The sequence below is a fragment of the Glycine soja genome, chromosome 18 (assembly GCF_004193775.1).
Source record: "Glycine soja cultivar W05 chromosome 18, ASM419377v2, whole genome shotgun sequence".
In the NCBI taxonomy this organism is placed as follows: domain Eukaryota; kingdom Viridiplantae; phylum Streptophyta; class Magnoliopsida; order Fabales; family Fabaceae; genus Glycine; species Glycine soja.
The window spans coordinates 28225212-28297300 of NC_041019.1; the positions used below are offsets into that span (position 1 = coordinate 28225212).

At 37.0% G+C, this 72089-nt stretch overlaps 1 protein-coding gene and 1 pseudogene across 1 annotated transcript; both read left to right on the forward strand.

Moving 5' to 3' along the window:
- The first annotated feature begins 20275 nt into the window (after window positions 1–20275).
- LOC114395741 (ABC transporter B family member 15-like) lies at window positions 20276–36991 on the forward strand. Its single transcript, XM_028357586.1, has 8 exons — window positions 20276–20848; window positions 21093–21147; window positions 21293–21471; window positions 21559–22016; window positions 22362–22700; window positions 31185–31389; window positions 32162–33034; window positions 35279–36991. The coding sequence occupies exons 1-8, from the start codon at window positions 20618–20620 to the stop codon at window positions 36698–36700; spliced, it is 3762 nt and encodes a 1253-aa protein (XP_028213387.1). The 5' UTR covers window positions 20276–20617; the 3' UTR covers window positions 36701–36991.
- A 350-nt stretch (window positions 36992–37341) lies between these two features.
- On the forward strand, window positions 37342–44468 carry LOC114397143 (annotated as a pseudogene).
- Window positions 44469–72089: the final 27621 nt, after the last annotated feature.

A 72089-nucleotide genomic window follows, 5' to 3' on the forward strand; every position in this document is an offset into this window, starting at 1 on the left:
CCATCGTTACTGTTACTGCAAGTATATTATGAACATTTGGCTTGTCACTGCTCGTTGGGAAACGACCTAGGATCACTTCCTAGTTACTGCATTTTCATGTTTATTTGATTCGGGTACGGCCTCGATCACACGAGTTATTGCCGAACCAGTATAAAAACTCTTGTGTGTTTGTCTCCTTCTTCCCTACTCTTTTACTTTCTGCTGTGCATTTTAATTTCCACTTTTACTTTTGGTTAAGTTTCTCTTCTACTCCTTATTCACTTAACAACATAGTAAAAGCCTTAAAAGAGTAAATTTTTAATTAGTAAAGGTTTAGGAATAATTAATTCAACCCCCCTTCTTAATTATTCTGAGGCCACTTGATCCAACAAGTGGTATCAGAGCAGGTATCTTGTAGAAAGTCTAACCACTTCAAGATTAATGGCCTCCTTAGATTCTTTGTCTTTCAAAAGAATTTTCAGGAACAGGTTATTCCAAGATTATGATGAAGACCAAGTCAACTTGTGTCTCATGACAAAATCTGATAAGAATAACAAAGAAGATTCTGTAAGGAAGAAGTGGTACATAGACAGTGGATGTTCCAAGCACATGACGGGAGATGTATCCAAATTCACAACCATTTCCCCCAAGAAAAGCGGACACATTACATATGGCGACAACAACAAAGGCAAAATTATTGGAGTCAGTAAAATAGGTACGAGTTCTTCTACTCCTATTGAAAATGTGTTGCTTGTAGAAGGTTTGAAGCATAGCTTATTAAGTGTTAGTTAATTATGTGATAGAGGATATAAAGTATCTTTTGATTCTGAAAAATGTGTTATTAAGCATGAGCATGACAAAGATATTGAACATATAGGTTTTAGAGAAAATAATGTTTACATGATTGATTTAAAACAAAAATCTGAAAATGATTGATGCTTTTTAAGTAAAGATTGTGATCCATGGTTATGGCATAAGAGAATTGTTCATATTAACATGGATCATCTAAATAGATTAATTTCAAAAGATCTAGTTATTGGTTTGCCTAAATTAAAATTTGAAAAGATAAGTTATGTGATGCATGCCAAGAAGGTAAACAAACAAAAGTATCTTTTAAATCTAAAAATATTGTTTCCACCACTCAACCATTGCAATTATTACACAAGGATTTGTTTGGACCATCTAGGGTCATGAGTTTTGGTGGAAGTTACTATGCATTAGTAATTGTTGATGACTATTCTAGGTATACTTGGACTTTATTTCTTACTCATAAAAATGATGTATTTCATGCATTTAGAAGACTTGCCAAAGTCATTCAAAACAAAAAGAATCTCAAAATTATCTCCATCAGAAGTGATCATGGAGGTGAATTTGAAAACAATGATTTTGAAATGTTTTGTGATGAATATGGCATAGAACACAACTTTTCTGCACCTAGGACACCCCAACAAAATGGAATAGTAGAAAGGAAAAATAGAGCCCTAGAAGAAATTGCTAGAACTCTTTTAAATGACACACCACTTCCAAAATACTTTTGGACAGAAGTGGTTAACACCGCATGTTATATTATGAACAGAGCCTTAATCAGACCCATTCTTAAGAAAACCCCATATGAACTTTTTAATAATAGAAAACCAAATGTTGCTCATTTACATGTTTTTGGATGTAAATGTTTTGTCCTAAACAATGGTAAAGAAAGTCTAGGAAAGTTTGATGCTAAGGCAGATGAGGGTATCTTCCTTGGGTATTCCTTACATAGCAAAGCATTTAGAATATACAACAAAAGAACCATGACAATTGAGGAATCAATACATGTTACTTTTGATGAAACTAATATTACCTCCCCGAGAAAGGAGTTTCTTGATGATATTGCAGATTCTTTGGAAGATACACAAAATGAAGAAAGAAATCTAAAAAGTAAGAGGGATGAAGAAAATGAGGATGTTCAAGATGATATAGTCCAAGAAAATGACGATCTTCCCAAAGAATGGAAAACTTCAAGAAATCATCCTCTTGACAACATCATCGGTGATATCTCAAAAGGGGTAACAACTAGACACTCTCTTAAAGATTTATGCAATAATATGGCATTTGTTTCATTAATAGAACCTAAAAACTTTAAGGAAGCTGTTATAGATGACCATTGGATAGTAGCTATGCAAGAAGAATTAAATCTATTTGAAAGAAATTATGTATGGGAATTAGTAGAAAAACCTTCAGATTATCCAATCATAGGAACTAAGTGGGTATTTAGAAATAAATTGGATGAAAATGGTATAGTAATTAGGAATAAAGCTAGACTTGTAGCAAAAGGATATAACCAAGAAGAAGGTATAGACTATGAAGAAACTTTTGCACCTGTAGCTAGATTAGAAGCCATTAGGATGTTATTAGCATATGCTTCTATTATGAATTTTAAACTATATCAAATGGATGTCAAGAGTGCTTTCTTAAATGGTCTAATTCAGGAGGAGGTATATATGGAACAAACTCCTGGGTTTGAAGACTCACAAAAACTAGACCATGTCTATAGATTAAAGAAGGCACTTTATGGCTTAAAACAAGCACCTAGGGCTTGGTATGAAAGATTAAGTAAATTCCTATTAGAAAAGAATTTTACTAGAGGGAAAGTAGATACCACCTTATTCATAAAAAAGAATAATAATGATATCTTGTTGGTACAAATTTATGTTGATGATATAATTTTTGGATCTACTAATGAATCTTTGTGCAAGGAGTTTTCTATTGATATGCAAAGTGAGTTTGAGATGTCCATGATGGGTGAGTAAAATTACTTTCTTGGACTACAAATCAAACAAACAAGTGATGAGATCTTTGTCAATCAAGCAAAGTATTGCAAAGAACTTATTAAGAGATTTGGAATGGAAAACTCAAAACACTTGGCTACTCCTATGAATACAAGTTGTTATCTTGACAAAGATGAATCCGGTCAACCTGTTGATCCAAAGCAATACAGAGGTATGATTGGATCTCTACTTTACTTATCTGCAAGTAGGCCAGATATTATGTTTAGTGTATGCATGTGTGCAAGATTTCAATCAAATCCAAAGTTTTCACATTTAATGGCTGTAAAAAGAATCATAAGATACCTATTAGGAACAGTTAGTTTAGGGTTATGGTACCCTAAGAATTCTTTATGCAATCTAGTAGAATACTCAGATTCGGATTTTGCTGGATCAAAAACAGATAGGAAAAGTACTAGTGGTACATGTCAATTCATAGGGTCTGCACTTGTTTCTTGGAATAGCAAGAAATAAAATAGTGTAGCTTTATCCACAACAGAAGCAGAATATATTTCTGCTGGTAATTGTTGTGCACAGATTCTATGGATGAAGCAACAACTATCTGACTATAGAATAGTATTAGATCACATTCCCATAAAATGTGATAACACAAGTGCCATAAACATATCTAAAAATCCAGTTCTTCACTCTAGAACCAAGCATATAGAAATTAGGCATCATTTTATTAGAGATCATGTTCTAAAAGGTGATGTTGTGTTAGAATTTGTAGATACTAAAAATCAAATTGTAGACATCTTTACAAAACCACTAAGTACAGATACCTTCTACAACATTATAAGAGAATTAGGACTAATAGATGTCAGTGACTTATCCAAATAATCTTTATTATTATGATATTCGAACAATTTACTATTTCTTTATTTGCATGGTGTTTGAACAAATATTAAGTATTTGCTTCATGGTTTTTGCTTCATGATTTGGTTAATATTTTTTCCATGAATGTTGTATGGATGTTTAGTTATATTTTCATGCTTCGAATTTGTTACGAACTTTGGCTTTTTGTTGATGCCAAAGGGGGAGAGAAATAGGGATTAAATCAAGAACTCACATAAGTAATCAACTTAATTTTAAGAGAAGCATAAATTCAAAAACAAAGGGGGAGAATGGAAATTTATGTGAGTGATCGACTAGGAAAAAGTCTGTGTGTGTATTTCTTGATTTCAGAAGTTGTCATCATCAAAAATGGGGAGATTGTAGAAGCAAAGCTTCATGATGAATCAAGATTGATTCAAAGATGTTTTGATGATAACAAAGATGATGACAAAGGTGATGACAAAAAGCTCAAAGGTCAATCAAAGAATGAGTTCAAGATGTTCAAGATAGAATCTAGAACACTTCAAGATTCAAGAGGAAAGTTGAAGAACACTTCAAGACTCAAGAGGAAAAGTTGAAGAACACTTCAAGATTCAGGAGGAAAGTTGAATTCAAGAATCAAGAATCAAGATTCAAGGATCAAGCTTCAAGAATCAAGATCAAGATTCAAGACTCAAGATTCAAGAATCAAGAGAAGACTTAATCAAGATAAGTATGAAAAGGTTTTTTTTCAAAAAATGAGTAGCACATGGATTTTTCTCAAAACATGTTTACCAAAGAGTTTTTACTCTCTGGTAATCGATTACCAGTAGCAAAATGAATTTGAAAAAGTTTTCAAATGAATTTACAACGTTCCAATTGATTTCAAAAAAAGCTGTAATCGATTACAATATTTTGGTAATCGATTACCAGTGCCTTTGAACGTTGAAATTCAAATTCAAATGTGAAGAGTCACATCCTTTCACATAAAAGCTTTGTGTAATCGATTACACTGATTTGGTAATCGATTACCAGTGATTGTTTCTGAATAAATCAAAAGATGTACCTCTTCAAATGGTTTTTGACTTTTTCAAATTGGTTTTAAGTTTTTCTAAAAGTTATAACTCTTCAAAATGGTCCTCTTGACCAAACATGAAGAGTCTATAAAAGCAAGGCTTTGTTTTGCATTTTCAATGAATCTTTCTATCAATCCAATCAATTCATTACAATCCTTTACAATCCTTGAATCTCTTTGAACTTCTTCTTCTTTTTGCCAAAAGCTTTCCAAGGTTTTCTGGTTTTCTAAACCTTGAAAACTTGTGCTATTCATTCTTTTCATCTCTTCTCCCTTTGCCAAAAAGAATTCGCCAAGGACTAACCGCCTGAATTCTTTTTGTGTCTCTCTTCTCCCTTTTCCAAAAGAACAAAGGACTAACCGCTTGAATTCTTTTATGTCTCCTTCTCCCTTGTCAAAGAATTCAAAACGACACAGTCTGAGAATTCTTTTGATTCTTCCCTTTCCCTTATACAAAAGATTTCAAAGGACTAACCGCCTGAGAATTCTTTTGTATCCCCATTCACAAAGTTTCAAAGTTTTAACCGCCTGAGATCTTTGTCTTAACACATTGGAGGGTACATCCTTTGTGGTACAAGTAGAGGGAACATCTACTTAGGTTGTTGACTGAGAACAAGAGAGGATACATCTCTTGTGGATCAGTGCTAGTGGAGGGTACATCCACTAGGCTCAAAGAGAACAAGGGAGGGTACATCCCTTGTGGATCTTTGCTTGTAAAAGGATTTTTACAAGGTTGGAAAAGAAATCTCAAGGACCGCAGGTCGCTTGGGGACTGGATGTAGGCACGGGTTGTTGCCGAACCAATATAAAAACTCTTGTGTGTTTGTCTCCTTCTTCCCTACTCTTTTACTTTCTGGTGTGCATTTTAATTTCCTCTTTTACTTTAGGTTAAGTTTCTCTTCTACTCCTTATTCTCTTAACAACATAGTAAAAGCCTTAGAAGAGTAAATTTTTAATCAGTAAAGGTTTAGGAATAATTAATTTAACCCCCCTTCTTAATTATTCTGAGGCCACTTGATCCAACAGTAGAGCCATGTTCAAAGCGGAGGGAATGAGTGTGGCTATTACGTGATGCATTGGATGTGGAACATCGTCAGTGGGGGTTTAAAGAATGATTGGAGCATGGTATGTTCGGTTTAACAACTTGAAATTACTATTTCAGTAGTATTTTGATTGATTTTACATCTTCATTAAATACACCCTTTGTATTCTTCATATTTTATAGTGGTTTCTTGATGGAACGGTGTTAGACAAGGAAACAATTACAACGATTCGCCATAAATGGGCAACATATTTTCTTAAAGTTCAAAGCAATCAATGTATAAAGTCTTAGTTGACATGGGAAATTTTTTGGTTATTGTGAACATTACAGAGACAAATGTCAAAATATTGGCTTGTATTTATTTGGAAATATATTTATGAAATTTTGTGTTTTGTTGTCTCTACAAAATTGTTGGACTGAGAGAATAGAACTTGTTATTTTAATTTCTTGTGATTAAGGGCAGATGGAAGGATATCAAGCAAGGGAAGACCCTTAGGTTTTCAGCGGACCTTTTGAAGTAAATCACAATTATATTATTGACAAGTCTATGGATGATTAAACAGGATATCCAAAATAAAGGCTATAAATATGTTTGGCAACAAACACAAGATTTGAATAATACTGGATTTAAGAAATTTTTTGTTACAAGGGCTGTTTATTTCTGTTTTATTCTTGCAGATGACAAATAAAGTTGGGAAGGTAATTTTCCAAAGGGCTGGAGAACTCAATGTGCCAGTGGGCTTCATGTGTATGAAGGTGTTTTTACTTCCTTTCCTTTTATTGCATATATACAAGAACTATCTTGTAAAGCTTCTTCCCCTCCCAGTAAGACAATTTTAGTTGCCATGACATTCCTACTTGTGGCTTCTGGTATTACTACCCTTCTATGCAGTTGTTGGGACACATTTTTATATTAAGTTGAGAAAATTAAGAATGAATGAGTTGAATAATTTTAGGGGCTTGATCTGCATATTTCTGAAATTGAGCAATTGTGCACAGAATTCCCATCAACAGTTGTATTGCTTGATCACTTGGGCTTTTGCAAACCACCAATGTAAGCCATATCTTCTGTATAAAAATCATCTCAGAGGCCCAGGTATGTTCCCTTGTATGAATATTGTGTTGCAGAAATGATGAACAAGGTCTTTCCTTTTCTCAACTTTTAAATTTGTTTAGATTCCCACAAGTGTTTGATTCTTTCCTCATGAGCAAAACTTCAAGGAAGCAAAGCATGGATAAAATTTTCATTAATTACATTTTTGCTATACTGCTGATTCTTTTTTTTAATCAGACAGTAGACATAAAATTCAACAATTTGTAACTCCTGTAGATGCTTATTCTTTTTTTGCTAATACCAGACATCAACTGAAGTATTATCTTGTTAATAAAACTAATAAAATGATAAAAGATGTAAATTCACAAAATATTAAATTTGAGATATTGATATAATTATCTAAATCCGTTTAACTTTCTGAAGTCCTTTATGAAAATAATTGTTAGTCTTTGTTTCCTTAATTATTGAAACCTCCAGCATGTGGTACTAAATTTTGATTTTTTTGGATAGGTACATGTGAAATTTGGTGCCCTTTTCAGAGTGTCAAGAGCACAGTTTCCTTATCTGGATTTGTCTCTTCTCTTATCCCATGTTGTCTCTCACTTTGGTGCTAACCGTGTGATGTGGAGCAGGTAACTTCCAATCATACATGTGTTCAGCTACCAATGACAAATGTTGTTGGTAGGACAGCTACACAACTCTTCCAAAAACAATTTACTGTAATGAAGCAATGCTACCAATGACAAAAGTTGTTGCAATTTACTGTAAAGAAGCAATGCATCTTATTGCCAATGAGATCTCTTTGCCTTTATCAGATTTAAAGTGAATCATGGGGAGGACAGCTACACAACTCTTCCAAAACCAATTGACTCCGGTCAAGAGTTGAGAGTGAGGATGTTGTTTGAGTTGTATAAAAGGTTTTTAGCTATTGTAGGGGAAATTAGATGTTGAGTACTTGAATATAAATTACAATTGTGGCAGCACTGAAGATGCTTTTTAGTTGTCTTACTGAGCTCTTCTTGTTTTTGGTAACACGGTGACATAGCATGTTTACAACTTTTTTCTTAGGATAAAATCTCACTGAAAAGAAAAGAAAAATGAGTAAGAATGTGGAGTAGAGTCATAATTCACCTAGTAAATATTGTTGTCTTTTGACATTTGTTAGTGTACAAAGTTCCATTATCAGCAAAACTGTTTTTTGTGAGACCAATCCTAAAAAAGTTTTGCAGGAAATTTGAAGTTACATGGAAAAATATGTTAAGCTTCATGCCTAATGAGACCCATGTAAGTAGATATTTATGTTAGATAGACAAATGTTGTTCTCACCTTTTATAACCATTTTGTGTTTGTTGTGCAGGAAAGTCAGGTCAAGTAGGGAATGGAAGCGGCTGCTACAATAGAAGCAGAGGTTTCAAACTTATAATAATTGTTCAGTAATAAAAACCTTTTGTGTATTTTTTTATACATGTACAACTCAAGTCAAGTGGGGAATGGAAGCGGGTGCTACAATAGACAAAATTTACTAACCTTAAATAACTTATTTGCAGCTATAAGTATAAATCCCAATCATGACAGCCTAACTGAAGTGGTGAAGGTGCACATATTAATTCCAGATGGTAGATACATGGCTTATCCTATGTATATATTTTACATGTTTTCTCGTGACATTGCAAATTAAATATGTCCAGACAATCACGGATTCCTCAAGTTGAGAGGAAACTAGATGTGGCATTTGAAGCGGTGAGCATTTCAACTTTTACAAATTGTAGTGTGGTTCTACCAAAACTTGTTGTGAGCTAGCACTGGTCTTATTGGTGTGTTAATGGATTGCATTTTAGGCAACAAACGTTGATTGCAAGCAACAACAGCATATGATGAAGGACCAAAAAGGAAATGGTACACTCCTCTCAAAGATCAAAATGTTCATTTTATAGAGTTGATTTCTCATTTTCGTGACTCAAGTATAGGCTAAATGTTTTTACATCAATTTGGCTGATTCTTAACTTGTTTTACCATAAGGACTTGCATTATGTCCAGGCTTAGCTCTAGTGGCACCAGCTGGCCAGGCTTCTCTACAGTAAATTTCTTTCATTTTACGTTTTCACCCTGTTAGTGGCTTGATTTCAATCCTTCTTGTTCTATTTGTCTCAACCTGATGAATTTTTCTTTCCTAGGTCTTCTGCTACTAAAGCTCCTGATTGGCTGGAAGCTGCAATCCATGACTCCAAAATGGATTCCATGGAAACTTCAACTAGTTCTTCTAGTGGGAGGGTAAGGACTAACAAATTTATTATTACTATTGTTTTTGTGTGAGTTGGACTTTTACTTGTATTATGTTAAAATCTATTGATCCTAAATGATGTACACTCCACTCAAACAGCTATTTAGAGTTGTCAATAAATAACCGTGCAGATTTTTATTCCTAAAAGATCATGGAAGAGAGGTGTGCAGCTCATGTTCACATCAGTCATTTAATCAAGACTCTAGAAGTACCAAAAACATAGGTTATCAAAGAATCTGAGCTTTTTGAATGTCATGAAATGAGAGAACACGAAGGATCAAAGTGTGGAGTTCTTTTAGAAGTTCACAACTTAAATAGAATGAAAAATGGAATCACTTGTTCTACTGTGAGGATTCCACATGAAAGTAAGAATATTATTCTTCAGCGGAAATGCCATTATCGAGACATATCACAGGCTGCTCCAAGACCTGTGGTGTATGGCCCTCAAAAGCAAGTAAGCTTGAGGTTAATTTTTGGTAAAGATGCCACTCCTTGCACCTTCTTCATCATGCACTAATGACTATCATTATTGTGCAGAATTTCAACTTCTTGTCCTTGTCAGCAGGAAGTAGGTTGTTGTATAGTCATTCTCACTGTAGGCTTAAAACAATTACTTTTTTCGAAAATTTCGTATCATGCATTTTAGCGAGTAAAAGGAATGGCTCTAAATGGTTTTGCTGAAATTTTGGTTGTTGATTGATCCATCTAACCAACTCACCCAGTATTATGTTGGTTTTGCTTCCAATTTATAATTTAAAACTTTTGTAGTAGATATTCATAAGGACTCATACCACCAGTGGTACCTTTTAATAGAATTTTTATTTAGAGTTTTCTGCTATAATAAGATTGAATGTGTGATTAAACATCAATCTTGGAGACTGCTTAAGAAATGAACAGATTTATCAATATAATCTTAGGATCATAGCACAATTTTCAAATTCTAATGAAGCATACTCTAATAATATGGAATTCATCCCCTTTTGACAGGAGACATGTTTAAGGACATTGTTGGCAATGCATATTACATTGCACCCGAGGGCTTAAAAAGAAAATACGGACCACAAGTTGACATTTGGAGTATTGGTGTCATCTTATACATTCTTCTATGTGGTGTTCCTCCCTTTTGGCCAGGTTTGTATTCATTTAGTCAAATCTTAAAGCTAGTTCCTAACTAACAAAATATAATTCTTCTATGATTAATAGACATTTTCCTTTGATCCTACAACTCTTTTTCCTCTAAAAATTACTTTGTTTTATTTACATTAAATGTTAAAACAACACCAAGCTATAATATTAGATCCATGAGGTGTTCCTGGTTCAACCAAAACCTACAACAATTAAATTTCACAAAGGGAGATAACATTAGATATAAGATTCAAAAGAATTAAACATTACAATAAATTTATGAATTCAAAGGTTCCTTCATTCATTTCCTTTTAAAGAAATTTCTTCTATGATTAATAGACATTTTCCTTTGCTCCTACAACTCTTTTTCCTCGAAAAATTACTTTGTTTTATTTACATTAAATGTTAAAACAACACCAAGCTAATAAATAAGTAAAATAAATTATTTATAGATAATCCTCTCTATCACAAGGCAATAAAAGTATGAGCTAGAAATCATACCAGAATGTCCTGTGTTAGATCCCAAAGTTGGTGAACTATGGTAATTCGATCCTTTATTGATGGGATCTCTCCAAGAACATAGTACTTCAGCTAATAAAACAGATTGCTAACAGTTAGCATCAACTAAAGAAATAATACACAAATACTTTATATGCCCAATATTTGAAAACATAAAAATATCTAATTAAAGCATAACCCTACCAGCTATATAGAAAAAGAAAATTAGGGTTGTAGAATAAAATAATAAACTGAACGGACAGAGGAAATCCAGCTGAACTATTTAATTTTTTTAAACTAAAGATTAAAAATTGTATGGAAGAAAAAATTGGCCAAAATCTGAATACACGAATCATATACAAATGTAAAATTCTGATTTGAACCCTGAAAGAATAAACTTACAGCAATTACAAGGTCATGCTCTCTCTCTGATTTACTGATACTTTTAGAAAGTGATTGAATGTTGTCATAGCTATGAATAAGTGGCAAATTCTTGAGACCTATATAATCAATAGCAGAAAAAGAATCAAAGTTGCCAACTATTAAACGTTTTCAACTTTTCTTAGGAAATTCAGAAGGAAAAGATTTCAATATCAATCCTAAACAGGAAATTCACTACATAATTTAATAAAACATGCATAGCAATACACAAGGGAAAGGACTGTTGATTCAGCGGTGACCAAAATGACTTTGGCACCGTCATTAGAAAGAAGTATCTCAATTTCCTAATGATGAACCAAACAGAGCAAGACAGGTCAGACTATTGCTTTCATAAACTTTAAAATCTTCTAATTTCACTCAAAATCTTCTATAAATAGATAAAACCAGCCCATACATTTTTTCTTTCTTTTTTGTTCTAATAAACTAGTTTGTTTAAGAATAATGTCAAATGATGTGGAATTTGGCAATCCATAAACAATAAGCTTTAAGTTGCAATTGTGTTCCATGATTTCAACATAATTGTAAATATACATCTTAATGGGTCCTCTTCCCTCTTCCATTGCTTCATCATTTTAAGTAAATTTGTTGTTCTTCTAGCCTTCAAAAATCGAATATGGTTTAATCTTACTCGCCTCATTTTGAAAGTATTATCAAACCTATCTTGTTCAAAAAAGTGTGTCAACATTTACCTTGTATAAGGCTCCGACCTGCACGCTGCATTGATTGTGATGGTTCTATTAAATTAACTTTTTCTAAAGATTTTGGCCAAACTTCTTGCAGTGCCCTACATCATCAGATTTGAAAGGCAATAAAAAAGTTCAAAAACATTAATAAAATTATAATATCAAAGTTAACCATTCAAAAGAACAAAGTTCAAGAATATTTTACAACAATGATGAACTTGTCCCCGCACCAAAATCTAATACCTTAGATGGGGAGAAACCAGGAATCCTTCTTTAATGGTAGAGCCCTTTAAACATTTTGACTCCCACTATTGCAACATGATGCTTTTGATGATGTTGGTGGTAAGGTATTAACTATTTTCCCTTCTACATTTCTACTCTCTTGGAGACTTAATTCCACTTCTTTTTGTTTTGTTCAAGACAAGTGTGGTAATCTTTTGATGCTTATAATTTTGTATGATTAGATTTTACATTTAATTGCTACATCTATCTTTGCTAGTCATATGCTTTTATGGTATTAAACTATTGATGCATAATGTTGCAAAAATAACTACTACATGTTCATTTTCCTGATACTTGATTTCAAATTTTGTTCTATAAGTTATATTTGTTTATTCAAATTTAAGAGTTCAGTCTTCAGGTCTGAAGTTTTGTAATTAGTACTATTATATTACCTGCATCCTAATGAAAATACCTGATTTTATGGTAGTGTGGCTCATTTTCTGGAATCACGAGGTATGATAGAAGATGCTCTTGAAGTAGCTATTGACCCTGACTACATATTTGATCTAGCAATACAGCTTGGAAAACTAGATGTAGCAAAGGTATGCTCATGTAATATGTCTACAAGGAGATATTGTTTAATTTGTGAAAGTTGTTAACTCGGGTATCTAATTTTCTTCGTTTCTCTTCATTAGTTTGATTTGTCATTTTATATCACAAATAATATACCTCATTTTTCCATGTAGAGTATTGCAATAGAATTGCAGAGCGAGCAGCAGTTGGGAGAATTAGCTATGTTTACTAGAAATTAAAGGTGTTTTCTATGTGATTTAAATCTTCAGCTATATTTATTTAACCTATACTATGTTCTTTGTGTAAAGCTTTATTGCACTCCTAAATATCCATAGCCAAGTGTATTATACATTTTCGTGATGGTGTGCTATTGAATTTGACCATGTACACATGATGTATAGACCTTATTGAAGCTTTTGATATGCAAGAGATTATACAGGTTTTACTTATTGCCAGATTAACATTTGCTTCGTTGCATGTTACAAGTTATAGTGAAAAAGCTAGTTAATGCCTCATTGCTTCAATTATGAAATTATAGAGGTTTTTTTTTTGTGAACATTGACTCAGGGTTCTTGCATTTGATACTGGATATTTTACTAGGACAAATATTTGTGGGCAAAATACTAGCAGTTAATGCCTGGAAAGAGAGAAAAAAAAGATATAAAACATTTGGTATGAAAAAACATCAATTCTGAAATCGCTTTCAGAATTGTCGAAGCAGATACAACATTCAAAGATGAAGACGACTATTAGCTAATAACTGTCTTTGAATGTCGAAGCAGACGCAGCATTCAAAGACAGTTATTAGCTAATAACCGTCTTTGAATGTCGAAGCAGACGTAGCATTCAACGATGGTTATTAACGGTTATTAGCTAATAACCATCTTTGAATGATTGTAAATTTCAAAGACGGTTATTAAAATAATCGTCGTAAAAAGCAATTTGGTTTTAACGACGTTATATACAACGATGGTTTGCAACCGTCATTAAAAGCACTTATTAACCGTCGTAAAAAGTCCTTTTTCTAGTAGTGTGTAAATCACTTAATCCATGTTGTCTTAGAATCATGTTTAGTCATAGTAATTGTCACATTATGTTCTAAGTTTGTGTTGAATTTTTATTTTGTTGATTGAATTCTAGATACATTTGTTCATGTATTCTTGTCATTCTTAGCCTATCTTTTAAATTTTGAGTCTAATTCATGCATGTTATTTAGTTCATAACATGTTCTAAATCAATTTCTAGAAGTAATCTTGTTGTTGAACTCTTTTTTTTTTATTTCTAAGTTTCCTACATGATGCCTATGATGAAGTTGAGTTGTGGTACTGAGTTGTGGCTGGATTTGTGAATCAAAATAGGTCTTAAGCTCTCTTGAATTGTGTTATTCAAGATAATTGAGCATAAGCAAACACAAATTGTAACTATCCAAGCCTTAAGCAACATAAACACTACTCTTGATTTCTAGGTTGAAATCGCTAGTGCTGGCAGCTTGAACATATGAAATTGTATAAATTACTGGGAATTGGTCACTACGTGTTTTGAGCTAAAATTTTTATTCAATTTTCTAGACATCTGGAAAAAAATTATAACAAAGGAACCAAGCGATTTGGATCAAAGGAAAACATAATAAAAATCACAAAAGTTGGCAGAAAAATCAATGTCCAAGAAAAAATAAAATGAAAGGGAAGTGTGCTTATTGTTTTGGCTCAAAATTTGTTCTATAATTGGTGCCTATTTTATACCAATCTTAGTTCTAAAATTTCAATTGAAAATTAGTGTAAAAACAAGTTCCAAAACTAGAGGTTTCTTGAATCTTTTTTTATAGTTTTTTTACTCTACTCTAGAGTCATTCTAAGTTTCTCTTTGAGTCCTAGCTTGCTTTTATGTGCTTTTCATCACTTTAATTGTGGAATAATCCTTGAAAATTTGTCTTGTTAAAACTCTATTGGTTTAGCTTTCATTTCATTTTTTTGGTCTTTGGTTATTGCTTGTCTCTTTGTTTCCTTGTTTGTGAGTTGCCATATAGGGAATTGGAAAAGAGAATTGGTGCCGTCCCTTGAAGAACTTGAGTCAAGAAGCAAGGAGAAAACCACCTTAAGAGCTATTGGACTAAGAAGCACTCCAAATTGAGTGAATCACCAAAGAGATAACAACCACCAAAATTGAGGACCTTTTTGTAATTTTGTAATTGACAATTTACTTACTTTCATTGCTTTCAAATTTTGTAACAAAAAGGCCTTTCATTGGAAGCAAGTTGGGAGCCTCCAATAGGCCACCCTACTTCCATTTGTGTGTAATAATTTTAGGCAATTTTCCCTTACGATTGTGAGTGTTTTGTTGGGAACCTTAAATGTGGTTATCCAAACACTCTTAGGATTCGCCTAGTTTACATTTCTTGCTTACTTTCATAGCTTATTTCCTTTACCTTCCATTGTCAAACCACCTAGATAGCTTTCCTTTTACTAATTAGTTTTTACCTTATCTTTCACACCTCTTTTAGTGTTTATTTTGTCTAGTTTCAACCATAGTTTCTTTTACCTTTTATTTTCAAACCCCCAACAAGAAAGAACCATAACTTAGGAACCAACTTAAGTCTTCATTCTTCATCTAGTGTTAATGGTGAGGGTTCTACTCCTAAGGACCCCTTGTATAAGATATTAGATGATTTGAGATCCCTTAAGTTGTGGAAAGAAAAACAAGAGAGAAAAGAAAAAGGAAAAAAAAGAATGGAAGAAATAAGTCAAGATGAAAGAGAGAAAATAAGAGGGGAAGAAAGAAGGAAATACAAAAAGAGTTAAGAAAAGAAAAGCATGTCTCCTATAGTAGTCATAACTCTTGCAAGAGCCTAAGTGAAGAACTTCGTGACTATTATGAAGGAAGGCATATGTCACATCTTAGACCTCACTCCCATAGGAGAGAAAAGGAAAGAAAGCCTCAAAAGGCTAACATTAACCTCCCATAGTTCCATGGGAAGGACAATGTAGAGGCTAACCTTAGATTCAGAAATAAGGGTAGAGCAACAATTTAAAAGGAAGTCTACTTCAAAATCTTATGGCTCTCACTCTTATCTAAATAAAGACCAAGGTCAAGGCATCTTAGGGGTGACTTCTTCTAAGCCCAAAGATGATAAGGGGAAGACAATAGAAAAGCAACCCCTAAAGGCTAGTATGCAAGAGAAGACTAGCTCCATGAAGTGCTTTAAATGTCTTGGAAGAGGACACATTACTTCTCAATGCCCCACCAAGAAAACCATGATTATGAGGGGCCAAGACATTTATAGTAGCCAAGATGAGGTTACTACTTCACCTTCCTCTAGTGAAAGTGAAGAAGCAAAAGTGGAAGAATCTAGTGAAGAAATCTACCCCCAAGAAGAAGGACAACCTATAATGGTTAAGGAGGAGTGTAAGGAGGTAAGTGTTTCCTCCAAGAGGTTAGCTAAGAAGGAAAGACATTTTGAAATAAAGACAAATATTAAAGAAATTTCCCCTCTTAGACAACCTCCACATTTTCTCCTTTGTAAAAAGACACTTGTTAGTATTGCCACACCTCTTGGGCTTGAGTTTATTCCCCAAGTAAAGGAGTTGTTGGATGAGGGTTTGGTTTGCAAGAGATTAAATCCTTGTGCTTTGTTGGTGCCCAAAATAGGTATTATTAGACATCAAATCCCTAAAATAGGTGGTATGATGAATGTTTTGAGTGGTGCAACCCTCTTTTGTAAAATCACTCGTGCACCCAACATCTTCATGATTTTTGTACATAGGGACTCATTAGGTAGGTTTGTTCTTATTTTTAGTTTCAATACAAACTTAGGTACTCATATGGGACACCTTAGGTTTGTCATACTTTTTGGTAGGAATAATCAACATGAAAATACAGAAAAAAAAAGTATGTTTTTATTGCATTACTTTTCTTAATTTTTTAAATAATGATTAAAGGGTTCCTATGAACTCTAAGAGAATAAAGGTCATTCCTAAGTGGCCCATTCCACCAAGTATAAGGAAAATTTGGGGCTTCCATGACTTAACAAACTTTTACAAAAGGTTTGTCTCATATTTTTCTATACTTGTAACACCGCTCATTAAGTTGGTGAGGAACCATGTTCCTTCATGGGAAGATGCCCAACAAATGGGTTTTCAGACCTTACCTTACTTTAACTTCCTAAACACCACTAATATGTATGTTTTTGTTCTTTTTACAGGTGTTGAGGAAAAAAGCCCAGAGTTTCAAGAACCTCGGGATTTGAGGTCAAATCCTTTTCAAGGGGGAGGGAATGATGCAATCCTACCCCACAAGGGCATTGGACAGAAGACGACTCCAAGTAGATTGGGCCAGAGATGCAAGAAAAGGCCCTAGGATTCTCATGAGCCTTAGGGTAGATTTTGGGCCCATGGGCTAAGTATGAGCCCACTTATCTTTGTATATATTAGAATAAGGTTTCATTATTTTTGGGCCTTGTATTTAGGGCTCCATAATGTAGGTAGGGTACCCTTGAAATGTATGATTTTTCAGCCCTTGTATTTTAGGGCACATAGACTAGTTTTTTTATTAGGGATAGTTTTGTAATTTCAAATGTATTAAGTGAATATTTGATCTGTGTGTTGGTAAATAAATTTAATTGAATTTGGAAAGGCGTAATCCAATTAAATTTTAGAGGGGGAGGTGAGCATTTGCTTGCTACACCCCATTGCCACATCATATAGTCACACTTTGTGCATGTCCTTCATGCTTTACATGCCTCATGACACCTAAGCACACTTAGTGGATAATCTTGGACTTGATCTTGGGTTAGTGGGCTGAACCATAGCTAAAATTCACTAATCATAATTAGTGAAATTTTGGCTCCACAAATTCAATTTCAAATTCAAGTAAAATTTGAATAGAAATTCAAATTTCCCTCCAATTTTGTGTGACACTTAGGCTATAAATAGAGGCCATATGTGTGCATTTTTTTCAACTTTGATCATTTGAGAATTAAACTTCAAAGTTCAGACATCTTTTGAGGCACTAAATTTCGTGCTCCTTCTCTCCCTCTCCCTCCATTCATCTTCTCCTACTTCAAGCTCTTATCCATGGCTTCCTATGGTGGTAAGCTTCTTCTAGACTCATCTTCTTCTTGAAGTGGTGTCTCCTCTCAACTCGTCTTCTTCTTGAAGTGGTGTCTCCTCTCAACTCTTCTTCTTCTCCATTCCGCTGCCATTAAAATTCAAGAAGCAAAGGACTCCATTGATGAAGAAGATCCAAGGCCTACAAATTCCAATGGAGCTACATCAGTTAGGGTGAGAATGAAGGAGAAGTGTGTGAAGATTGGTGAGAAGACTGAGTGTCAGAATGAGATAAGGCTCTAGGGTGTGCGAGAATCACACTAATTTCAAAGACGATTTTCTTAAGAAAATCGTCTTTGAATACTTGATTTTTAAGACGACTTTAAGAAAATCGTCTTTGAACACTCATTTTTAAGATGATTTTAAGAGAACCATCGTCATATATATTCTATTATTTATAAAATTATCATCGTCTTATATATTAAAATAGTTTTTGGAAATCGTCTTAGAAAATGCATAATAAAAAATTACTTTTTTAGTAATGATTGCTTTGTTGGACAAGTGGCCTTAGATATCTTAAGAAGGAGGGATTGAATTAAGATATCACAATCTTTTCTTAATAAAAAAAAATTATTTTGATTCTATCCCAACAACCCAAGATTTCTTTTAAAAATGAACTCCTAAATAATAATGCAAATTAATCTTACTAAATAGAAGTAATAAGCAATAAACAATAAAGGAGTTTAAGGGAAGAGAAAATGCAAACTCAGATTTATACTGGTTTGGCCACACCCTTGTACCTACGTCCAGTCTCCAAGCAACCCGCTTGAAAGTTCCACTATCTTGCAAAATCCCTTTACAAGTTCTGAACCACACAAGGACAACCCTTCCTTTATGTTCAGATTTCTTTACAACAAGAGACATTTGGTCTCTTAATCCCTTTTGAGAAATAGAATGAAGAGAAGAAGAAATCTCTCTTGAAAGAGATAAATTATACAATTGAGCACTCAATTAATTCCTTATTGAATTGCAAGTGTATTGGCCAAGGAATTCTTAAGAGGATAAAATGATTTTGCTTTTTGAGAGGATAAGACTTTTTGTTCTGAAAAACTCTAAGCAAATTCGTGTTCCAAGTCACATATAAATAGACCTTTGATGGCCATGTAAAAACCATTTGAAAAGTTGTGACCCTTGGAAATAATTTTTTGAAAAACTCCTCTGGTAATCGATTACAAGACTTGTGTAATCGATTACAAGCTTTAAAATTTGAATCAAAACGTTTAGTAACTGCTGGTAATCGATTACCATCCATGTGTAATCGATTACACAATGTAAAATTTGAATTCAAATTTTTAATAACTATTATAAATTATTTTGGCCACTGGTAATCGATTACCAAAGAGTAAATCTCTTGAAAAAAACATTTTTGCTTAAACTTTTTGGCCAAACCTTTTGCAGTTTCAATTTGAAATTCCCTTCCTAAAACACTAGAGATCTTCTTGATGTTTGTATCTTGTATTTTTGGATTTTTGTCTTGAATTAAACTTGAGAAACACATTTTTATAAGGCATCAAAACATCACGATCATATGACATCATCAAAACATCAAAGGTAAAGTCTTTGCTTCTACATGCTTCCTCCCTTTCATATGTTAATTGATGCTAAGTTGTGATTTTCATTTCTCATAACTAAGCATAATTTCAAAAAGTTATCGCATGAGCTTTTGGAATGGTTTGTTTTTGAACCGACCGAATTATGGTATGATGTGTTAGACAGTAATGTTAGTTATTTTTGCATGTCTGGTAAGTTTTTTATTTTTTATTTTCAGGTGTTTTGTAAGAGAGAGAGTTTGAGTGTTGTTTTTGCCATAGAAACGGGAGTTAAAGTATATTTGTTCTTAAAATAAAGAGATAGTAACAAAAATAATATTAACTTGTGTACTGAAATAGCATCTGCCTATTACACGCTTTAAAAATTACATGCTGTAAATAAACTTTTTCTTTTTTTCACAGTTTCACACGTGGAGAATGATTAGAACTTTCGCATTAAGTCAAAAGAGATTTTTTGTTAAATCTTATTAAATAAATATAATATGACAAATAAGCGGACATGATTAAATAAGGTAAACTGACCATTGGAAAAAATATATATAAAAAGATTAATCACACATATTTAATTGATAACTTCACATCTTGAAAAGCAAAATTAAAAAAAAAAAATCTACACAAAAATTTATAACTGTTATAAACAACTTGTATTTGTACTTTATGAATAATTTAGAGACAGTGTATTAAGAAATCGCTTTAAAATGACAATTTTCTCTAGGCAACCGAGATGAGTTCTTCTTAAAGCTTAGTCTTAAAGGATTCTTTTTCGATAACAAAGGTCAGATCAACTGTTATTTAACAAACAATTAAAATTAATATACGAAAAAAAAGGGCCCAAAATTTACCAATCCTTTATTAAAAAAGAAAGAATCGTGTCAGCAAAAGCAGTAAAAGTGGCATATATTGGGAAATAATTTTGAAAGTGGTATAAGATGAGAAAATGCTTTTATAAAAGTATTAGTATATATATATGGCTATGAAAAAAGTCCCGATGCTTTAGCAATGTGATGATTATAAAGTCAAACAGGAGCAATTTCCCCTCCTCACATCACATGTCCCTCCATCCTCAACAACACAATAAACCTCTCCACATGCTATTAAGAATTCCCCATTAACCCTGACCCTAGCTATTCTGGTCCCTATAAGTTTTGCCCCACCACACTTTAACCTAGACTGATTCCTATAAATTCATCAGAATGTGGCAACAACTTAGTTCAAGGCCATGAAACAAAAGCTGGTTTTGGAAGCAAGCCAAGAAGGCAGAGAAAAACCATGCTCTATTAGTTAGAGAAAGTGGGTCTGCGAATCTCACTGTTGTTTGTTTTTCAAGAAAACGGTGTGTATAAAAATCGGTAGGGATCAGAAAAGTGTAGTAGCTATGGTTAGCATGGAGAGAAAAACAAAGAATGAAAATGGGTCTATTGGGTTTGGATCCATTTTCATGCATGCCGATGGCAAAGATTTGCTTCTCATGGTTTTAGGTACCATTGGGGCTGTTGGGGAAGGCTTGGCCACCCCTCTAGTGTTGTATATCAGTAGCCGCATGATGAATAACATTGGGAGTTCCTCTAACATGGATGGAAACACTTTCATCCATAACATCAATAAGGTTCAATTCTATATCTCTCTAACTCTCTTTATACACAAACAAGAAATTATTATATGATCCCACACCGTCATATAATCTCAATTAATCTACATATGACACCTAATGTCGTATGAAAATTAATTGAAACCATAGATACTCGGTGATACGAAGCTATCTAATAATTTCTCTACTCACTTGGAAAGAGCATAACATGAAAGCTAGAGAAGCTTACTGATGACTTGTTTTGGCTTTATTGGTTATGCAGAATGCAGTGGCTTGGTTATATTTGGCTGGTGCCTCTTTTGCGGTTTGCTTCCTCGGTGAGTTTCGGTTATGCAATGGTTTTGATTTTTTCCTTTTCTCTTTCAATTCACGCCACGCAAATTAAAGTAATGATATTGTTGTAACCTCTTTTTATTTCTTTAATTATTAATATTACAATTATTATATTTTCGTTATTTTCAGAGGGTTATTGTTGGACAAGAACAAGCGAAAGACAAGCAGCGAAAATGAGATGCAGTTATCTGAAAGCAGTGCTCAGACAAGATGTGGCATACTTCGATTTGCAAGTCACAAGCACGTCCGATATCATCACTAGCGTCTCCGGCGACAGCATCGTAATTCAAGATGTTCTTAGTGAAAAGGTAGTTGTTATGCCATCAGTTAACTGAAAAAAATTGTGCTAGCTCGTAATTTAGCTTCTAATGAAATTACATGAATTTGAAACCCAGGTTCCGAATTTCTTGATGAACATTTCATTGTTCGTTGGGAGCTACATAGCGGCTTTTGCAATGTTGTGGAGGTTGGCCATTGTGGGGTTTCCTTTCGTGGTTCTTCTTGTGATCCCGGGTTTAATATACGGCAAGACTTTGATTGGCTTGTCTAGTAAAATCAGAGAAGAGTATAACCAAGCTGGGACAGTGGCGGAACAAACAATTTCGTCCATCAGAACCGTTTTTTCATTTGTGGGGGAAAGCAAGACCATGAACGCTTTCTCCAACGCGCTTCAAGGGACGGTTAAGTTGGGCCTGAAACAAGGCTTGACTAAGGGATTAGCCATTGGAAGCAACGGCGTCGTTTTCGGCATTTGGTCCTTCATGTGCTACTACGGTAGCAGACTCGTCATTTATCATGACGCCAAAGGAGGGACAGTTTTTGCAGTCGGAGCAGCAATCGCCGTTGGTGGATTGTAAGTAGTCATTATTATCTCATTCTTTCCATTTACAGTTTTCTTTATATATTTATTAATGAAAAATATCTATTAAAATTTAATTAAAAAATCTAACTATAGTGAAACTTCTTTTTTTAATAACATATTTTTTATTTACAGAATTCAAATTCAAAACTTTTTTTTAGAGAATGGAACTCAATTTTTTACTCAAATCACCAATTTTTTTTTATCATTTAATCAATTTTACTAATTAATCTATTTGTATAACTTAAAAAACAAACTCAACTCAAATCCACTTCTCATTTGGTAAAATTTTATGTCAACTTAATTAGCATGCTAATCAAGTCTTTGATTGGGAAATAGGGCATTAGGGGCGGGTTTATCCAACATGAAGTACTTCTCGGAGGCGGTGGCGGTAGCGGAGCGTATAAAGGAAGTGATCAAGAGGGTTCCCAAGATAGATTCTGACAACAAGGATGGGCAAACCCTGGAAAAATTTTACGGGGAAGTGGAATTTGACCGAGTCGAATTCGCATACCCGTCGAGACCCGAAAGTGCGATTTTGAAAGGGCTGAGCCTGAAGGTTCCAGCAGGGAAGAGAGTGGCGTTGGTGGGGGAGAGTGGCTCAGGGAAATCAACAGTGATAGCTTTATTACAGAGGTTTTATGACCCTGTTGGGGGAGAGGTGCTTCTGGACGGGATGTGATGCAATCCTCCCTAGGAAGGGACCAATCACTAGAACCATGAGCAAGAGGCTTCAAGAAGATTGGGCTAGAGCTGCTGAAGAAGGCCCTAGGGTTCTCATGAACCTTAGGGTAGATTTCTGAGCCCATGGGCCAAGGTTGGGTCCAATTATCTTTGTACATATTAGACTAGGATGTCATTATATTTGGTCCTTGTATATAGGGCTCCATATTGTAGGTAGGGTACCCTAGAAATATAGGATTTTTCAGCCCTTGTATTTTTTGGGCACCTAGACTAGTTTTTGTATTAGGGGTAGTTTTGTAATTTCACATGCACTAAGTGGATATTTGATGTGTGTGGTTGGAAATAAATTTAATTGAATTGGTAGAAGCCCAATCCAATTAAATTTTAGAGGGGGAGGTGAGCATTTGCTTACTACACCCCATTGCCACATCATATAGTCACACTTTGTGCATGTCCTTCATGCTTTTCATGCCTCATGACACCTAAGCACACTTAGTGGAGAATCTTGTAATTGATCTTGGATTAGTGGGCTGAACCATAACTAAAATTCACTAATCATAATTAGTGAAATTTTGGCTCCAAAGTTTGGCTCCACAAATTCAATTTCAAATTCAAGTGAAATTTGAATTTCCCTCCAATTTTGTGTGACACTTAGGCTATAAATAGAGGTCATGTGTGTGTATTTTTTTCAACTTTGATCATTTGAATATTAACTTCAGATTTCAGAGCTCCTTTTGAGCACAAAATTTCGTGCTCTTCTCTCCCTCTCCCTTCATTCATCTCCTTCTTCCTCCAAGCTCTTATCCATGGCCTCCTATGGTGGTGAGCTTCTTCTAGACTCATCTTCTCCTTGAAGTGGCGTCTCCTCTCTCTCTTCCTTCTCCATTCCGCTGCCATTTATCTTCCAAGAAGCAAAGGAATCCATTGATGAAGAAGATCCTAGGCCTACAAGCTCCAATGGAGCTTGCATCATGTGGTATCAGAGCATCTTCATCTAGGTGATGTTCTTTTGCTTCCTCTATCTTTTTGTTCGGTGAATTCTCTTTAATTCCTTGTTCTTCATCTTATTCTCCATGTATATCCTCCATTGTATTGTGGTTTGGTGCTGTTTAGAGTAGATTCAAAAAAAAAAAAATAAACCGATTAAATCTTAGATCTACACTTGTTCTTGCATTTCTATGGTTCAAAATTTGTAGATCTACTCTTGAATCTTGTTTTTGTGTTGATTTTAGGTTCTATCAATTTTCATTCATAATATTCTTGTGCTGAACCTTTAGATCTAAATTTTGTTCCAAAATATTGATTAGAAAAAAAAAACACAAAAATCTAAGTGTAAATCACTTAATCCATGTTGTCTTAGAGTCATGTTTAGTCATAGTAATTGTCACATTATGTTCTAAGTTTGTGTTGAATTTTATTTTGTTAATTGAATTCTAGATACATTTGTTCATGTATTCTTGTCATTCTTAGCCTATCTTTTGAATTTTGAGTCTAATTCATGCATGTTATTTAGTTCATAACATGTTCTAAATCAATTCCTAGAAGTAGTCTTGTTCTTGAACTTTTTTTTTGCTTTCTAAGTTTCCTACATGATGCCTATGATGAAGTTGAGTTGTGGTGCTGAGTTGTGGCTGGATTTGTGAATCAAAATAAGTCTTAAGCTCTCTTTAATTGTGTTATTCAAGATAATTGAGCATAAGCAAACACAAATTGTAACTATCCAAGCCTTAAGCAACATAAACACTACTCTTGATTTCTAGGTTGAAATCGCTGGTGCTGGCAGCTTGAACATACGAACTTGTATAAATTACTGGGAATTGGTCACTACGTTTTTTGAGCTGAAACTTTTACTGAATTTTCTAGACATCTGGATGAAAATTATAAAAAAAGAACCAAGCGATTTGGATTAAAGGAAAAAATAAGAAAAATCTCACAAGTTGGCAGAAAAATCAGTGTCCAGGGAAAAAAAAAAGAAAAGTGAAAGGAAAGTGTGCTTGTTGTTTTGGCTCAAAATTTGTTCTATAATTGGTGCCTATTTTATACCAATCCTAGTTCTGAAATTTCAATTGAAAATTATTGTGAAAACAAGTGCCAAAACTAGAGGTTTCTTGAGTCTTTTTTTTTTTTAGAGTTTTTCTACTCTACTCTAGAGCCATTCTAGGTTTCTCTTTGAGTCCTAGCTTGCTTTTTTGTGCTTTTCATTGCTTTAGTTGTTGAATAATCCTTGGAAATTTGTCTTGTTAAAACTCTATTGGTTTAGCTTTCATTTCATTTTTTTTTGGTCTTTGGTTATTGCTTGTCTCTTTGTTTCCTTGCTTGTGAGTTGCCATATAGGGAATTGGAAAGGAGGATTGGTGCCATATCTTGAAGAATTTGAGTCAAGAAGCAAGGGGCCAACCACCTTAAGAGCTATTGGACTAAGAAGCACTCCAAATTGAGTGAAACACTAAAGAGAGAATAGCCACCACAATTGAGGACTTTTTTCTTTGTAATTTTGTAATTGGCAATTTGCTTTGCTTTCAAATTTTGTAACAAAAAGGCCTTTCATTGGAAGTAAGTTGGGAGCCTCCGCTAGGTCACCCTACTTCCATTTGTGTGTAATAATTTTAGGCAATTTTCCCTTAGGATAGTGAGTGTTTTGTTGGGAACCTTAAATGAGGTCATCCAAACACTCTTAGGATCCGCCTAGTTTGCATTTCTTGCACTTTAATTTCTTGCTTACTTTCATAGCTTATTTCCTTTACCCTCCATTGTCAAACCGCCTAGATAGCTTTCCTTTTACCAATTTGTTTTTACCTTATCTTTCACACCTTTTTTAGTGTTTATTTTGGCTAGTTTCAACCATAGTTTCTTTTACCTTTTTTTCAAACCCCCAACAAGAAAGAACCATAACTTAGGAACCAACATGAGTCTTCATTCTTCATCTAGTGTTAATGGTGAGGGTTCTACTCCTAAGGACCCCTTGTATAAGATATTAGATGAGTTGAGATCCCTTAAGTTGTGGAAAGAAAAACAAGAGAGAAAAGAAAAAGGTAAAAAAAGAGTGGAAGAAATAAGTCAAGATGAAAGAGAGAAAATAAGAGAGGAAGAAAGAAGAAAAATAATGAAAGAAATGAAAAGAGAAAAACATGCCTCCTATAGTAGTCATGACTCTTGCAAGAGTTTAAGTGAAGAACTTAGCGACTATTATAGAGGGCGTCATAGTTCACATACTAAACATCACTCCCAAAGAAGAGAAAAGGATAGAAGGCCTCAAGAGGTTAACATTAGCCTCCCATATTTCCACGGAAAAGATAATGTTGAGGCCTACTTAGATTGGGAAATGAAGGTTGAACAACTCTTTGCTTGCCATCATATTAGCGAAGAGAGAAAAGTTCCATTGGCTACCCTTAGCTTTCAAGGGTATGCCCTCTATTGGTGGACTTCCCTTGTTAAAGAACGAAGGATTCATGAGGATCCTCCAGTAGAGTATTGGAATGATCTTAAGAGTGCCCTTAGGAAGAGGCACATTCCCTCCTACTATGAAAGGGAGCTTATGGACAAGCTCCAAAGGCTTAGACAAGGGAGTATGAGTTTTGAAGAATATAGACAACAAATGGAACTACTCCTTTTAAGAGTTGGACTTAGGGAGGAGGAAAGAACAAGCATAGCTAGGTTCCTTAGTGGGCTCAATATGGAAGTGAGGGACAAGGTTGAACTCCTTCCATATAGGGACCTAGATGAGCTAGTCCAACTTTGTATAAGAGTGGAGCAACAACTTAAAAGAAAGCCTTCTTCAAAATCTTATGGCTCTCACTCTTATCCAAGGAAGGACCAAGCCCATGGAATTTTAGGGGCTGCACCTTCAAAACCCAAGGAAGATAAGGGTAAGACCATAGAGAAATACACCCCTAAGACTAGTTCCCAAGAAAGGACTAGCAACATTAAATGCTTCAAATGTCTTGGGAGAGGTCACATTGCCTCTCAATGCCCCACAAAGAAAACCATGATCATGAGGGGTCAAGACATTTATAGTAGTCAAGAGGAGACTACTTCTTGCCCTTCCTCTAGTGGAAGTGAAGATGAAGTAAGGGGTGAAGAGTCTAGTGAGGAAGTCTACCCTCATGAAGAAGGTGACCTCTTAATGGTTAGAAGGCTCCTTGGAGGTCAATCTTGTGATCTATCTCAATCCCAAAGAGAGAACATCTTTCATACAAGATGCAAAATTTTAGATAAAACTTGTTCTCTCATTGTGGATAGTGGATCTTGTTGCAATTGTTGTAGCACAAGATTAGTTTCCAAGTTGAACCTCACTATCATTCCCCACCCAAAACCTTATAAACTTCAATGGCTCAATGAGCAAGGGGAAATGATAGTTAACCAACAAGTGAAGGTACCTTTCTCCATTGGGACATATAAGGATGAAGTTAATTGTGATATAGTTCCCATGGAGGCAGGACATATTCTGTTAGGAAGGCCGTGGCAATTTGATAGGAAGATCATTTATAATGGCCTAACTAATGAGATTAGCCTCACCCATCTTGGCACTAAATTTGTGTTGCATCCTCAAACACCTTCACAGGTGGCCAAAGATCAACTAACTATGAAAGATAAGAGGGATGAGGAAGAAAAATTAGAAAAACAAAAGAAAAAGAAGGATAGTAAGGTCTTGTCTTCAAAGGCCAGGGGGAAGGAAAAAGAGGGAAAGGATTCCTCCAAGAAGATTGTTAAGAAGGAAAATCATTTTGCAACAAAAGGTGATATTAAAAGAGCACTCCTTCTTAAACAATCTTTCTACCTTCTCCTATCAAGGGAAACATCCATTAGCACTGCCACAATTCCTACATTTGAGACCTTACCCCCAAAGGTCCAAGAACTCTTACATGAATTTGGTGATATATTTCCCAAAGAGATACCCCCTGGGCTACCTCCTTTAAGGGGAATAGAACACCAAATAGATTTAGTCCCAAGAGCAAGCCTTCCTAATAGGCCAGCCTATAGGACTAACCCTCAGGAGACTAAGGAGATAGAGTCTCAGGTTAAAGAATTGTTGGAGAAGGGCTGGGTCCAAGAGAGCCTATGCCCATGTGCTGTGCCAGTGTTGTTGGTGCCCAAAAAGGATGGTACGTGGAGAATGTGTACAGATTGCAGGGCCATCAACAACATCACTGTAAAGTATAGGCACCCCATTCCTAGACTTGATGATCTGCTTGATGAGTTGCATGGTGCCAATATCTTTTCAAAAATTGATCTTAAAAGTGGTTATCACCAAATCAGGATGAAAAAGGGTGATGAGTGGAAAACTGCTTTCAAGACCAAGTTTGGTTTGTATGAATGGCTAGTGATGCCTTTTGGGCTCACTAATGCACCAAGCACCTTTATGAGGCTTATGCATCATGTCTTAAGGGATTTCATAGGTAGATTTGTAGTTGTTTATTTTGATGATATTTTAGTGTATAGTAGGAGCCTAGATGATCACTTAGGACATCTCAGACAAGTTCTTTCAGTCCTTAGGAAAAACACCCTCTATGCAAATATAGAGAAGTGTACCTTTTGTGTAGATAATATAGTTTTCTTAGGTTTTGTAGTTGGTAGAAATGGGGTCCAAGTGGACCCTGAGAAAATCAAGGCCATCCAAGAATGGCCCACCCCAAAAAGTGTGGGAGATATTAGGAGCTTCCATGGGTTAGCAAGCTTCTATAGAAGGTTCGTTCCTAATTTCTCTACAATTGCATCACCTCTCAATGAGCTGGTGAAGAAGAATGTGGCATTTACCTGGGGTGAAAAACAAGAGCAAGCCTTTGCTTTGCTCAAAGAAAAGCTTACTAAGGCACCTGTTCTAGCTCTTCCTGACTTTTCTAAAACTTTTGAGCTAGAATGTGATGCCTCTGGAGTGGGAGTTGGAGCTGTATTGTTACAAGGTGGGCACCCTATTGCTTATTTTAGTGAAAAACTTCATAGTGCCACCCTCAACTACCCCACCTATGATAAAGAGCTTTATGCCTTAATAAGAGCCCTCCAAACTTGGGAACATTACCTTGTTTCCAAGGAATTTGTCATTCATAGTGATCATCAATCACTTAAGTACATTAGAGGGCAAAGCAAGTTAAACAAGAGGCATGCAAAATGGGTAGAGTACCTAGAGCAATTTCCATATGTTATCAAATACAAAAAGGGAAAAACAAATGTGGTAGCTGATGCCCTCTCTAGGAGACACACATTGTTTTGCTCCCTAGGAGCTCGAATTTTAGGATTTGATAATATTAGGGACTTGTATGCTTTAGATGAACATTTCTCTCCCATTTATGAGAGTTGTGGGAAAAAGGCCCAAGATGGATTCTATTTGGCTGAGGGGTATTTGTTCAAAGAGGGAAAGCTTTGCATACCCCAAGGATCCATTAGGAAATTACTTGTGAAAGAGAGCCATGAGGGTGGGCTCATGGGCCACTTTGGGATAGACAAGACCCTTGTCTTACTCAAAGAAAAGTTTTATTGGCCCCATATGAAGAAAGATGTCCATAAGCATTGCACTAGGTGTGTGGCTTGTTTACAAGCCAAGTCTAGGGTGATGCCTCATGGGCTATACACACCCTTACCCATCCCATCTGCACCTTGGGTAGACATTAGTATGGACTTTGTCCTTGGGCTTCCTAGAACCCAAAGAGGTGTAGACTCTATCTTTGTGGTGGTGGATAAGTTTAGCAAGATGGCACACTTTATACCATGCCACAAGGTGGATGATGCTTCCCACATCTCAAAACTCTTTTTCAGGGAAGTTGTGAGACTCCATGGTTTGCTTAGGACCATTGTGTCAGATAGAGATGCTAAGTTCCTTAGCCACTTCTGGAAAACCTTATGGGCTAAGTTAGGAACTAAACTTCTTTTCTCTACCACTTGTCATCCACAAACTGATGGGCAAACAGAGGTAGTGAATAGGTCTTTATCCACCCTTTTAAGGGCTCTTCTGAAAGGCAACCATAAGTCTTGGGATGAGTATCTTCCTCATGTAGAATTTTCCTACAACAGGGGGGTTCATAGAACCACCAAGCAGTCCCCTTTTGAGGTTGTCTATGGGTTCAATCCCCTAACACCGTTAGACCTCATTCCCCTCCCACTGGACACTTCTTTTATACATAAAGAAGGGGAATCTAGGTCAGAATTTGTAAAGAAGATGCATGAGACGGTTAAGAACCAAATAGAGAACCAAACAAAGGTGTATTCAACTAAAGGCAATAGAGGAAGAAAAGAGCTAGTTCTTAATGAGGGTGACTGGGTTTGGCTCCATCTTAGGAAGGATAGATTCCCTACTAAAAGGAAATCCAAGCTTAGCCCTAGAGGGGATGGACCTTTTCAGGTTTTGGAGAGGATCAATAACAATTCCTATAGGTTGGACCTCCCAGAAGAGTATGGAGTCAGCACCACTTTTAACATTTCTGATTTAACTCCTTTTGCAGGTGGAGCTGATATTGAGGAGGAAGAACTAACAGATTTGAGGTCAAATCCTCTTCAAGGGGGAGGGGATGATGCAATCCTCCCTAGGAAGGGACCAATCACTAGAACCATGAGCAAGAGGCTTCAAGAAGATTGGGCTAGAGCTGCTGAAGAAGGCCCTAGGGTTCTCATGAACCTTAGGGTAGATTTCTGAGCCCATGGGCCAAGGTTGGGTCCAATTATCTTTGTACATATTAGACTAGGATGTCATTATATTTGGTCCTTGTATATAGGGCTCCATATTGTAGGTAGGGTACCCTAGAAATATAGGATTTTTCAGCCCTTGTATTTTTTGGGCACCTAGACTAGTTTTTGTATTAGGGGTAGTTTTGTAATTTCACATGCACTAAGTGGATATTTGATGTGTGTGGTTGGAAATAAATTTAATTGAATTGGTAGAAGCCCAATCCAATTAAATTTTAGAGGGGGAGGTGAGCATTTGCTTACTACACCCCATTGCCACATCATATAGTCACACTTTGTGCATGTCCTTCATGCTTTTCATGCCTCATGACACCTAAGCACACTTAGTGGAGAATCTTGTAATTGATCTTGGATTAGTGGGCTGAACCATAACTAAAATTCACTAATCATAATTAGTGAAATTTTGGCTCCAAAGTTTGGCTCCACAAATTCAATTTCAAATTCAAGTGAAATTTGAATTTCCCTCCAATTTTGTGTGACACTTAGGCTATAAATAGAGGTCATGTGTGTGTATTTTTTTCAACTTTGATCATTTGAATATTAACTTCAGATTTCAGAGCTCCTTTTGAGCACAAAATTTCGTGCTCTTCTCTCCCTCTCCCTTCATTCATCTCCTTCTTCCTCCAAGCTCTTATCCATGGCCTCCTATGGTGGTGAGCTTCTTCTAGACTCATCTTCTCCTTGAAGTGGCGTCTCCTCTCTCTCTTCCTTCTCCATTCCGCTGCCATTTATCTTCCAAGAAGCAAAGGAATCCATTGATGAAGAAGATCCTAGGCCTACAAGCTCCAATGGAGCTTGCATCAGGATGGGCATCCAGAAGCTGCAGGTGAAGTGGGTGAGGTCGCAGATGGGGTTGGTGAGCCAGGAGCCTGCTCTGTTTGCGACCAGCATTAAAGAGAACATACTTTTCGGCAAAGAGGATGCCACGGAGGACCAGGTGGTTGAGGCTGCAAAAGCTGCTCATGCTCATAATTTCATTTCGCTTCTGCCTCACGGTTACCATACACAGGTCACACAGCACAACTCTTCATATCTAATCTTCTGCTACTGCTACTGCTACGTTACTCTACTGGTATTTATTTGCTTTTTCCAAGCTAGACGCGTATCAATTGATTCTTACGTCAACAATAAATGTCAATTATATAATACCATAGGTACAACAATCAATGATTTTGTCATTAGCCATTTAGTAGTTCATTTGGAGTTTTTCTAGACTCAAATTCAACCCCCTCTTCAACTTCGATTATATTTTTATATTATTTAGTAAATTTATTAGAAAACAATAAAATTTTATAGGTTTCACTTGTTTATTAATTTTGATTGTATACGGATACTCTAACATTACAAACACTTTTTATTATATTTGTAATTATTTTCTTTCCTTCTCAGTCTTCTAACATGATAATATTTATGCCTCATTTTCTCTTGTGGCATCTAATTACAATCTATCATAAATTTATTAATTTTTATAATAATTATTTTAAAAGTCATTTGAATATAAATATTAATACAAAATTATATTAGCAGGATCATAAAGATAAAATTATAATTTTAGTTAGAAAATAACAGTATAAAATTATAAACAATTTCGTCTAAATTTGTAGAAACTAGAAAACTTAGATGCTCATATCCACATTTTGTAATTGTTTACATGCCTAATAATATGAAACATAATGAACAATTTTTTATTTTTATTGTTTTGAAAAGAATAAGGTTTGATAACAGAACATAAATAATTCAAAATCACGTGAAGTAATAAATGATTTTGGTTTCCCTCACAGGTGGGAGAGAGGGGAATTCAGATGTCAGGGGGACAAAAACAGAGAATAGCAATTGCGAGGGCAATAATTAAGAAACCGCGAATTCTTCTTCTGGACGAAGCAACAAGCGCACTGGACTCAGAGTCAGAGCGACTCGTCCAAGAAGCGTTGGACAATGCAGCCGCGGGTTGCACCGCCATCATCATCGCGCACCGCTTATCCACAATCCAAAACGCAGACCTCATCGCCGTCGTCGGAGGCGGAAAAATCATAGAGATGGGCTCGCACGACGAGCTCATCCAAAACGACACCGGCGCATACGCCTCCACGTTTCGCCTCCAGCAACAAATGGACAAAGAGAAAGTAGAGGAAAGCACGGAAAAAACCGTTACTCCACGGATTATTTTATCAACTACAGACACCGAAAACGTGGGACCTAATTTAATAGGTCCCACGATATTCAGTAATCATGATGATGATGTGGGGGAAGGGAAGAAGGTGGCAGCACCATCAGTCAGGAGACTGATGGCGCTGAGCGTTCCCGAGTGGAAGCATGCCGTTTTGGGGTGTCTGAATGCGATGGTTTTCGGTGCCGTTCAGCCGGTATACGCATTCACGATGGGGTCCACGATACTTTTGTATTTTCACGCGGATCATGAGGAGATAGCGACGAGGACGAGGATCTACTCGTTCGCCTTTCTGGGTCTCTTCGTGGTGTCATTGCTTGCGAATATTGGGCAGCATTATTGCTTCGGCTACATGGGGGAATACTTGACCAAACGGGTCAGAGAGACCGTGCTTGCCAAAATCCTCACTTTCGAAGTTGGGTGGTTTGATTTGGACCAAAACTCTAGTGCCTCCATCTGTTCCAGACTTGCCAAAGATGCTAATGTGGTATGTTTCCATTTCCGAATTTTCTTAAAGCATTTTAAAATGTTTTTTTTTCATGACTCTTTTTTCCATGTATAATTATATTAATCATTTGAGGTGGGAAAGGAAACATGATAAGAAAAGATGGAAAACTATGTGTATTCTAATAGATATGATTAGAAAAGGGGGAAAAAAGACTGAGTGTAAAAAACCAAGATTAGAAAATTAATTTAAATTTGTCAGTATTATAAAAGATTTTTATATTGTTATTTAATAATAATAGATGTATGGAAAGTCATACTTAACCTGGTTGCAAATTTGTTGATTATTGTGTAAAAAGATTTTGTACTAATATTGTATAAAAAGTAAACTCTCATAAAAAAAAGTTATATGAATATTTTCCTACACCCTCTTTCTAGATTAGGAAAGTGAAAGAAATTCACAATTTAAGGTGTTGTTTTTCTTATTTTACTGTGAAAGGGATAGTGTGAGGATCTAACGTAAGGAAAAAGGTGTCATGGTATATAAAAATTTAAGGTGTGCTTTTTCTTATTTTATGGTGAAAGGGATAGTGGGAGGAGTAACATAAGGAAAAAGGCGTGTGATGGTACCGTTACTAGTTAAGGTTCTATTATTTTGTACGTTAAATTCTTAGTTATAAGGCTATAATGCATGGTATCTACATGCAACGGCCATGGTTATCGGTGAGAGTTTTCTGTGTGGCTGTTCCGAAAAGGTAAATCTTGTGGATTTAAGTTAGCGAAACGCTATTCGTATATCTTCAGTTGTGGTTACATCTTTCCGTACGCTTTTTCTTTTGAGAAAAAGAGAGGAGGAGGCTCCACCTCACTTTCCATTTTCATATTTTCGTTTCTTTTCTTTATTTTTTAAAGAAAAAGATGCTTATAAAACCATAAATATATACTTGAAGTATATGTTTTATTCATTGTGTAACATTTCTTTCGCAGTTGAATTAGTTCAAGTATGCACTCATTCATTGAATACGTAAAGTTTAGAATATAATACAGAGATTTTCTCAATAAGTTATGGGCATGTGAATTAGGTGTACAAGAGAGAGAAATAAAAAGAAAATAAAACGTTTAATTTTTTTAAAAAAATAGTAAGAGAAAAAAGTATTAGCAAATATAAATAGGATGTAAGAAAAAGACAGTGGAAAAAAAATAGAGTGGTTTCAAATTAATATTTTCCGCCTCATGATGAAGGATGTGGGCCGAGATGAGTGAGAAGAAAGGAAAAAATATAAGAGTAAAATAAAAAGAAAGATAATATAAAATTAAAATTAGTGTGAATTGAATGTAAGGGAAAAGAAATGTGAGGAAATCAAAATAGTAAAATTTAAGAATATAATATTTATTTCAAACCACTCAAAAAGAATATTTAACTTAAGAACAAATACTAAATATTCCAATTTACTTAATGAAATAAATTAAATTTATCTACTAATCATTAACAGATCATATAATTGTTATCATAATATTCTAAAGAAAGCAACCTAAACTTTTACATAATAAAAAAAACATCATTTCGTTATCATGACATTCTAAAGAAAGCATAATTCTCATTTGGTTGTATTTTTTTTCTTACAATCTAAATTTTTAATTAAAACGGGACTTTAAAAATATATATAGGATAATTAAAATTATAAATACTTTTTATTTTGCAATAGTAACGACTTTGAATTACCCCTTAACAATTCGTACTTTCAATACAACTTCGCAATTATCATAGACTGCTTATTTTAACATATTTTTTAGCTAATAGTACTGAAAATGTAAATTGAGGAGCAGTTAGTATTAGTATATTACAGCACAAATATTAAATAACTAAAACATTTCAATTGAAGATATTACTCGTTCTTGTAAACTTTTATTTGTACCATGCTATTGGAAATCTCGTTGTACCCAAAAAAACTAGCCGCAAATTAAAATTTAAAATATCAAAATATCAAAACTTAATTGATTTTGTACCCCAAAACAAAAAAACTTACTGATTTACACGTGAAAACGTGGCATTGTTGCTCCCGTCATAACTGGAGAAAGTCATGTACTTTATTTCGGTACGCCAGATAACTTCCTCGTCGTTGCCGTCTAAACCGGCTTTAATGCACGCATGCTTGTTTGTTACATATCAGCGTCTTCTTTAGCTTTGTGAGTGCGTGATTGTAATTCGATTTGTGACAATTGTTTCGTTTGTTGATGTTTCATTTTTTTTTTTTTTTTTTTTTTTTGCCTTTTGTTGTGTCTATAGGTAAGGTCTCTAGTGGGAGATAGAATGGCATTGCTGGTACAAACATTTTCAGCGGTAATAACAGCCTACACGATGGGTCTTGTCATTTCTTGGAGGCTTTCCATCGTCATGATAGCTGTGCAACCTATCATCATAGCATGCTTTTACACAAGGCGTGTGCTTCTCAAGAGCATGTCCAACAAATCCGTGAAGGCCCAACAACAAAGCAGCAACATAGCTTCTGAAGCAGTTTCGAATCTTAGAACTGTCACAGCTTTTTCTTCTCAAGACAGGATTCTCAAAATGCTTGAAGAGGCCCAACAAGGCCCAAGTCAAGAGAACATAAGACAATCTTGTTTTGCTGGCATTGGGCTTGGATGCTCCCAGGGCCTTGCATCTTGCATTTGGGCCTTGAATTTTTGGTATGGTGGCAAGCTTATCTCATGTGGGTACATCTCAATAAAAACATTCTTGGAGAGCTTCATGGTTTTGGTGAGCACGGGAAGGATCATTGCAGATGCGGGAAGCATGACCACGGATCTCGCTAGAGGTGCTGATGTAGTTGGTGATATTTTTGGGATCATTGATCGTCGTACAAAGATTGAGCCGGATGATCCAAATGGGTACATGCTAGAGAGGTTAATTGGTCAAATAGAGCTTCATGACGTGCATTTTGCGTACCCTGCTAGGCCTAATGTTGCTATCTTTGAAAATTTCTCGATGAAAATTGAGGCAGGGAAATCAACAGCATTGGTGGGGCAAAGTGGGTCCGGGAAATCGACCATCATAGGGCTAATAGAGAGGTTTTATGATCCACTTAAAGGGATGGTGACAATAGATGGCATGAACATAAAATTGTATAACCTAAAGTCACTAAGGAAGCACATAGCACTAGTGAGCCAAGAGCCAACGTTGTTTGGTGGGACCATAAGGGAGAACATTGCATATGGAAGGTGTGAAAGGGTTGATGAGAGTGAGATCATAGAGGCAGCACAAGCGGCGAACGCGCACGATTTCATAGCTAGCTTGAAGGAAGGGTACGAGACATGGTGTGGGGAAAAAGGGGTGCAACTTTCAGGGGGTCAAAAGCAGAGGATAGCAATAGCAAGGGCAATACTGAAAAACCCTAAGGTGTTGTTGTTGGATGAGGCCACAAGCGCATTAGATGGTCAATCAGAGAAGGTGGTGCAAGATACGTTGATGAGGTTGATGATAGGGAGGACCAGCGTGGTAGTGGCACATAGGTTGAGCACCATACACAATTGTGATGTTATTGGTGTGTTGGAAAAGGGGAAGGTGGTGGAGATTGGAACCCATTCGTCCTTGTTGGCCAAAGGACCATGTGGAGCTTATTACTCCTTGGTGAGTCTTCAGACGAGACATGCAGCCACACCAAATAACACTAATTGTACTAAAGCTAGTAGTATCCACTCTATCAATTGACCTACCAAAGTACCATGTTGTCTTTGTCTACTTGGGATGGCTAGCTACTAGGCATCCTTTTTGAGGGTGATAAAAGATAATAGCTAGTGATAAAGATGAGATGGGCTTGTGATAGGTGAAGGCAACTTAAAGAAGTGGACCAGAAGGAGAAGGAACTTTCAAAGTGTGTCACCTTTCTTATTTTGCACTTTCATATGTATTCTCCCATCAACATCGATCCATGTTTAAATATTATGTATATATATGTCTCTATATATGATATCAAGTGGAATATGTGTGCCTTGTGGCAAATTATGTGAAGATTTCTTTCTACTTCTAAAATGATTATTAAACTAGTTATTATAAAACTAAAGCAATATACTAGTTCCTTTGCAAATTAGAGCCCATATTTTTAAAATTATACAATAATAGAACTCGTTTAGGGTGATTTTTAGTCGTAAGGTTTAAAAATTTTAATTACAAATTTTTAATTTTTAAAATTTAGTTTTAGTTTTTCCTTTAATTTTTAGTTTAAAAATAAACTCATTTTAAAAGTTTTCTATCCTATTAAATTAAGTATAAGAATGTGTTTAAGTGATGACGAGAAAAATGACAAACAACAATAGTGACGATACCAGTAATAATAATGTCAATGAGTGTCAATGATGATGCCAATGTGTAGTCGTGGTGATGGTGTCGATAGTTGTGGTTCTAGTGATGATGGTGTCAGTGTAGCACTGATGGTGGTTGTGGTTTTGGTGGTAGTGGTGACTGCGGTGGCAACGCAAAAGGCCATTGTCAATTGTTGGGAGAGTGTTGTTTTCTAAAACTAAAAATTAAATTAACAAATTTTATTTATTTATTTTGAAAATGAATGGAAAAATATTTTAAAATTTAGTTAAAAATCATTTCAACTCAATTTTTGTCAAACACATTTTATTTTGAAAATTACATTTTAAAACAAAAAAAAAAACCTATAAACCACCCCCAAATGAGCCCTTGGTTTATTAAGGTTTTAGAAGAAAAAAATTTATAGGTATGCTCGTAGTGTAGTGTGAAAACACTACTAAAAAATTTAGAACAATATTCTTTCAATGAAGGTGTATTTCAAAATTTTTGAAATATAGAATCCAATACAAATTTCTTAAGTTCATAAAATTCTTCTTTTTTTGTCAAAAAAAAGTTCATAAAATTCGTAAAACTTTAGCAAGATTATTAAACCCACTCCACCCAGTAAAAAAAATCTACCCTAAAACTTTATTAATTATAACAATGTTATTGTGAAATGGACATTTAAAATCATAAGCTTTCCATTTAGAAATTTCAAAATGTATAAACTTAATTGAAAATCCTTGAATAGTATATGATTGGGATATTATTTTCATCATATATATTAACTTTATTTATATATTAAACTTGAATTCTAGCTCATGAGAGTTATTTATTCTTCCTCTTTATAATGTGTCAGGTCATGAAAATTCTCAAATAGTATATGATTGTTATATCGGATAGGTATTTGGTGGGTCGATGACCTCCTAGCCAATCTCATTGAATACCTATTCGTCACAAGAGAACCTCAATTGTACCCCTCACGGATAGGCAATTAAACCCATGACAAAGCAAAACAATTTGATTAAGGAAAAGGAGGGGGGGTGGTTAGGTCGCTTAACCCCCATTTAAGAAAAAATTACCTAGATGGCAATTCTTGCATGAAGGCCCATGCTCCAAGGCCTACAAGGGTTTGTATAAATAGGGGAGAACCCCCAGGTAAAGACCATTGTTCATTCTTAGCATTGCATATATTCTTTTCTAACCTTACTTACTGCTCACAACTGAACACTGACTTGAGCATCAGAGTGCCTTTTGCAGGTATCCCTTTTGTCACTACCCCATTCGGAACATTCAAAAGAAAAGGACAATCAAAAAGACCCCTCAATAGAAGAGATACAGTTTGGTCATTATTTTATAGGAACGTTTTGGCTCCCACCATGGGGCCAAGTAAGATAGTCCCCGACCCCAAGAATTATGGCATTCACACATATGAGAACCAACACAATAGCAATGGATCAACTAAGAAGACACCAACATGAACAACTACATGTTCAGGATTAAGCCGAACACTAACTTGAGCATCAAAGTGCCTTTTGCGGGTATCCCTTTTCTCGCTACCCCATTCAGAACATTTAGAAGAAAAGGATAATAAAAAAGACCCCTTAATAGAAGAGATACAGTATGGTCATTATTTGATAAGAGCGTTTTGGCTCCCACCATGGGGCCAAGTAAGATAGTCCCCAACCCCAAGAATTATGGCATTCACACATATGAAAACCAACACAATAGCAATGGATCAACTAAGAAGACACCAACATGAACAAGTCCATGTTGAGGATTAAGTCGAACACTAACTTGAGCATCAGAGTGCCTTTTGCTGGTATCCCTTTTCTCGCTACCCCATTCAGAACATTTAGAAGAAAAGGACAATAAAAAAGACCCCTTAATAGAAGAGATATAGTTTGGTCATTATTTGATAGGGACGTTTTGGCTCCCACCATGGGGCCAAGTAAGATAATGTACAACAAGGCCAAAAAATTGAGAACCCGAATAGGGAGAAGGCCAAAAAATTGAGAACTCAAGTTGCTACATATGTTGTAATAGCCGGTGACCTATACTAATGAGGATTCTCTTCACCCCTACTTAAATGCTCCAACAAAGAATAGACTGACTACATCATCCGGGAGTTTCACAAAGGAATATGCGACATGCACTCTTGGGAAGATGAATGGCGACACAAGTGATAAGAGTCGGGTATTATTGGCCAACCTTGAAGATAGACCACGTGAATTTTGTCAAAAAAAATGCAATCCATGTCAAAAACATGGAAACTTGATCCCTCAACTAGTCGAGGAGCTATATTCCCTTACTCCCTTGTGGCTTTTTACTATTTGGGGAATGGATATCCTTGAAGGTTTCCCCATGGTCTTTGGGCAAATGAAATTTTAGTTAGTAGCTATTGACTACTTCATCAAGTAAGTAGAGGCCAAACCTTTGGCAACAATTATTGCTCAGAATATCCAGAAATTCCTTTGGAAAAATATCATCACACACTTTGGCATTCCATGTGTCATGATAACAGATAACGGTTTACAGTTCATTAACTGTAAATTGAATGAGTTCATGATAGGTCTCTGTTAGTCGCTTCGTACGACTAACTTTTGTATAGAAATCATTTTCCAAAGCTTGTATAGTTCCCCAATTTATGGTTATTTTGTAGTGATTTTTGTAAATAAATCTTGTTTTATGGTTAATGTTGTCTCTAGAACATTTTCATTGGATTTAATGATGAAATCTGTTCATTTCCAGGTGAAAAAAGAGGCTAAGTTTTGAATTGCAAAATGTAGCAGTTGGGCTAAGCGCATATCCACCGCTAAGCACAGCTTCAACGCGCTTAGCGGTAAGGAGAATCTGGCAGAGCATCAGCATCAAAGTTGCACGCTAAGCGTGAGATCAGTGTGTTAAGCACAGCAGGTGCCTTCAGCCAGGCTAAGCTCGAGACTGGCGCTAAACCCAATTTCACTTACTTGCCCTAAGTGCGAGGGTGGTGCTAAGCGCAGTGTCGTGATTTCAGAGCCTATTTAAAGCCTGTCTTTTGAAGAATTAGGGTACCACCTTTATGACACTTTTATGACAACTTCTACAGACAGCCAGGGCATAGAATTCCAGAGCAGCCACAGGCCGATTTGGGGAAAAAAGCCCTAGAAGTAGAAAAGAGGAGCAACTTGTGCATTGAAGCCTAGGTTTCGTCATTTGAGAGATTATTGAGTAGAGAGTGAGTGTGAGATGCTGAGAAGAGGAGGATGAATCCCTCTTCTTGTGTAAGAAATATCATTCTCTGCTTTTAATCTCATTTATTGTCAGGGTTTCTTTGTAATGGCTGGCTAAACACCCTAGTTGGGGATTTCTAATGAACAACTGATGTAAATACCTAATATCTAATTGATTGTTTTTTTGTGTCCAATGCTCCCTTCAATGCTTAATGTTTGTATGCTTTTGGTCTAATCACCCATTTGTGTGCATAGTTAGGTGACTTTAGCATTGGAAAATGTACTGTTGCCTTAGAACTTGATTGAAGCAGGATTGAAACTTAGCCTTACATGAGGGATCTGTGGGTTAAGTTTTGGTTTTAATTATGCTGTTACAATAATGTTGTTTAGTTTAAGCCTAGTCTTATAACACTACAAAATAACCATAAATTGGGAGAGTTTGATACAATTTATACAAGTTTTTGTTGGATCGAGTGGCCTCAGAATAATTAAGAAGGGGGGGTTGAATTAATTATTCCTAAACCTTTACTAATTAAAAAAAAATTACTCTTCTAAGACTTTTACTAAATTGTTAAGAGAATGAGGAGTAGAAGAGAAACTTAACAGAAAGTAAAAGCGGAAAGTAAAAGAGTAGGGAAGAAGGAAACAAACACACAAGAGTTTTTATACTGGTTCAGCAACAACCCGTGCCTACATCCAGTCCCCAAGCGACCTGCGGTCCTTGAGATTTCTTTCAACCTTGTAAAAATCCTTTTACAAGCAAAGATCCACAAGGGATGTACCCTCCCTTGTTCTCTTTGAAACCCTAGTGGATGTACCCTCCACTAGAACTGATCCACAAGAGATGTACCCTCTCTTGTTCTCAGTCAAACCCAAGTAGATGTACCCTCTACTTGTACCACAAAGGATGTACCCTCCAATATGTTGAGACAAAGATCTCAGGCTGTTAAACCTTTGATACTTTGTGAATGGGGATACAAAAGAATTCTCAGGCGGTTAGTCCTTTGAACACTTTTGTATTAGGGAATGGGAAGAATCAAAAGAATTCTCAGACTGTGTCATTTTGAATTCTTTGACAAAGGAGAAGGGAGACACAAAAGAATTCAGGCGGTTAGTCCTTTGTTATTTTGGAAAAGGGAGAAGAGAGACACAAAAAGAATTCAGGCGGTTAGTCCTTGGCGAATTCTTTTTGGCAAAGGGAGAAGAGAATGAAGAGGATGAATAGCACAAGTTTTCAAGGTTTAGAAAACCAGAAAGCTTCAGAAAGCTTTTGGTACAAAGAAGAAGAAGAAGTTCAAAGAGATTCAAGGCTTGTAAAGGATTGATTGAATAAGTGTAAAAGTATTGAATGAATAATTGTATAACAAAGCCTTGTTTATAGCGTCATGAAAATTCTCAAATAGTATATGATTGTTATATCGGATAGGTATTTGGTGGGTCGATGACCTCCTAGCCAATCTCATTGAATACCTATTCGTCACAAGAGAACCTCAATTGTACCCCTCACGGATAGGCAATTAAACCCATGACAAAGCAAAACAATTTGATTAAGGAAAAGGAGGGGGGGTGGTTAGGTCGCTTAACCCCCATTTAAGAAAAAATTACCTAGATGGCAATTCTTGCATGAAGGCCCATGCTCCAAGGCCTACAAGGGTTTGTATAAATAGGGGAGAACCCCCAGGTAAAGACCATTGTTCATTCTTAGCATTGCATATATTCTTTTCTAACCTTACTTACTGCTCACAACTGAACACTGACTTGAGCATCAGAGTGCCTTTTGCAGGTATCCCTTTTGTCACTACCCCATTCGGAACATTCAAAAGAAAAGGACAATCAAAAAGACCCCTCAATAGAAGAGATACAGTTTGTCATTATTTTATAGGAACGTTTTGGCTCCCACCATGGGGCCAAGTAAGATAGTCCCCGACCCCAAGAATTATGGCATTCACACATATGAGAACCAACACAATAGCAATGGATCAACTAAGAAGACACCAACATGAACAAAACTACATGTTCAGGATTAAGCCGAACACTAACTTGAGCATCAAAGTGCCTTTTGCGGGTATCCCTTTTCTCGCTACCCCATTCAGAACATTTAGAAGAAAAGGATAATAAAAAAGACCCCTTAATAGAAGAGATACAGTATGGTCATTATTTGATAAGAGCGTTTTGGCTCCCACCATGGGGCCAAGTAAGATAGTCCCCAACCCCAAGAATTATGGCATTCACACATATGAAAACCAACACAATAGCAATGGATCAACTAAGAAGACACCAACATGAACAAGTCCATGTTGAGGATTAAGTCGAACACTAACTTGAGCATCAGAGTGCCTTTTGCTGGTATCCCTTTTCTCGCTACCCCATTCAGAACATTTAGAAGAAAGGACAATAAAAAAGACCCCTTAATAGAAGAGATATAGTTTGGTCATTATTTGATAGGGACGTTTTGGCTCCCACCATGGGGCCAAGTAAGATAATGTACAACAAGGCCAAAAAATTGAGAACCCGAATAGGGAGAAGGCCAAAAAATTGAGAACTCAAGTTGCTACATATGTTGTAATAGCCGGTGACCTATACTAATGAGGATTCTCTTCACCCCTACTTAAATGCTCCAACAAAGTTGCATCTTGCATTTGGGCCTTGAATTTTTGGTATGGTGGCAAGCTTATCTCATGTGGGTACATCTCAATAAAAACATTCTTGGAGAGCTTCATGGTTTTGGTGAGCACGGGAAGGATCATTGCAGATGCGGGAAGCATGACCACGGATCTCGCTAGAGGTGCTGATGTAGTTGGTGATATTTTTGGGATCATTGATCGTCGTACAAAGATTGAGCCGGATGATCCAAATGGGTACATGCTAGAGAGGTTAATTGGTCAAATAGAGCTTCATGACGTGCATTTTGCGTACCCTGCTAGGCCTAATGTTGCTATCTTTGAAAATTTCTCGATGAAAATTGAGGCAGGGAAATCAACAGCATTGGTGGGGCAAAGTGGGTCCGGGAAATCGACCATCATAGGGCTAATAGAGAGGTTTTATGATCCACTTAAAGGGATGGTGACAATAGATGGCATGAACATAAAATTGTATAACCTAAAGTCACTAAGGAAGCACATAGCACTAGTGAGCCAAGAGCCAACGTTGTTTGGTGGGACCATAAGGGAGAACATTGCATATGGAAGGTGTGAAAGGGTTGATGAGAGTGAGATCATAGAGGCAGCACAAGCGGCGAACGCGCACGATTTCATAGCTAGCTTGAAGGAAGGGTACGAGACATGGTGTGGGGAAAAAGGGGTGCAACTTTCAGGGGTCAAAAGCAGAGGATAGCAATAGCAAGGGCAATACTGAAAAACCCTAAGGTGTTGTTGTTGGATGAGGCCACAAGCGCATTAGATGGTCAATCAGAGAAGGTGGTGCAAGATACGTTGATGAGGTTGATGATAGGGAGGACCAGCGTGGTAGTGGCACATAGGTTGAGCACCATACACAATTGTGATGTTATTGGTGTGTTGGAAAAGGGGAAGGTGGTGGAGATTGGAACCCATTCGTCCTTGTTGGCCAAAGGACCATGTGGAGCTTATTACTCCTTGGTGAGTCTTCAGACGAGACATGCAGCCACACCAAATAACACTAATTGTACTAAAGCTAGTAGTATCCACTCTATCAATTGACCTACCAAAGTACCATGTTGTCTTTGTCTACTTGGGATGGCTAGCTACTAGGCATCCTTTTTGAGGGTGATAAAAGATAATAGCTAGTGATAAAGATGAGATGGGCTTGTGATAGGTGAAGGCAACTTAAAGAAGTGGACCAGAAGGAGAAGGAACTTTCAAAGTGTGTCACCTTTCTTATTTTGCACTTTCATATGTATTCTCCCATCAACATCGATCCATGTTTAAATATTATGTATATATATGTCTCTATATATGATATCAAGTGGAATATGTGTGCCTTGTGGCAAATTATGTGAAGATTTCTTTCTACTTCTAAAATGATTATTAAACTAGTTATTATAAAACTAAAGCAATATACTAGTTCCTTTGCAAATTAGAGCCCATATTTTTAAAATTATACAATAATAGAACTCGTTTAGGGTGATTTTTAGTCGTAAGGTTTAAAAATTTTAATTACAAATTTTTAATTTTTAAAATTTAGTTTTAGTTTTTCCTTTAATTTTTAGTTTAAAAATAAACTCATTTTAAAAGTTTTCTATCCTATTAAATTAAGTATAAGAATGTGTTTAAGTGATGACGAGAAAAATGACAAACAACAATAGTGACGATACCAGTAATAATAATGTCAATGAGTGTCAATGATGATGCCAATGTGTAGTCGTGGTGATGGTGTCGATAGTTGTGGTTCTAGTGATGATGGTGTCAGTGTAGCACTGATGGTGGTTGTGGTTTTGGTGGTAGTGGTGACTGCGGTGGCAACGCAAAAGGCCATTGTCAATTGTTGGGAGAGTGTTGTTTTCTAAAACTAAAAATTAAATTAACAAATTTTATTTATTTATTTTGAAAATGAATGGAAAAATATTTTAAAATTTAGTTAAAAATCATTTCAACTCAATTTTTGTCAAACACATTTTATTTTGAAAATTACATTTTAAAACAAAAAAAAAACCTATAAACCACCCCCAAATGAGCCCTTGGTTTATTAAGGTTTTAGAAGAAAAAAATTTATAGGTATGCTCGTAGTGTAGTGTGAAAACACTACTAAAAAATTTAGAACAATATTCTTTCAATGAAGGTGTATTTCAAAATTTTTGAAATATAGAATCCAATACAAATTTCTTAAGTTCATAAAATTCTTCTTTTTTTGTCAAAAAAAAGTTCATAAAATTCGTAAAACTTTAGCAAGATTATTAAACCCACTCCACCCAGTAAAAAAAATCTACCCTAAAACTTTATTAATTATAACAATGTTATTGTGAAATGGACATTTAAAATCATAAGCTTTCCATTTAGAAATTTCAAAATGTATAAACTTAATTGAAAATCCTTGAATAGTATATGATTGGGATATTATTTTCATCATATATATTAACTTTATTTATATATTAAACTTGAATTCTAGCTCATGAGAGTTATTTATTCTTCCTCTTTATAATGTGTCAGGTCATGAAAATTCTCAAATAGTATATGATTGTTATATCGGATAGGTATTTGGTGGGTCGATGACCTCCTAGCCAATCTCATTGAATACCTATTCGTCACAAGAGAACCTCAATTGTACCCCTCACGGATAGGCAATTAAACCCATGACAAAGCAAAACAATTTGATTAAGGAAAAGGAGGGGGGGTGGTTAGGTCGCTTAACCCCCATTTAAGAAAAAATTACCTAGATGGCAATTCTTGCATGAAGGCCCATGCTCCAAGGCCTACAAGGGTTTGTATAAATAGGGGAGAACCCCCAGGTAAAGACCATTGTTCATTCTTAGCATTGCATATATTCTTTTCTAACCTTACTTACTGCTCACAACTGAACACTGACTTGAGCATCAGAGTGCCTTTTGCAGGTATCCCTTTTGTCACTACCCCATTCGGAACATTCAAAAGAAAAGGACAATCAAAAAGACCCCTCAATAGAAGAGATACAGTTTGGTCATTATTTTATAGGAACGTTTTGGCTCCCACCATGGGGCCAAGTAAGATAGTCCCCGACCCCAAGAATTATGGCATTCACACATATGAGAACCAACACAATAGCAATGGATCAACTAAGAAGACACCAACATGAACAACTACATGTTCAGGATTAAGCCGAACACTAACTTGAGCATCAAAGTGCCTTTTGCGGGTATCCCTTTTCTCGCTACCCCATTCAGAACATTTAGAAGAAAAGGATAATAAAAAAGACCCCTTAATAGAAGAGATACAGTATGGTCATTATTTGATAAGAGCGTTTTGGCTCCCACCATGGGGCCAAGTAAGATAGTCCCCAACCCCAAGAATTATGGCATTCACACATATGAAAACCAACACAATAGCAATGGATCAACTAAGAAGACACCAACATGAACAAGTCCATGTTGAGGATTAAGTCGAACACTAACTTGAGCATCAGAGTGCCTTTTGCTGGTATCCCTTTTCTCGCTACCCCATTCAGAACATTTAGAAGAAAAGGACAATAAAAAAGACCCCTTAATAGAAGAGATATAGTTTGGTCATTATTTGATAGGGACGTTTTGGCTCCCACCATGGGGCCAAGTAAGATAATGTACAACAAGGCCAAAAAATTGAGAACCCGAATAGGGAGAAGGCCAAAAAATTGAGAACTCAAGTTGCTACATATGTTGTAATAGCCGGTGACCTATACTAATGAGGATTCTCTTCACCCCTACTTAAATGCTCCAACAAAGAATAGACTGACTACATCATCCGGGAGTTTCACAAAGGAATATGCGACATGCACTCTTGGGAAGATGAATGGCGACACAAGTGATAAGAGTCGGGTATTATTGGCCAACCTTGAAGATAGACCACGTGAATTTTGTCAAAAAAAATGCAATCCATGTCAAAAACATGGAAACTTGATCCCTCAACTAGTCGAGGAGCTATATTCCCTTACTCCCTTGTGGCTTTTTACTATTTGGGGAATGGATATCCTTGAAGGTTTCCCCATGGTCTTTGGGCAAATGAAATTTTAGTTAGTAGCTATTGACTACTTCATCAAGTAAGTAGAGGCCAAACCTTTGGCAACAATTATTGCTCAGAATATCCAGAAATTCCTTTGGAAAAATATCATCACACACTTTGGCATTCCATGTGTCATGATAACAGATAACGGTTTACAGTTCATTAACTGTAAATTGAATGAGTTCATGATAGGTCTCTGTTAGTCGCTTCGTACGACTAACTTTTGTATAGAAATCATTTTCCAAAGCTTGTATAGTTCCCCAATTTATGGTTATTTTGTAGTGATTTTTGTAAATAAATCTTGTTTTATGGTTAATGTTGTCTCTAGAACATTTTCATTGGATTTAATGATGAAATCTGTTCATTTCCAGGTGAAAAAAGAGGCTAAGTTTTGAATTGCAAAATGTAGCAGTTGGGCTAAGCGCATATCCACCGCTAAGCACAGCTTCAACGCGCTTAGCGGTAAGGAGAATCTGGCAGAGCATCAGCATCAAAGTTGCACGCTAAGCGTGAGATCAGTGTGTTAAGCACAGCAGGTGCCTTCAGCCAGGCTAAGCTCGAGACTGGCGCTAAACCCAATTTCACTTACTTGCCCTAAGTGCGAGGGTGGTGCTAAGCGCAGTGTCGTGATTTCAGAGCCTATTTAAAGCCTGTCTTTTGAAGAATTAGGGTACCACCTTTATGACACTTTTATGACAACTTCTACAGACAGCCAGGGCATAGAATTCCAGAGCAGCCACAGGCCGATTTGGGGAAAAAAGCCCTAGAAGTAGAAAAGAGGAGCAACTTGTGCATTGAAGCCTAGGTTTCGTCATTTGAGAGATTATTGAGTAGAGAGTGAGTGTGAGATGCTGAGAAGAGGAGGATGAATCCCTCTTCTTGTGTAAGAAATATCATTCTCTGCTTTTAATCTCATTTATTGTCAGGGTTTCTTTGTAATGGCTGGCTAAACACCCTAGTTGGGGATTTCTAATGAACAACTGATGTAAATACCTAATATCTAATTGATTGTTTTTTTGTGTCCAATGCTCCCTTCAATGCTTAATGTTTGTATGCTTTTGGTCTAATCACCCATTTGTGTGCATAGTTAGGTGACTTTAGCATTGGAAAATGTACTGTTGCCTTAGAACTTGATTGAAGCAGGATTGAAACTTAGCCTTACATGAGGGATCTGTGGGTTAAGTTTTGGTTTTAATTATGCTGTTACAATAATGTTGTTTAGTTTAAGCCTAGTCTTATAACACTACAAAATAACCATAAATTGGGAGAGTTTGATACAATTTATACAAGTTTTTGTTGGATCGAGTGGCCTCAGAATAATTAAGAAGGGGGGGTTGAATTAATTATTCCTAAACCTTTACTAATTAAAAAAAAATTACTCTTCTAAGACTTTTACTAAATTGTTAAGAGAATGAGGAGTAGAAGAGAAACTTAACAGAAAGTAAAAGCGGAAAGTAAAAGAGTAGGGAAGAAGGAAACAAACACACAAGAGTTTTTATACTGGTTCAGCAACAACCCGTGCCTACATCCAGTCCCCAAGCGACCTGCGGTCCTTGAGATTTCTTTCAACCTTGTAAAAATCCTTTTACAAGCAAAGATCCACAAGGGATGTACCCTCCCTTGTTCTCTTTGAAACCCTAGTGGATGTACCCTCCACTAGAACTGATCCACAAGAGATGTACCCTCTCTTGTTCTCAGTCAAACCCAAGTAGATGTACCCTCTACTTGTACCACAAAGGATGTACCCTCCAATATGTTGAGACAAAGATCTCAGGCTGTTAAACCTTTGATACTTTGTGAATGGGGATACAAAAGAATTCTCAGGCGGTTAGTCCTTTGAACACTTTTGTATTAGGGAATGGGAAGAATCAAAAGAATTCTCAGACTGTGTCATTTTGAATTCTTTGACAAAGGAGAAGGGAGACACAAAAGAATTCAGGCGGTTAGTCCTTTGTTATTTTGGAAAAGGGAGAAGAGAGACACAAAAAGAATTCAGGCGGTTAGTCCTTGGCGAATTCTTTTTGGCAAAGGGAGAAGAGAATGAAGAGGATGAATAGCACAAGTTTTCAAGGTTTAGAAAACCAGAAAGCTTCAGAAAGCTTTTGGTACAAAGAAGAAGAAGAAGTTCAAAGAGATTCAAGGCTTGTAAAGGATTGATTGAATAAGTGTAAAAGTATTGAATGAATAATTGTATAACAAAGCCTTGTTTATAGACTCTTCATGTTGGGTCAAGAAGACCATTTAGAAGAGTTATAACTTTTAGAAAAACTTAAAACCAATTTGAAAAAGTCAAAAACCTTTTGAAGAGTTACATCTTTTGATTTATTCAAAAACAATCACTGGTAATCGATTACCAAATCAGTGTAATCGATTACACAAGGCTTTTATGTGAAAGGATGTGACTCTTCACATTTGAATTTGAATTTTAACGTTCAAAGGGACTGGTAATCGATTACCAAAACATTGTAATCGATTACAACTTTTTTGAAATTAATTGGAACGTTATAAATTCAATTTGAAAACTTTTTCAAAACAATTTTGCTACTGGTAATCGATTACAACAATCTGGTAATCGATTACCAGAGAGTAAAAAAACTCTTTGGTAAACATGTTTTGAGAAAAATCATGTGTTACTCAATTTTTGAGAAAAACTTTTTATACTTATCTTGATTAAGCCTTCTCTTGATTCTTGAATCTTGATCTTGATTCTTGAGATCTTGAACCTTGAATCTTGATTCTTGACTCTAAACTTTCTTCTTGAGTCTTGAATTCTACTTGATTCTTATCTTGAACTCTTAAGTTGTTCTTGATTCACTTGAGTTGTTCTTTGAATGATCTTTGATCTTTTTGTCATCACCTTTGTCATCATCTTTTGTTATCATCATTGTTATCATCAAAACACCTTTGAATCACCTTTGATTCTCCATGAAGCTTTGCTTCTACAGTTTTATACACAAAAGTTAGTCGTTTTCACCGACTAACAACTCCCCCAAATTTACAGTTTTGCTTGTCCTCAAGCAAAAAGAGAACAACTCACTTGTCCTCAAGTGACAATGACATGCAGTGACTATGTACAAAGGTGTATGCAACAAAAGTTACTGATTGCATGATAAGGGAATGGAGTAAAATGTCCTCATCACTTGTCTTTCACAAGGTATGTAGGTATCCAAGGAGAAGAATAAAATATAACCTAAACAAATAGATGGAGTTAGGCATAAGACAAATATCAAGGAAAGTAGCTTAAACCACAGTCTCACGGCTACTGTTTCACTCAAGCACAAGTGTTTAAGCTATTCATTAATAACAACTAGCAAGAGGTCCAATCTTTGAATTTCATCTCATGCCATAAAGTCAGAAATGTATAAGTAGAATCAGAAGGACTTTCTCAGGCTTGTAGTGAGGCTTGGCTACAAAAATTCATTGGTTTTTTTTTCTAGGATTCAAAGGTTTAGATTCTAAGAGAGCACAAATCCTAGACTTTGTTGGATCAAGTGGCCTCGGAATAATTAAGAAAGGGGGGGGGATTGAATTAATTATTAATGAACCTTTAATAATTAAAAATCTATCCTTTTTAATATTACTAGATTCAATTAGGCTTTTACTATAATGTTAAGAAAGTAAAGAACCAAAATAGAAACTTAACCAAAAGTAAAAGCGATAATTAAAGTGCACAGCGGAAATTAAAAGTGTAGGGAAGAAGAAGACAAACACAAGAGTTTTATACTGGTTCAGCAACAACCCGTGCCTACATTCAGTCCCCAAGCGACCTGCGGTCCTTGAGATTTCTTTTCAACCTTGTAAAAAACCTTTATAAGCAAAGATCCACAAGGGATGTACCCTTCCTTGTTCACTTTGAACAACCAAGTGGATGTACCCTCCATTTGAACTGATCCACAAGAGATGTACCCTCTCTTGTTCTCAGTTACAACAACCCAAGTAGATGTACCCTCTACTTGTACCACAAAGGATGTATCCTCCAATGTGTTAAGACAAAGTTCTCAGGCGGTTAGTCCTTTGAAACTTTGTGAAGGGGAAACAAAAGATATCTTAGGCAGTTAGTCCTTTGAAATCTTTTGTTTATAGGAAAGGGAAGAATCAAAAGAATTCTCAGACTGTGTCGTTTTGAATTCTTTGACAAGGGAGAAGGGAGACACAAAAGAGTTCAGGCGGTTAGTCCTTCGTTCTTTTGGAAAAGGGAGAAGAGAGACACAAAAAGAATTCAGGCGGTTAATCCTTGGTGAATTCTTTTTGGCAAAGGGAGAAGGGAATGAAAAATATGAATAGCACACTTTTGTTTTTTGTGAAAGAACAAAGTTTGGAAACGAGAAAACTCAGAAAGCTTTTGGCAAAGGAAGAAGAAGAAGTATAAGTTCAAAGAAATGTTCAAAAGTTAAATTGGAAAAGTTCTTCTTAAAATACAAGTCAAGGTCTTGCTTTTATAGACTCTTCATGTCTGGTCAAGAAAACCATTGGAAGAGTTATGACCTTGAGAAAACCTGAAAACCATTGAAAGAGTTACATCTTTTGATTTTTATTCAAAACTTGTCACTGGTAATTGATTACCAAAACCATGTAATCGATTACACAAAGCTTTTTATGAAACGATATGACTCTTCATAATTGATTTTGAATTTCAACGTTCAGATACACTGGTAATCGATAACCAATATCTTGTAATTGATTACGCCATTTTGAAATCAATTGGAACGTTGCAAATTTAGTTGAAAACTTTTGAAATCAAACTTTGCCACTGGTAATCGATTATAGGAAACTGGTAATCGATTACCAGAGAGTAAAAACTCTGGTAACTTAGAAAATTTTGAGAAAAACTCTTTTGAAAAAACAAAATTGTGCTATGTTTGTTTTTTGAAAAATCTTTTCAATACTTCCCTTGTGAAGTCTTCTTGATTTCTCCTTTTCAATCTTGAATTCATCTTCTCTTGAATCTTGAAATCAAACTTCTCTTGATTCTTGAATCTTCTTGATTTCTTCTCATGAAACTTGAAATTAAACTTGATCTTGAACTTGTTGACTCAATCTTGAAATCATTCTTTGGGCCTTTTGTCATCATCTTTGTCATTATCAAAACTACTTGAATCAACTTGATTCATCATCATGAAGCTTGCTTCTACAGACTTATCCCAATGGTCTTTTTAATACAATTAGCTTGCTCACTAGCTTTTCACTTTCATTTGCTTTTGACCTTGTTACATCAGCACACTTTATTCTTTTTTTTAACATAAAACTTATTTGTTGTGTGTGTTGATGCTTTACCTTTTTCTTTGCATCCCAATTAGTTCTACTCCCCCAAATTTGGGGTAAATTTGCCTTGAACCATATGCTCTCCTAGAATCTAAGCAAGGTATCAGGAGATACTTATTTAAGTTCAGGGTTCAAATTTTTGACAATATCATTCAGCTCAAAAAGGGTGCAAAGGATATAATTATCATTCAAGGAAAGTTTTTTGGTCAAAAGTCCTGTGTATGTACAATCATGGCCTTCATCATGTTCTCATTTATACATTTCATTCTAAAATTCAGAGATTCATGCAAAGATTATTACTCAAAGCTAGTCATTCACTCACAGTTTAAGTTCACACTCTCACCGGTTTTGGTTCAAGCTTTTCTTTCTCAATCAATATGTCTACTGACTAATAATTCTAATTGCAAGTTCACATTCTTGTTATTTCTTTGTCTAACATACACACTTGCTCAAACTCATGAAAAGAACACAAACTCCATCACAATCATCCTTCAATTCAAAATAAAGACATACACCCATTTTTCACAAAAAGATAAAAGTGTTTCACTGCAATGTCATCAAAAACAAGTTAAACTGTTCAAAATGCTTCAGGAAGAGCAAACCTACTATTCATAAATAAAACTAGCAGTGTATATAAACATAAAAGAAATGCTAAATTAAAACTATAATTAAGATAATAATAAACCAAAAAGCAAAAAGTGTCATCAAGAATCAAAATTCCTGTGACTGGTCCTGGATATCCTGTGCCTGAACATCCTCCTTATCTGTCAGATGCAATACTGGAGTAGTTGGAGGAGAAATGTCCAAAGCCAGGACTGGTATGGTCTGGCCCTCAGGTATCTGTAAGACAGGAGTGGAAGAGTCTGCTGTGTGCTAAGGTGAAGATGGATCCACCCCTGGAAATGGTACATCAGCTGATACTGGCACTGGTCTAGGATGAGCAGCCTCATTGGATCTCGTCTCTAATCTTCTTTTTGGAAAGTCAACAGCTCCAGGGATGATGGCTTCGAATGAGTGATCGTTTTCTGGCTCTAGCTCATGCTGTTGAGGTGCCTGGGCTATAAAACTTTCCTTATCCCCCACAAAAGAAGGTCGGGCTCTAGGCCAAGCCACCTTCTCAATGAACTGCTCTACACTCATAATTGGCCTTTGCTGAGCCAGTTCATGCAAGCTTTTCATAATGAGAATTTGTCCTTCAAACAATCTTTGCAATTTGGCATCTGAAGTCTGGCAGCTCTGGGCAGGTAAGTCTGCTAAAGCTGGAAGTGGGGCTGAAGTAAAAGATGCAGGGATGCCAACTATTAGTGCAAAGGAAGAGGAAACATCAATTGCTCTGAGCTTGGTCTTCCTTGCCTTTGGAAAATTAACTGTTTGGTCATTTGCATTCCAATAGTTCCTTATGATATAGGCTAAGTCAATGACTGGTCTTAGGTTTTTGTTGGAGGTAAGAGCATCAGATCCAACTCCCCTCGATCTACACAAGGTTGTGATTAAAGCTGGGAAGCCTAAGCGAGAAGAGTTAGACTGAGCCATCATGGTCATTTGTCCAGAGATCAAACTACCAATGTCCATGTCCATCCTTGTGATTAAGCCATAGACCAACCTAGCTCTGTCTGTGTTCAAATCTGAAGTGCGGGAGGTAGGAGCTAGGTTTGAGTACGAGAAGACGCTCCATGTCTGAGCCAGGGTGGTAAGATCTTTTCTGAGGAGCTTCCATGGTTGTCCCTCTGTGTTTAGAATAAAGCCCTTGCCCGGAATGCACAGACTAGCCTCCATCTCTCTAGGATCAGACCTTAATCTGGAAAATCTAGAATAAGTGGGTAAAGATTCCCCCTCCTCTAATAACACTGGAGTCTGGAGGAACTCATTTAAGTTGTCTGCATCTATCTTGATTAAATGGCCTCTTATTCTAGCACATTTGGGAGCTTGATCTGCTGGACTATAGAAATTGGCATAGAATTCTTTAACCACTACTACATCTATGCTCCCTTCCTGATGGTTGGCGAGGCGTTTGTGAAGGTTTCGCCTCTCCAATTCTACTTTAAACTCATCGAACTCAGAATGATAAAGTTCCACACTCCTTCCGGAAGGATCCTTCAGTCTAAAATATTATCGATATATCCGTTCCGGGCTTCCTCTGATTGAAATCTCCTGTTATCATTCTGATCCTGTGGCCTAGAATCACTACTCTTACGTTTCCTAGTGGCCATATGCATATAAAGGAACCAAACAACTGATCAGGACACAAGTTATTCAAATTTCAAAAATTGAAAAATAAAACTGAAAAAAGACATTGGCGCTTAGCGAGACATGGCCTGCTTAGCTGGCCTTTGTAAAAAAAACACTACCGTTTAGCGACATGTGGAGCCGCTTAGCAGAAGTTGCGGAAATTTAGATTCTGTAGAATTGGCTTAGCGGGACAGCACCCGCTAAGCTGAACATCTGTCACAAGGATATGCGCTAAGCTTCTTGAAGGCCGCGCTTAGCGGCACCAACTCTTCAAAAATTCCACTAAGTGTTGGGAGCTTAGCGAGAGAAGCTTGCTTAGCTCAGTGGATGCCGCAACAAATTGCGCTTGGCCCAGGAAAGCTCGGCTTAGCGTGCGGCTATCAATAAAAAAATTGTCTAAGTTACCTGAGCTTAGCGATTCAGCCTCGCTTAGCCACAGGTAGCTCAGCAAGAGGATGAGTGTTCATCCTCAAAGGATGAACTCGCTTAGCACGGTAGGCACACTTAGCGAGTTATTCCGAGAATGCCTTTATACACAATGCGTATTGATGAACTCGCTTAGCGCAGCATACTCGCTTAGCGAGTTCATTGCGTTTTCCAAAAAATGCAGAAAACGCAGTTCATTTTTTTGCACTTTTCAAGCCTCTAAAAGGCATATCAGACATGCAATGTGTGCATCATACTCAATATAGTATACAAGCATATATAGCCCTAATCTTAAACTAAATCTAACAAAACATAAAAACCCTAAAAATCTAATACTATAGTTGAAGTCTTCTACCCTAAAGTTTAGACAAGAAAAAGAGAAAAAGAATTAAGGAACTTACTTGGATTGTTAATGCTTTAGGATTGGAAGTAGACAACGCAAAGAGAAAGCACAGATGCAAAATGTGTAAATTTTTGGAGAGAGAGAGTGCAGAGAAAGGGTAGGCAAAATCTGACAATTGTGAGTGTAACTGTCGTTACACTCACTTAAGCATGTTTCGACACTTTCGCTTAGCGAAAAGCTGTGCTAAGCGAGACAAAGAGACGTTTGGTTTCTCAACAAGGCTCACTTAGCTGATGTTTCAAATTCAAAATGAATGTTTTTGTTAACGCAAGCTTGGCATAGCACGAGGATCAGACCACTTAGCGAGGTTTGCAGATCTGAAAAGCTACAACTCTCGCTAAGCCAGACTCTGGCTGGCTTAGCTAAAATGATGAATCTTAAGTACAGAGGAGCATGCGCTTAGCTGATGAGGACTCGCTTAGCGCTCACATTGCCGCAATGAATCTCGCTTAGTTGCCATGACTAGCGATTAGCTTCATGGACCTCAGTTATGGCTGTAAGGAATTGCGCTTGGCAACAAAAGGTCACACTTAGCCAAGGATAAGCTGTCGCTTAGCGATCAGGCTGAAGCTTATCCGAATTCAGATCGAATTGAAGTTAGCTTAGCTCAACCTTGGCTAGCTTAGCGAACCAAATCAGCCTCAGATGCAAGGGTTGGGCGCTAAGCGCTTGAGACTCACAGCTTAGCGCATGAATAGAGACGCGCTTAGTGCAAGGCTTGCGCTTAGCGAAAGGACTATTTTTTCAGAAAAAAGTTTCCTAAGTTATTTTTCAGTCCTTTTCCAGGAAAATGAAACCCTTATGTTAAACATTCAAAGATAGGCTGATATACTCCTATGTACAGATTAAAGGTAAAGGCATACTGGAATGAAAAGTAGATAGCACAGAGAACACACAAAACATCATTAAATAGATAAAAATATATTTACATCAGGTACCTACAAGGAAGATCCAACAGAGGATTTAGCTTTCCATAACCTGGAAGCCTTCTTTACAACAAAGAGAAGAAGAAGATGAAAGATTGCAAAAATACAAGTGGTGAGGATGTCTCCTTCACCTATAGGATCTCACAATCACTCACAAACTCATCTCAAGCTTTCAAACTGGCTCCTCCTTCAAGCTCTGGTCTCTGCAGATCTTCACACAACAAAATCTCTGAAAACTCTCTGGAACTTGGACCTTTCTCTCTCTAGAAACCCTAGACATGCAAAGCTCTGAATCCCAATCCAAACTATCTTCACAAAATCTGATTTCAGGCTTAAATAGGTTGCCTTGTTCGTGCTCGTGCGCTTAGCGCACTTATGGACCGCTTAGCTGTATCTTCCTCATGCTTAGCCCAGGAGTGTTGCGCTTAGCAGACGCCCGCTAAGCCAGCAGATTGGCTTAGCGAGAAGGTGAAAAATAACAATTTTCAAAGCTTGCCTAATTAACCTGAAATTGAGAGAAAATGATTATTAAACACACAAAATGAAAATACTAAGTATTTATTACCTATACTTAATAGAAAATACTTATAACACTACAAAATAACCATAAATTGAGAGAGTTTGATACAATTTATACAAGTTTTATACACAAAAGTTAATCGTTTTCACCGACTAACACAACCACCAAGATGTCAGCTCTTAGAGATGGTACTATGATAGGGGACATAGGTATTATGGTGTGCCTAAGTCCCACGTTGACTAGTATAGGATGCTTAGTGGAATAGTTAAGTGGTTTGCTAGGTTCTCCCTCCTTACCAGCTAGCTTTTAAGGGAGGGTTCCCCAAGTACTTGAGTGCTAATCAATATCTAATGGATAAAATAAAGACAAATTCAGTAGAAAAAAATATTTCTTGCCATACATATCAGTTATAAACTGACCATCGGAAATTCTAAATGCTAAAAGAAATAATTACTGAAATCATATGAACCAAACCACTTTCCTTTTAAAGTTTATGTTAAGTGGTTTTCAGGAAATAAAAAGGAACTAAATTTAATGATTTCACTAATTGCAGAGTTTGCAGTTAAATACCATATATGTGCACCTATCTTGTAAAAGAATCGAAATGCCAAAAGATTTTAAGTCTGATAAATGAAGTAGTTAAGTGAAACAACAGGCACAGAACATTACAGCTACTGTTCATAGCAAGCTTAAGCAGCTACCTGTTTATTTCCTCTTGAACCAAGATGTGGTGTTGCAAATGTTATGAAGTTCATGGGCTCTAAAACCAGCAATTTTGCCTTCCTAACTCTGTTCAAGGAATTGCTTTGAAAATTTTGTTTTCTCTTCACTGAAATAGTCTCTTCTAGTACCAACAAGTGCAAATGTTGAAGAATAATCATAAAGTGATGCAATTCTATCCCGCAAGGGCATTGGGTAGAAGACTCCAAGTAGATTGGGCTAGAGATCCAAGGGAAGGCCCTAAGGTTCTCATGAGCCTTAGGGTAGATTTCGAGCCCATGGGCTAAGCATGAACCCGCTTATCTTTGTAAATATTAGAATAGGTTTTTTCTTCGTTTGGGCCTTGTATTTTGGCCATTCTAGTAGTATAAGGTTTTAGCCTTGTATTTCGGGGCATTTTGAGTAGTCTTTGTAGTAAGGATTTTTTTTTGTATTTTCATGTTTTTTGTCATGGGGGTGAGCTTAGCTATTATAGGGGGGTGTGTAGCTAAGCTCTAGCTTCTCATCTCAAGGAGGTGAGCTTAGCTATTAGAGAGGTATGTGTAGCTAAGCTCTAGCTTCTTTAGGAATCTTCTTAAAGAAGCTTCTCAAGGAGTGAGCTTAGTTATGAGAGGGGTGTGTGTAGCTAAGCTCTAGCTTCTCAAGGAAGTTTTCTCAAAGAAGCTTCTCAAGGAAGTTTTCTCAAGAAAGCTTCTCAAGGAAGCTACCTAGTGTATAAATAGAAGCATGTGTAACACTTTTTGTAACTTTGATGAATGAGAGTCTTGTGAGACACAACTCAAAGTTTAACTTCTCTCCCTTTTTCTTCCTTCAATTTCGTGCTCCCCCCTCTCTCTTTATCTCTCTCTTTCTTTTCCTCCATTGAAGCATCCTCTCCAAGCTTCTTATCCAAGGTTCATCTTGGTGGTGAAGCTCCTTCTTCCATGCTTATTCCTTAATGGATGGCGCCGCCTCTTACCTCTTCTCCTTTGTATTCCGCTGCATCTCCATGGTGGAAAATCACCATTAAAGGACCTCATTGAAGCTCAAAGATCCAGCCTCCATAGAAGCTCCACAAGCAAGCTTCCATCAAGTGGTAATCAGAGCATAAGAGCTTCAAGTAGGTGCTCCTTAAACCTCCATTAATTTTTTTGCTTTACCTTCTCTTCCATTGTTGTTTCTTCATTTTTTCTCCATGTATCTCCTCACATGTCTTGTGATAAATGTTTTAAACATGATTCTTTAGAGTTTCCACCGATTAAACTTGCTATAGAAGCTAGATTTGATTTTCTATGGTTCAAATATCTTGTTCTTGTTCTTGAACTATGAATTGTGTTGAGTTTAGGTTCCTTTGAGTTTTGTCTTGTTATTTTTTGTGGCTGAAACCTAAACCATAAAATTCTTACAAAAATATTAAAGTAGAAGAAAACTTCAAAAATCTAGAGTGACTTGTTCACCTATTGTAGTTTTGTCATAGAAGTCATGTCTAGTCATGAAACTTGTCACGTAAGATTTCTTATGTTGTGCTGAATTTTATTTTCTTGTTTCTTTGTCTAACTCATTTTTTCATGAGTGTATGAAATTATTTTAGCCTAATATTTGATTTGAGTCAAATCTTTCATGTTAATTAGTCCTTAACATGTTCATGCAAAATTTTTAGAGAGTCTTTGATTGTGAACCTTTTCTTGAACTTTTAGGTTTCCTTATGATTGTGTCTATTGTGAATTTGAGTTTTGGTGATTGAATTGCTGGCTGAAATGTTGATCCTAAGTGAATATTGAACTCCTAAAACTGTGTTAAACAATCCTAGTGAGTTCAACATACATAGGAAGGTTGAAAGTAAGCCCAAGGCAATCAATATACCATGCTTAAAAAAAAATCACTGGTGCGGGCGGCTTGGACATACAAACTTGTAAAAATTACTGAGAATTGGTTACTTCGAATTTTGAGCTGAAAGTTTTACTGAATTTGCTAAACATCTGTAAAAAAGTTATAAAAAAAGAACCAAGTGATTTGGATAAAAGGAAAAAATACGAAACATCACATAAGTTGGCAAGAAAATCAGTATCCAGGAAAAAAAATGAAAGGGAAGTGTTCTTGTTGTTTTGGCTCAAAATTTATTCTATAATTGGTGCCTATGTTACACCAATCTTAGTTCCAAAATTTCAATTGACAATTAGTGTGAAGACAAGTGCCAAAGCTAGAGGTTTTTTGAGTCTTTTTTTTTCAGTTTTTTTTACTCTACTCTAGAGCCATTCTAAGTTTCTCTTTGAGTCCTAGCTTGCTTCTATGTCCTTTTCATTGCTTTAATTGTTGAATAATCCTTGAAAAATTGTCTTGTTAAAACTCCATTGTTTTAGCTTTCATTTCATTTTTTTTTGTCTTTGGTTATTGCTTGTCTCTTTGTTTCCTTGTTTGTGGGTTGCCATATAGGGAATTGGAAGGAGGATTGGTGCCATCCCTTGAAGAATTTGAGTCCAGAAGCAAGGGGCCAACCACCTTAAGAGCTATTGGACTAAGAAGCACTCCAAATTGAGTGAATCACCAAAGAGAGAACAACCACCAAAATTGAGGACCGTTTTGTAATTTTGTAATTTGCAATTTACTTACCTTCATTGCTTTCAAGTTTTGTAACAAAAAGGCCTTTCATTGGAAGTGTGTTGGGAGCCTCCAATAGGTTACCAAACTTCCATTTGTGTGTAATAATTTTAGGCAATTTTTACTTAGGATAGTGAGTGTTTTGTTGGGAACCTTGAATGTGGTCATCCAAACACTCATAGGATTCGCCTAGTTTACATTTCTTGCTTACTTTCATAGCTTATTTCCTTTACCTTCCATTGTCAAACCGCCTAGATAGTTTTCCTTTTACCAATTAGTTTTTTACCTTATCTTTCACACCTCTTTTAGTGTTTATTTGGCTAGTTTCAACCATAGTTTCTTTTACCTTTTGTTTTCAAACCTCCAACAAGAAAGAACCACAACTTAGGAACCAACATGAGTTATCATTCATCTAGTGTTAATGGCAAGGGTACTAGTCATAAAGACCCTTTATCTAGAATCTTAGATGAGTTGAGTTCCCTCAAGTTATGGAAAGAAAAACAAGAGAGAAAAGAAAAAGGAAAAAAAAGAGTGGAAGAAATAAGTCAAGATGAAAGAAAGAAAATAAGAGAGGAAGAAAGAAGAAAAATAATGAAAGAAATGAAAAGAGAAAAACATGCCTCCTATAGTAGTCATAACTCTTGCAAGAGCCTAAGTGAAGAACTTCGCGACTATTATGAAGGAAGGCATAGGTCACATCATAGACCTCACTCCCATAGGAGAGAAAAGGAAAGAAAGCCTCCAGAGGCTAACATTAAACTCTCATACTTCCATGGGAAGGACAATGTAGAGGCTAACTTAGATTGGGAAATAAGGGTAGAGCAACAACTTAAAAAGAAGTCTACTTCAAAATCTTATGGCTCTCACTCTTATCCAAAGAAAGACCAAGGTCAAGGCATCTTAGGGGTGACACCTTCTAAGCCCAAAGATGATAAGGGGAAGACAATAGAAAAGCAAGCCCCTAAGGCTAGTATGCAAGAGAAAACTAGCTCTATAAAGTGCTTTAAATGTCTTGGAAGAGGACACATTACTTCTCAATGCCCCACCACAAAAACCATGATTATGAGGGGCCAAGACATTTATAGTAGCCAAGATGAGGCTACTACTTCACGTTCCTCTAGTGAAAGTGAAGAAGCAAAAGGGGAAGAATCTAGTGAAGAAATCTACCCCCAAGAAGATGGACAACCATTAGTGGTTAAAGAGAAGTGTAAGGAGGTAAGTGTCTCCTCCAAGAGGTTAGCTAAGAAGGAAACTCATTTTACAATAAAGACAAATATTAAAGAAACTTTCCCTCTTAGACAACCTCCATATTTTCTCTTTTGTAAAGAGACACTTGCTAGCATTGCCACACCTCTTGGGCTTGAGTTTATTCCTCAAGTAAAGATGTTGTTGGATGAGGGTTTGGTTCGCAAGAGCTTAAATCCTTGTGCTTTGTTGGTGCCCAAAATAGGTATTATTAGGCACCAGGTCCCTAAAATAGGTGGTATGATGAATGTTTTGAGTGGTGCAACCTCTTTTGTAAAATCACTCATACATCTATTATCTTCATGGTGTGTGTACATAGGGACGCATTAGGTAGGTTTATTCTTATTTTTAGTTTCAATACAAACTTAGGTACTCATTAGGTTTGTCATACTTTTTGGTAGGAATAATCAATATGAAAATACAGAAAAAGGTATGTTCTATTGCGTTACTTTTCTTAATTTTTCAAATAGTGATCAAGGGGTTCCCATGAGCCCCAAGATAATAAAGGTCATTCCTGAGTGGCCCACTCCACCAAGTATAAGAAAAATTTGGGGCTTCCATGACTTAACAAACTTTTACAAAAGGTTTGTCCCATATTTTTCTATACTTGTAGCACCACTCAATGAGTTGGTGAGAAACCATGTTCCTTCATGGGAAGATGCCCAGGAAATGGATTTTCAGACCTTACCTTACATCAACATACCAAACACCACTAATACATATATTTTTGTTCTTTTTACAGGTGTTGAGGGAAGGAGCCCAGAGTATGAAGAACCTCGGGATTTGAGGTCAAATCCTTTCCAAGGTGGAGGGAATGATGCAATCCTATCCCGCAAGGGCATTGGGATTGAAGACTCCAAGTAGATTGGGCTAGAGATCCAAGGGTAGGCCCTAAGGTTCTCATGAGCCTTAGGGTAGATTTCGAGCCCATGGGTTAAGCATGAGCCCGCTTATCTTTGTAAATATTAGAATAGGTTTTTTCTTCGTTTGGGCCTTGTATTTTGGCCATTTTAGTAGTATAGGGTTTTAGCCTTGTATTTCGGGGCATTTTGAGTAGTCTTTGTAGTAAGGATTTTTTTTTTTTTGTATTTTCATGTTTTTTGTCATGGGGGTGAGCTTAGCTATTATAGGGGGTGTGTAGCTAAGCTCTAACTTCTCATCTCAAGGAGGTGAGCTTAGCTATTAGAGAGGTATGTGTAGCTAAGCTCTAGCTTCTTTAGGAATCTTCTTAAGGAAACTTCTCAAGGAGTGAGCTTAGTTATGAGAGGGGTGTGTGTAGCTAAGCTCTAGCTTCTCAAGGAAGTTTTCTCAAAGAAGCTTCTCAAGGAAGTTTTCTCAAGAAAGCTTCTCAAGGAAGCTACCTAGTCTATAAATAGAAGCATGTGTAACACTTTTTGTAACTTTGATGAATGAGAGTCTTGTGAGACACAACTCAAAGTTCAACTTCTCTCCCTTTTACTTCCTTCAATTTCGTGCTCTCCCCTCTCTCTTTCTCTCCCTCTTTCTTTTCCTCCATTGAAGCATCCTCTCCAAGCTTCTTATCCAAGGCTCATCTTGGTGGTGAAGCTCCTTCTTCCATGGCTTATTCCTTAATGGATGGCGCCGCCTCTTACCTCTTCTCCTTTGTCTTCCGTTGCATCTCCATGGTGGAAAATCACCATTAAAGGACCTCATTGAAGCTCAAAGATCCAGCCTCCATAGAAGTTCCACAAGCAAGCTTCCATCATAAAGTCTCCCAATAGCATATGTTGCCACCGAGCCTCCTAGAGAATGCGCCACAAAGGATATCTTTTGCACCTCTAGCCACCGTCTAACAACAGATAATACCTGCATAAATATGAATTAAAACCGATGATATATATATATATATATGAGTCACTACAAAGCCAACACTGTAAATGAAAATTAAGTATGAGAGATTAAGATTGTAAAGAGTAAAAAAATGATCATATTATAATTACCAAAACAGTATATTTGTTGGGAGGGTTTCGGGCACATTCATGCAATTGTTTTGTGCAAACAGTATATTTGTTTCTGTACTCAACAATTTTTTTTTCTAAATCCTGCAATTATCTTTTTCTTTTGGATTGTCAATCCTTAGAAAAATATATGAATTATTAATCCTTAAGTTTTATAAAAATTATTAATTCGTAAGAACATTTTTTTAATATTTTAAAATTTGTTTTATTATTTTTTAATACAATTAGTTTTATTATATTTAAATTCGTATAGTTTCATAATTTGTAACTTTTAGTTTTTATGGTTTGAAAGTGGTATTTATTTTTAAATAATTTATAATTATCTTTTATTTTAGTCATTTTATTTTAAAAGAGATTTTTTTAGTCGTTATAATTTTATGAATTACAATTAACAATAAAAATATTAGCAAGTAATTCGTAAGTAATTTATCGCAACATAATTTGTAATAAAAAGAGTTGATATTTATAATTAATTTATAGGTAATTATTTATGCATATATTTTTTTTGTAGCAAGGACTAAAAGGTAAATCCCTAAAAAAGTTGATATTTTTTGGTAGCTAGTACTGGATGAGTATTAAACATTTATAATATTTGTGTAAATATTATTAAGTTAACTACTTTATGGAAGAAGAAAAATAATTATATTGTGTCATATATTAGTTTATGCAAGTCTAAATTTTAATATATATGGTTATCAATTTTAATGTATTATCCCTTTTATAGGTGTTTGCTACCCATGATGATATTTTGCATTGGGCTTGCTCTGTTGCATATGATACTGGTTTTGTGGCGATGATTATGAGGTCAGACACAAATACTGGAATTAGAGGAAAGACCTCATTTGTTTTAATTGGTTGTGAAAGGAGTGGAAAATATAGGGTCAGGAAGAAAGATTTAGTACGAATAGTTACTAACAGTAGAAAATGTGGATGTCCCTTTAAGCTGCGAGCAAAACCAGTGATGGGAGGTGAATGATGGATGATGAAGTTAATATGTGGGATTCATAATCATGCATTGGCTAAGTCATTAGTCGAACATCCATATGTTGGTTGACTGATTAAGGATGAGAACATTATTATTGGTGATATGACAAAGTCAATGATCAAACCAAGAAATATTCTTCTAACATTGAAGGAGCACAATGTCAATTAATGAAGCTTCTTGAAATGCAAGATATGCATATTGTTCTTCTATAAGAGGCAGTAATACTGAAATGCAACAACTAATAAAACTTCTTGAATGAGATCAGTATATTCATTGGCATGGATTAAAGGATAAAGATGTTGTACGCGATATATTTTGGAGTCATCCTGATGCAATCAAATAATCCAATACATGTAATTTGGTATTTCTCATAGATAGTACCTACAAAAAAAACAGGTATAGATTGTCGTTACTTGACATTGTTGGTGTGACACCAACAGGGATGACATTTTCAGCTGCTTTTTCCTACTTGGAGGGAGAACGTGTAAACAATGTTGTTTGAGCTCAAGAATGGTTTCGAAGTATTTTTTTGAGACGTGATGCACACACTCTGGAGTCATTGTTTCTGACAAAGATTTAGCATTGATGAATGCAGTGAAAACTATTTTCCCTGAGTCTACCAATTTGTTGTGTTTGTTTCACATTGATAAGAATGTGAAGGAAAAATGTAAAACCCTTGTTGGTAAAAAAATGCATGGGATTATGTCATGGAAGCCTGGGGAAGTCTGGTGGATTGTCCTTCTAAGCAAGAGTTTGATGACTGCCTTATGAAGTTTGAAATTGCTTGCTCAACATGACCAATGTTTGTTAACTACGTGAAGCAAACATGGTTGATTCCCCATAAAGAAAGATTTGTTAAAGCTTGGATGAATAAGGTTATGCATTTAGGAAACACAACAACTAATAGGTATGAAAATTGTAAATATATTTTGGTGTTAGGTTTTAGTGTCTGTCATACCCTAATTTTGTCCGGGGATTATTATTTGATGATATACAACCTTTGATTGGCCGCTTCGAGATACTTGGCACCCTTTGTTTCACAATATGTGAAGTCCCGAGACGTGCCGAAAATCAAAAGGAAGCAGACTTACACGATCCGTGAAAATTCCGTAATGTGACGGAAATCGAAAGGAGGTGTTTTTCGCAATCAATGAGTTTTCGTAACTTCTTCGAAAGCTAAAAAAGAGTAAATACATAATCCGTAAGGATTCGTAACCTTGCGGAAGGAAAATAAGTATCGTTACGAAATTCGTAAAGTTTCGTAACGTTACAGAAAAAGAATTACCAAAAAAGGTAAAGGGGGTGTATTTAGTAAAAAGGGGGTACAAATAGCAATTGGGCCCACTTGGGCCTTCCAGATTCTTCCTCCAGAAGCTCGCCTGGGCGAGCTTGGTGGCAAGCTCCTCCCCTATTTTGCTATAAATAGGGGGAGGAGTGAAGAGAGAAGGGGTTCAGCCTTCTTGGCACTTCGTATTCTCTTAAATTTGCTGAGGAAAATTGTTTCCGTGAAGGAAATCCAAGCCGAGGCGCTTCCGTAACGTTTCGTGAGTAATTACGCGAAGATTTTCAACCGTTCTTCAACATTCATCGTTCATTCTTCGTTTTCTTCAGTCTTCAACGGGTAAGTACCTCAAACCGAGCTTTTTAATTCATTCTATGTACCCGTGGTGGTCCACATTTTGTTTCATGTATTTTTATTCTCGTTTTCATTCGCTTTCTATATCCCCTTTTGACGTGCTTCAGTCATTTTTTTTAAGTCATTTCTCGCCTAATCTAAAAATAAAATAAATTTCCACCGATCATTTGAATTGTATCATCCGTTAATTTCGGTTAAAATGAATTCCGGCCATTCGGTCATGCCGTAACCTCATTGGAAATAAAAAAAGAGGTAAAATAATAATATAATAATCAAAAATATCTTTTATTAAAATGAAGCGGAAAAATCAATCGGACGTTTTCTCTTTGGGATTTCTCATTCTTAATTGAATTGACTAATAACTAAAGCGAAACTAAGGCTAAAATCAATTCGTCAAGTCAAGCTCGTCCACCAAAAAATCACTAAAATAGGATTTGAAAGTTTTACCTCAGCTTTTTCTTACCAAGTTAAATGGATCATTTTTAAAGGCCCAACACCTTTAAGTGATCACCTTTCAAGTAAAAGAATCGCTTGATTCACCTTTAAAGAAAGAACTACGTAGGTCTGATTTCCTCTTCGATGGAGGGTACGTAGGAGCAAGAGCCCCGCTTTTGTCGACCTCAAAAAATAAAAAGAACTAAAAGTTAAGATAACACAATTTCCACAATTCTGAAAAATAGGCTGTTGTCCTTTGAGACAAACGTAAGAGGTGCTAATACCTTCCTCAAACGTAAATACAACTCCCGAACTTAGAATTTTCATTTTGACCAGTTTCCTTTGGTTTTTCCGACGTTTCCCACAAATAAACGTTGGTGGCGACTCCGCGCATCTTTCCTCCTTTGGAAAGCGCACCCGTGAGCCTCGCCTTCGCTCGCCCGCAAAAGGGCATGTTGTAACAGTTGGCGACTCCACTGTGGACTATTTTTGTGAGTTAGGCCTATTTTAAGGAATTGTGGATTTGTGAAACTTTGTGTGTGCATTTATTGAACTGTGTAAAATGTAAATAATTGTTGTCTATTTTGCATTCTTTACACTGCATTCTAAGCACCCACGGGTTTGAGTAAAAAAGGGGCCCTACACCCGGGTTCATGGGAATTTAAGGAGTGGAGGTGAATCTATCATCATGCTAGGTCTCCGACTTGCTTGATAATAGTGAAACCTCGTCTAGAGCTTTCTCTCTTTATAATGTGTTGTCGCTGGTATTCCATACTGCCACAATATTATTATCTTGAGTGATGATACCTCTAGAAAACAGCCGTGTGAGTTATGAATTGTTGGGGAGTAGTTATTAGAGACCCCTAGATATTGTCCTATAGGTTCCCAAAATAGGGGCAAAGAGCAAACACGCTCCGTGCCATTTGTTCTCATGCATCTTTTGATAAATAGCACTAGTTTATAGTTTTGCTAGTGATGTTTGGTTTCTTTAGAGTAATGCGTAACCTTTTTAATACTACGTTGAGGCGCCATCATGCCCTAAACGTAGTGTTAAAATTGGATCTCTGCGGTCTCGTATGTGTGAATTACCCATTTGTGTTGTTTTCTTTCCGTTTCATGCATACGCATTGCATCATTCATGTCGGAGTCTTGATCCACCCTTTTTTTTTAGGTAAATGATGGGGACAAATCAAAACGGCAAAAGGTTTTATCAAGTCAAGGTTAAAAGTCTAGATGTCACCAGCCTCAAGGAATTGGGACGATTGATGGGACCTCTCCAAAGGCAAGCTTTCCGTAAAGTTTACGGGAAGATTCTAGATTTGACCACTGCGGAAGTATTTACGGAAGCTGTCATATCCCTCGCCCAATACTATGACCAGCCGTTGAGGTGCTTCACGTTTGGGAACTTCCAAATGGTACCGACTATTGAAGAGTTTGAGGAAATACTAGGATGCCCTCTTGGGGGAAGAAAACCGTATCTTTTCTCCGGGTTTCTTCCCTCCTTGAGCAAGATCGCAGCTGTGGTTGGAGATTCGGCAAAAGAGATGGATCGCATGAAGCAAACTCGGAACGACGTAGTGGGCCTGCCTCGGAAATACTTGGAAGGCAAGGCAAGGGATATGGCGTGCCAAGAGAAGTGGGGCCCGTTTGCGGATATATTAGCTTTGTTGATTTTTGGGGTTGTCCTCTTTCCGAACGTTGACGGTTTGGTGGATTTAGCCGCCATTGACGCTTTCCTCGCATACCACCATAGCAAGGAAAGTCCAGTGGTGGCTATCTTGGCAGATTTGTTTGACACCTTTGACCGGAGGTGTGAGAAAAACAGTGCACGGATTGTCTGTTGTTTACCCGCTCTCTGTGTGTGGTTGGTTTCACACCTATTCCAACAAGACACAAGACACACGTGTCCGCTTCAAAGTTATGACTCATGCGCCAAAAAAGGAAGAGTCGATTGGGACCAACATTTGGCTGGGATAGGAGGCAACGCAATCAATTGGTTTCCTCGTTGGAAGGAAGGCAAGGAAAGAGTTCTTTTCTCGTGTGGGGACTACCCTAATGTTCCATTGATAGGGACTAGGGGTTGTATTAATTATAATCCCGCACTCGCCATAAGACAGCTAGGGTACCCCATGAGGGGAGCGCCAACAGAAGAAAGTCTCTCGCCTTTCCTTGTGAGGGATCTAGGCGCGCAAAGTCTCAAGGTGATACAAAGAGTCCACAAGGTGTGGAGAAGTCCGTTGAGGAAAGACAAGGAGCTTAGAGGCATCCAAAATGGCGTCATCGGTGGTTATCATGGATGGCTAAGAGTTCACACGCGAGGGTTAGATTGGCTCTCCAAATTGAAAGTTATCAATGAGGAGAACTTTGAAGCTCTGGAGGAAGATGAAGAAGTCCGAGCTCTAAAAATAGAGCTAGGGAAGGCAAGACTCGCCAAGGAGAAGTTCAAATCAGCCGCTACAAACATCCGGAAAGAGTGCACTGAGTTACAAGAGGAAAACGCGGCCACTACAAGAGCCCTTGAACAAGAAACTAAAAGGGCCCGCAAGGAGGAGTATGGCCGAGAGAAATTCCGGGGAGCATTGTGGGGTAGCAACAATGAGCTCAAGCTTCGAAGAGAGGAAAGAGACCGGTCACGGGTGCATGGCATGATCTTAAAAGAAGAGTTAGCTGCGTGCGCAAGGTCTAAGGGGAGTTTGGCTCAACACTTGGAAGCCACGGAGCAAAGCATGCTAGCTATCATAGGGCAATACAAGGAAGAATTGAACCAGTCTGTGGCCCATGAACAAAAGCTAGCGGAGGATTTTGCACAAGTGTATGCCGAAAAAGAAGAAAGAGGGAGGGTGATTGATGCATTGCATCAAGAAGCGACTATGTGGATGGATAGGTTCGCCTTGACCTTGAATGGAAGTCAAGACCTCCCGCGTCTATTAGCCAAAGCAAAAGCCATGGCCGAAGTGTGTACGGCCCCCGAGGAGATTCATGGGCTAATCAATTACTGTCAACACATGATAGATTTGATGGCCCACATAATTAGAAACCGTTAGGTTCTCTTGTAACACCTTTGTATAATCTTGGCTAGATGAAAGCTTTGTTCTTTTTATAAAATGAGAAGTTCAGAACTTATCACATTATCTAAAAAACCTTGGGGTGGATCCAAGTGCTCCGATCATTCATTTGCATATTCATGTTTTGGTGGCATACTCACCGTAGTTTATTTCTTTAGGAATTTCATCATAACTAAGAAAACACCAAGGCACCCCTATAACACTCGATCCAGAAAAATGGATAATGAAGAGGGCATGCAGGAACAGATGAAGGCCGATCTATCGGCCTTAAAAGATCAAATGGCTTCCATCTCGGAGGTCATGTTAAAACTCCAGAAAACTATAGAGGATAAAGCCACGACAACCGCCTCCAGTACAGTTAGGGAAGCGGAGCCGGTGCTGCAGCCCGCCTTAAATCCGGGCCGAGATAGAAACACGGCAGTGTTTGGTCGTAGGTATAGTCCGCAAGCTTACCCTTATGGCTTGCCTTCGGACTTCACTCCCCGTGCCACCCCGGAAGATTTAAGCCAAGCCCCTACTTTCGAGGGGCAACTCCCACCTTATGACGAGTATCCCGGGCATGACGATGAGGAAGGAGATACCCATCTCGGTCCCCTGCTCCACCTCAAAGATCCATCCCCCCATGAACTACCCCAGCCAAACATAGTCCGCCATATCCCGGCTTCACCCACACCCGTAAAAGAATCTGTTCCCTTCGCGGAAGGTAAGGGAAAGATTGAGGCGCTTGAAGAGAGGTTAAGAGCAGTCGATGGCCTCAGCAATTACCCATTCTCGGATCTAGCGGACTTATGTCTCGTACCCAATATCGTCATTCCTCACAAGTTCAAAGTACCGGACTTTGATAAGTACAAAGGGACAACATGTCCGAAAGGGCATCTTCGGATGTATTGCCGAAAAATGGGGGCGTATTTTGCGGACAAAAAGTTGTTGGTCTATTTCTTTCAAGACAGCTTGGCTGGAGCAGCTGTAACATGGTATACCAATCTAGAAGCTTCCCAGATCCGATCATGGAAGGACTTGGCAACTGCCTTCATTAGGCAGTACTAGTACAATACGGATATGGCTCCCGATCGGAACCAGCTTCAGAGTATGACTAAGCGAGAGCATGAGTCCATTAAGGAATATGCCCAAAGATGGAGAGATCTCACAGCCCAAGTCGTACCGCCCATGACGGAGAGGGAGATGATCACAATTATGGTAGATACGTTACCCACGTTCTACTATGAAAAGCTGATAGGCTACATGCCAGCTAACTTTGCGGATCTCGTCTTCGCCGGAGAAAGGATTGAATCCGGACTACGAAAAGGCAAGTTTGAATATGCTTCCAATGTGGCTCCCAACAACAACAGAAGAGCCCCAGTAGTGGGCGCGAGGAAAAAGGAAGGAGACGCCCACGCGGTCACCACCGCCCTGACGTGGATGAAAGCACCCCAAAATATCCAAAGCTCATACCAGCCCAATCCCCCAAAATATCCGAGCTGGGAGTTTCCCCCCGACTCAAGTAAAAGGACCGCCCACGGCAGAGAGAACGCCGACCCAATGCATGGCTCCAGCCACGCCCCGGCCAGTCAACAATACAACCCCCGGCACAAGCTATAATAATGCACAGAGCCCACTCTCGAAAGATAACTTCTCTCCTATTCCCATGGCATACTCCGAATTATGGCCTTCATTATTGGAGAATCATTTGGTGGTAGCCATACCCGGGAGGGTCCTCCAGCCACCCTACCCCAAGTGGTATGACCCGGGTGCCAAGTGTGCGTACCATAGTGGAGCTCCCGGACATAACATTGACTCCTGCCGCCCGTTCAAGTATAAAGTGCAGCACCTAATCAGTGCCGGCTGGCTATCGTTTCAAGAGTAAGGCCCAAATGTTAAAACTAACCCGCTAGCTAGTCATGGAAAGGCTAGCGTAAACGCCATCCAAGAAGATGGGCCATCGTGGGCAAGGAGGGTAGGAGAGGTGGCTACTTCCAGACGTTTTATCTACCAATCGCTGCAAGTGGCATGTATGGTCTCCCGTGGCGGAGGCGAAAGGGACGAATGTTTGTTTCACCTCGGGGAGTCGCACGACATGGAAACCTGTCCCGCGGTAGAAGAATTGCTTCAGCGGCTCATGGATTGCGGGCAGCTTGAAGTGTCCATAGGAGGGAGGGAAGAACCACAAATTTGCATGCAGTCGGAAGAGAAGAAGGTTCCTCTAACCCCCAAGGCCCTAGTGATATGTTTTACTAGGAAAGGGACCGGCTCCACACCCATATACCCCGGACAGCGCCCAAGCCAACGCCATTTGCATATCAAAGTAATAAGGCCGTTCCGTGGAAGTATACCCCTCCCGCGTTCAGCAAAAGAGTTGCAACCGAAGTTGACTCCCTGTCAGCTAAGGTGACCAACATCACCGGCCTCAGTGGCGTAACCCGCAGTGGTCGGGTGTTCGCTTCCCCTCACCCGGCGGAGTTGCCCTCCAAGGGGAAAGCGCCCATGGTCCAAGAGCCCACAGACGTAGCCACCCCCTCGAAAGAAGTAGATCCTCCAGT

Excerpts from the sequence above, each read along its gene's own strand:
- LOC114395741 (XM_028357586.1), top strand. The coding sequence starts at position 20,618 with ATGGTTAGCATGGAGAGAAAAACAAAGAATGAAAATGGGTCTATTGGG. Across the intron at positions 22,701-31,184 it reads GAGGTGCTTCTGGACGGGAT|GATGGGCATCCAGAAGCTGC; the intron begins GTGATGCAATCC and ends AGCTTGCATCAG. Across the intron at positions 31,390-32,161 it reads CTCACGGTTACCATACACAG|GTGGGAGAGAGGGGAATTCA; the intron begins GTCACACAGCAC and ends TTTCCCTCACAG.